We start from the raw sequence: 70,260 nt of genomic DNA on the forward strand, positions 1-70,260 counted from the left end.
CTGATCTTACAAGGGTCAACAGGTTCAAAGCGGTCGCCGCACTGTACGTTGATGAACTCCCGGCAGCGTGACGTCACTGTGTCGAACAGTTGCGGATATCGACATTCCTCCTCCAGCGCCGCCACGTGGCCGTCGAGATGCACAAGGGCCGCAACTGTGCAGTTGTAGTACCAGTTGCAGTTGGAAGGATACGCGACCAGTGTGCCGGGATTTGCACGACAAGGGTGACCTGGCAAAAAACAAAAATAATAATAATAATAAATAAAAGGGAGAGAACACTGGGCGTGACAAGTGGGATATTAAGAAAGGGAGCTAATCTGGCATCTCAAACTGACTGATGTAAACGCAACATACCTTCATCGTAGTCTTATACCATAATAATTCTTTCTGGGTTCGTCTTGCATAAATTTAAGAAATGTTTTATAATAAGCCCGATGAGATATCTCGGTTAAAATATGCTATGCACATTATTGTATTTATTATTATTATTATTATTATTATATTATTATATTTTTGGTGGTTGTGGTGGTGGAAGTGGTTGGACATTTTTCGTCGAGGCATAATGAAAGCTGGGCCTCGTCGCTCCTCGCTTGTGTGTCAACGGAACTGGCGCCATTAGCAGGTCCTCGATGACTTAGGTCACGTGCGACTGGCCAAACAGTCTGTACACATGCCAGAAGTAAGGACCGGTCATTTTCTGCCCGGATTTCGTGCTGTCAATAGCTGTTGTTGTCTTGATCCAAACAAGTTTCTTTTTTTGGTAGTGATTGAGCAAGTGAGTGAGAAAGCAAGAGAGAAAGAGAGAACAGCATCATCGGGTTGGTTCGTTGCTTGCTTGTTTGATGGAGGAAGTCAAGTGCTTCAGCTCGGCAGCGCTGTTGACAATGGGGAGGGCTGCTGTTGGTTGAAGTCCATAGGTAGGGATTTGGGGATTACTGATGTTGGTACTCTTTTTTAGTCTGTCTTCTTAGCTCATGAGTCTATCTAAATATCACAAACTATTATTTCGACAAGTTCTCCTCTCGCCACATTTGGGGAATAACGGATGTTCCCCTAAGTTAACCCTTCATGGATCAAACACCCTTTTCATATCGTCTTTCTCGCCATTTTTCGAACATAGACCGATGGCGAGATAGGGAGGGGTGGCTACACATAAATTGTTACTTATTTAGTTCTTTATCTTATACTGTCCGACACTTATTTTTATTTTTACATTTTGTACATTTCAAAAGAAAAAAGTCATTAATTATACATTATACTTACACATCAGTGTTTAAGTAAAGCGTGTTTGTAGATGTTTAAAATTATCCCTTATAATAATAACAAAAGAAACATCAGGGTTCTATGAGGTTTCCTGTTAGATATTTTGCCTATTCTTCCCTTCTTCTCCCTCAACCCAAAAAGGCAAGAGGACGAGACACACCAGCAGCTCACGTGCTCGACTATTTTTGTCGTTGCGCTGGTGTCCCACGTTTTCTCTCCTGATGCCGAAAGGAGACACCATCAAACGAATTGCAGTCGTGCATGGTTGAGACTGCCAGCCCCTCCCAGCTTCCCCAACCATCCAAATTGAAATCCTGAACTATTTCGAGGCTCGGCGACAAGAGTTTGAGTCTAACCTGTACGCACGGTACCTGGCGGACGTGGAAACAATAGTGCACTTGACAATGGATGGCTTTGAGGGATGAAAATCCTTCTCCCTCAAAAGTATTTTTCTCTCCCTTAGCCAAGAAACTTCAAAGCAGTTTTCAGGCAGAGGGTGCTAAATCCGTCTGAAATAATTTGAAACATGTAGACGCTTGTGGACAAGCAAATTGCAGCCCCTCTCCTATCCCTCCACCCAAACATAGTCACGTGGTTCAAACGGGATTCTAGGAAGATCTGGGATCGGTTTCGATTGTTGTCTACGCAAAGCGACGATGCGTGCTTTGCTCACGTGTTGCAGGTAAATATGCAGGTAACTGTACACACCGCTGTCCTAAGCTCGTGGAGGTGCAGTGCAGTGCAGGTATATGTCCGGCGCACCTGGAGTGTGGTGCACTGCAATGCATGCGAACGGTAACCTGCCACGACCAAATATTTGGTGGGATCACAAAGAAATAAAAAGGACACAAAAAAAAAGAAAAAAAAAAGAGAAAAAGATGAAAGATCGATAAGGTCAAGACGATGGTAGTGTCACCTCGACCAACCTTGCCCGAAACCAAAAACCTAAATTAAAAAAATATATATGGACTACAGAAGCAACAAAGTCTATTGTAGCAGGGTTGTCTTTGGTTCTGGACATTTTGTACGTAGTTGTCCTATAAACTTATTGTTAATAATGTGTATGCTATGATATTTGATTTCAAAGTATTAACCACAATGTCAATAGTAGTGCTTTGAAAATTAATCAAATGACGGGTCATGTTAAAATTGAAAGCAGTGATTAAGCGTGGAGCATTTTATTTCTAGTTTGTTTTCACCTGTAGATGAGGGTAGACTTGGAACCTAAGGCACATTATAACTGGTTTCCCACTTCTCCTATATGTGTAGGTGTTATGTACATGTATGTGTGTGTGTGAAAGAAAAAAAAAAAAATTTAAGAAGACCGCCGAGAAACTAAAAAGGAATAAAGTTAGAAAAACGAACTCGCAACATGAAGAGGGAGCACATGATGGTAACAAGAATAATTGCATGCGTTGAAAGTATTTTTCACACCTGCATCGCCAGTAAAGAGGGACGACACACCTGGAATGTAGAGGTCACAGTATCTTCAGCACGACGACTCGCCCACACTCCGAGGGTCGAGATCGGTACACACCATCACTGTCTCCGCGGTTTCTGCTCCCCACCTCGTGTTGATCTTCAGTCTCATCAGACCTTGGGACCTTCTGAGGCTTAGGTGAGAAGTTTGGAAACGGATTTGAAAAGGTCCAGAAAAAGAAACACGCAGGTGCTAGGAGCCAGGGGAAGGTATGGGACTGTGGGTAACTCGGAGCCCTTGGCAATGAGAGGACGGGCTGAAGCTGAAAAACGCATGTGGTCCTGGGGTCGGAACTATTCCTGTAGCGACAACCATGCCTCCTCTTGGAGAAACTTCGGTCTTGTTGCGGGTATTCTTAGAAACAGGCGACAAAGTTTTTTCCCAAAGAAAATCTAGTTCAATGCCAATGCGAAAGATCGGTATTTAACGACAAGGGTGGAGCAACTGCATCGGACTCCGTCTCGGAAACAAAAAACCCAGAAAAGATTGATAAGGCACAAAAATGTTCAAGGAAATAAAGAAATCACATACGCCTTCCAGCAAAATTACAGAGCAACCATCTTTCCTAAACATTTAGAGGTGCAGAAGAAATTGTCAAAGTCTCAAATCTTTTCTTTTCTTTCAAAATTGGTCTTTATATTTTCTAACGCATCAATGTCAAGTCTCTTCAAGCCGCTGGTAGTCCTACGTTACATTTAAGTTGAAAGATAAATTAATGTATATTCGTTGTGTATATATATATCAAACAATAATTATAAGCTGTAGATATATATATATATATGTGCGCGCGCTCGCGTGCACCATAATACGTACAGAGGCTGACAGCAATGGACCTATACCCTCACCTATTGTAATGGTATTCACCACACCTGTATCAAGTAAACAGAGCGGCAATGTCTACATCCTTTATGAGGGAAACAGTGAAATGATGGCGAGAAACGTGTGGGACATGTTTGCTGTGCACTTACAAAACAAACCTGAATGTACCCAGGCCGGTGCAGCGCAGCTGTTTGAACATACTCATTACCTCCATCGCCATGTCTACTCACAACTGATCCACATACCTTCATTTCCCTCTCCTGCCCGATATATAGCTAGCTAGATGGCCAGATAAAGATACAGCAACCAATTAAATGTCTGACATATAGGATTTAAATATAAATAAAATACATCAAGAATTTGAGAGGCAGTTGTTTGTTTGCAAGTTTACAAAAATGTAAATAAGTATGAGCAGGTATTGTAAAACGTTTTCAGCGGATCGTCACAACAAACTTGGAAGGACCAAAGTTTGTTAAAGGCAACTCCAAGAAATAAGACGAAAACTTAGGCCAACTAGACCCTTTTGAGGAAGATTTTTACGAGACACAAGCAAATGCCCTCCCTACTCATACTTAGACAACTACCTACACCAAGGATTCACACATACATCCGGGAACTAAGCTAACTCATTAAAATTGGGACGGTGGCAAGATTCTCTACTTTTCTCTTGTTTAATTCTCTCCGCCACAAAATAAAACTCATTCCCTAATTTTTTTTCTTGCAATCCCTTTATTGCTATGCTCAACCCTTTCAAATGTTGCACCCTTAATCCTTGTTTTTGTTTCTCTTTTTTTCAGCACCCTTTCTTTTCTACTGTTTCCAGTACCCCTTCCTTCAAGTCCTCCTTTTCTGTCCCCTCTGTCTAGTCTCTCCCATCGTCTTCACACTCTCTTATTCTACCGTCAGTCGATCTACCACCGCTCCCCATCCCACACCTTTTTTTCTTTCTCTCTCCGAGGAGGAGGCGCGCGCACACGTTCCCATGGTCTTTTGATGTAGCGGCATCAGATTTGAACGTCTGGACGAACTGCTGGCTGTTTGCAGCGAGCACACACGCAAACAACCTGAGAAAAGCCCGCGCGGGGTGTCACGTGGGGTGCTGCATGGCTGCGATGCCGCCATGGTGATGAAGCAGTGGAGGATGCTGCCGAGGGCGATATCGGTGTTTGCACGTGGGCAATATTCAAGTTCCGTTTGTGTTTTGCGACAACGTCCTCAGCTCCGGCTCGCGGTGCAGTCCCCCTTTCCATGTCGACCTCTGCAAGTTCATTGCCATGAAGGCAACGAAAGGTGCTTGGGAGGGGGAGAGAGTGGAAAGGTGAGGAGGGGATGGAAAGACAACCTGCGTGTCTGAAGATGAGATGTTTGACGGGACTTGACAGTTTATCGAGGCATCCAAGGAATGAGAGCTTTAGGGAGATTATGAGTTAGCTTCGGACATCAATATGGATGCCACGTGCAATAAAGGGCAACAGTTTCTCACGTAAAGTCATCGCCAGAAGGTGTAGGAAATGTGGTTTGAGCTACGGTGCGCCCAAGGTGTGTGTGTGTGAGAGAGAGGAAGGGGTGTAGAAAAAAATCGGTCTTATTTCAAATGTGAAAAAGATCTTTCAGTCGTAAACTTAAAAAAGAACTTTTTCGTCGTTCAAACTTAAAAGATAAATGGTGTACATCCAAAACACAGATAGTTGTCCTGACAGGACAGATTTTTACCACTGAGCTCGCATATACACACACGACACGCCCTCATACATATTCACAATAAGTAAAGTGATTTTCTGACTGTTCGTGTAAATTTGATACAGGTGCTGTTATATACCCCACCAGCACCAAATAAAAACCGACAAAAAACAAAAAAAGAATATCCTCGAACCTGCAGTTATAAACAAAAAAGTGTACGCGGTGTTGTGATCTGCTTCTTGCTCTTACCGTCTCACACTCTCAAGCGATGAGAGAGAAAATAAAATTTATTTTGACGTTTTTTAGTGTCTTCAGTAATCTACATACTTACAGAATGAATATTGTTATCGTCCTCTCCCTTACATAAAAATAAAAATTTGAATTTAGAAGCGATTAACGATAAAAGTAAAAATCAAACAAAAATAGTACAGTTTATATTTTTGGTGGGTGAGATAATTGGTACTGAAGATGTTTGGCTTAGTATACCTGTGTGCCTTATATTTTTAAGTACTTTTACAAAGGTGGCATTGCTTATATCATAATTGTTGACTATGATAAGGGAACAACAGATTTTAGAACGCAAAGTAACCTTGGGTTGGAACTGAACCACTCACAACAAAATCAACAACTTGTTTAACTAGTTCAAGCGTCCGAGTTCGGACTGAACTTACGAAAAATAAAGAAAGTCCTTTGGAAGTAATTATGAATCAGAGATAAAACTACTTGAGGATTATCTTTGTGCCTGTGTGGATCTTGTCTTGGATAACACGCCCAGATGTACTCTCCACAACTATGGCTACAAACAGCAACAGCGTACTAGTACTGTGGATATGAAGTAGATTTAAAACAAAACCAGCTCATAACTATGGACCCAGAAGAAAGGAAGAAAATAGGGATTTAACCGATAGATCATCTACATCTAAACCACGGCAAAGCAGCCGGGTGAGAAAACAATGGATTAGGTCCGAAGATGAACAGTATATGTCAAGCAGGACAGCTTGCTTTCTCCCGACTTAGGTATCCAGGACCTTTGTGGAAGCGCAAGACTTTTAATGTCGCACTCTATAATATCCAACAAGTTTTAAAAAATATCTCCATGCCATTGTCTTCGAATACATATTTCAGGTCATTCACAAGGTGTAACTTGCTTAAAGCAAATATAAAGTGTCTAGAAAATGTTAACTTACCTTCTGGAAGGGCTGTGGTAGTACCGTCAAGGGGCGCTAGTGACCAGCTAGGGGAGGTCAGCCGTCTTCTTTCTGAAGGACTTGTTGCTGTTGTTGGTGGAGAAGCAGTTGTCAAGTCCAGAGTTGCAGCCGTCGTCATCGCCGTCACGGTTTCTGCAGACGACACGAGTCTGGTGGACGTCGACGTTGTGGTTGACACAGCTGGCGTCGTCTGCAGTGACGTAGCGGTGACTGTCGTCGACTGGACGGGACCCGGGGTGGCCGGCTGCGTGACACTGCTCGTGGCGGGTGACGAAGTCTGTGTGTAGAAGGTGTACATCTGATAGCTTCTGGGTGACCACGGCTGGAAGGGGCTGGCCACTGATGGGGATGCAGTCTCCTTCACTACCTCCTGCTTGTCTGTCCTCGGGTACGGTTTGATTTTACCGGTTTTCCCGATTTCACCGTAAACAGTTTTGATCTTCTTGCTATCTTTCTCGTAAACAGAATAATTCTTTGAAGGCCGGGGAGAAGGAATATCGAGGGACCTCGTGATAACCGGGGTGGAAGAAGAAGAGGAATGAGGGTAGGAAGGAGTCGTCGAGGTCAGAGGTTCAAACGACACGATAATAGAGTCTGGAGAGGACACCGTCAGTGCGTAGAAGTTCGGTTTTGTTTTCTTCGAGCTCTCAAAATCGTTCATCTTAGGGACCTTGGTGATATCTTTGGGTACCTCCCCTGTCTCGTTGCAATCGTTCCAGCGCGAGTCTTCAGGCACGCAGTTCCTGGCCTTGATGCCCCACACTTGCCCGTAGGGACAGGCAGGCATGGCAAGGGGCTGGCCAAAATGGCAGATGTAGTACTGAGCACAGTTTGCCGGGTCTCTCACCCACTGAATGGCAGCGCGGTCAGTACACGGCAATTCCACTTTCCGGAAGCTGACATCAGCTGCGTTCGCCAGATTCTCAAAGTTGGAAACCACCAAGAGGAGGGACATCATAGTCAATGAAGCAGGCCTGCACATTTTCTCGACCACAAAACTCGCTTAGTAAGAACAGCAAAAAAAGTCTCCGTCCTCCGAAATTGTCCTTAAGCGCTAATGAAAAGTCAGCAAAGAAAATATTGCAACCTATCTAGAACGCAAGTTGAAGAACACTGTCCAATATCCTCGACGATTCTTTCTCGTCAGTAGATGAAGTCTGCGATGTGAGACAAGACTACCTCTCGAAGGAGTGAAGGAAATGTTTCTTATGAAGACCACTGTGGAAGGGAGCAGAATGCAGGGTGCAGGCGAGTTGTCGCAGCCGAGTTAGCATCCGTCCAAAGTTCGTCCGCTTGTCCCCCCTTTTAAGGGCGTCGCGCTGGGGCGAGCGCACAATCGCGTTACTCGGGACGCCCTCTGGCGAGCGGGGATTGGTCACTTGCTCCTGGCTCCTACACCATTCAGTGCGCGGGGGAAAGAAAAAGTTCCCACATGATTTACAGCCAAGACGACTTGGTGTGTGTCCTCCCTGTATGTTTATCTGTACGTCTGTCTGTGTTTACTCTTCTGTAAACTTTTCCAGGAAATACAACAGTAATTCACTGTATGCCACCACAGGCCACACACACACATATTCCAGTTACTACATATTTATATATGTTAAGCTATCTGGTAAAATTCTCATATTGTACACCTGCACATCTTGAATTTAAATGTACAACGGAAAATAAAGAGAATCTTGACATAATACAATTTTCATGTAACATTATTTCTTGTATCTCAATTGCCATTTATATTTATGCTTTTGGGGTCAAGGCGATCTGTCAGAAACTCTCCCTCTGCTGGAACATCTCAAGGCAGGTGAAACACCTCGGTTCAAGGTAGATGTTGAAATGTTTTATTGTAAAACGATTCGTGGTCCGATTCTGCCCTTGAGGTTCGTGGCTTTCTTTCATTTCAGCTGCAGTAAGCCAAAAGTACACACAGAAATGTTTATCACTGCCTAAGTCATCATTGTGCTCCCCCTTGGACCTAACTGCAGTGTGATCATCCTCGAGCAAGGTCTTCGATGTTAGAGCGGATCGCGAATTTTCATCGGAAGGTCAGCCACCGTCTTGTCAACACTACCACGGGTACACGCTTTACTTCAGTGTTGAAGTACTCAGTACTCAGGGAAACGTATCCACCTTTTATTGGGTTTTACTACCCACTTAAGTGTATGTTGATGTTGCTGTGCTCTGAGTCAACTAATAGGACTATATTAGAAAGGGCTTGTGAGAGAACCCACGGCTCAAGATCCTCATTCTTGTAGAAACAAGCGCTTTAAACTGAGTTCGGGCGGAAGCAGGCTAATATTTATGCATACTAATCTTAATTGTTCACGTGCATGTGTCATTGTGCAAGTGTTTCTAGGAACGGCAAGGAGTAATCGCTTCATGATTACAAACAACAAACCAAACAAACAACAACAAAACTCATTGATTTTTTTCCTTTCATTTTAGCTGTGGTCGTCTAGAAACCGAAACTGAAATGCTATTTAAACGATATATTACTCTGTGAGATTTTTACTCCAGATGTTTGGATTTAGGTTGTTTGTGAATGTCGTCTTTTTAAATACTCGACAAAACTTAACTATGAGAAGGTGATTTACCATTCGGAGTAAGAATCTGAAACTTTTCGTTGTTTACCTGAGCATACAGGCTGATGGTAGACTCTTTGTCAGTCCCCCGGTCTAGGCAGGGATTCTCAAGAGCTTCTTCCCCATACCCAAGGTAAACGAAGTGATACAGTGTGGGATCTTAAGAAAAGATACGAAAATAAACAGAAAGTTGTACAATCCAAAGTTTTATAAGAATTAAACATGTATTTAACATTTGTTTATTAATGTTTCTCATTAACATAAGTTCATTTCTGCAACACCTAAAGACCCCAGATTAAATATAGTAATTAAAGGGAGAAAGTCCTTTTTGATGATAACAGTAATGGAGAAGGAGGGCGATAACAAAGGTAAATTATGATTTGTCAACAAGTTAGCAAAACAACTTAAAGAATGTTCGTATCAAAAAAAAATTTTGTTGAATTTGATTCATGCGCTCTCGGGTCTATCAGACACCAATGTCATTCATTTATCCACCTTCTCTCCATCAGAACACGATGCCCATCACATCGTCAAGCAGAAGTCGATGAATTTATTGAATAAATGTTGCTCCATCAAAGAGGAGGAGGAGGAGGAGGAGGAGGAGACAACATTGCGCCATTTCCCTGACTCCATGAATGCGTGTCCTCATTTCCGTCTCGTCCATCAGGTGAGATTTGCCCCAAACAATTGAACACCTTGTCATCACCGCCTTGCACGGATAGATGACAAATCGTGTGCGCGCGCCTGACACATTCTTGCGCGTGACTGAGCAAATGGCCGGCTGATGTCTGGTTGCCTGGCAACGAAGCTGGCAAGGTCTTTGAACTCCGTTTCTCTGTGTAAACCTCTGTCATGACGTGTATAGATTATTTATCATGTGTACAGCGTTGTTGCTTTGTAAACAGCTCTTTTATTGTATAGACCGGGAAGTGATATTATGGGATCTGTAATCCTTTTGTAATAAATAACCTTTAAGCAACGGTATATTACTATTGCTACATTATTACTAGGATGAAAATACATGTGCACGCACACATAGACAAGGACAATAGAGAAAGAGGTAAAAAAAATATGCTCGCTGTTTCGTTTATTTATTTATTTTTTTTGTTTTGTTTGTTGATTTTCTCTTTTCTGTCTTTCTTTTCTTTCTTTCTTTTGGCAAAAGGTCATCGTTGGGATTGTTTCTAGAAATGTTACCTGTTTCTGGGGTGAATTCGAAACATTTTTGTGTTCACGTTGGCAGAGATCAGAAGGTTGCTGTTGACCCAACGGTGGCATGGACAGACGAAGGTCAGAAGTCATTCCAAGAGTGAGTCAGGCGGCGTTCGATCGGATGCCAGAGTAAAGCGCCGCAAACATCCTTCGGCAACGCAGCCCATCGCACAGAAACACCAAGCTTGATGTCTGGCTGGCTGGCTGGATTACTGGCAGGCTGCTTAGTTTCACATTTTCCTTCCAAAAAGTTCAAGCTGAGTATCGCCTCGTGTTTGATTGGATGTGGGATGGGAAAGGGGATGTGTTTCTTTGGAACTATTAACATACTCACATCGGTGGCTGTAGCGACATTTAAAATTCCAAAAATATACAGGTGTGAACATTTGAAGCTTAAATGAACAGCATAGACACCTGTTTCAGCATCTAAAGTAAATTTCATTAACGTCTTAACGACGCCATTGACCTAAATGGAAAACAATGAGGGGATAAAAAAAAACCAAAACTCAATATAGAAAGATGCTTTGATGGGGTACTAGTCACAACTCATTATTGAGGAATTCGTCAGGGTTTTTTTAATTGTTTTTGTTTTGTTCTGCTTCTTTATTTATGTTAAGGGTGGGCTTTTGTCCTGCTTTCTTTGCATTACTTGAATAAAAAGCCAATATTAGCTCCCATTACCATCTTGTCCGATTCTTCCCCAAAACTTCAAAGTAAGAATAATAAACTTAAAAAAAATAATTTGGTGTGAAAAGGCAAGAAAGACAGTTCCTTTAGGAGAAAATAAATTAACATGTTTCTGAAAAGCTTCCATCAAACGGCCTCGTTAGAAACCGGATCTGATGTGGTCAGACTGTGTGATTACTATGGCGGCGTGGGCGGAAAGACCGACTTGCTTCTGATTGCATAAGCAGCCATTGAAGAATGCCTCCCCCACAATGGGAGCCTTCTGTAATGCACTGAATCCCCTTTTGTGCTTAATGAGTGGGTTTGCAGAGGCCCTGTATTATTTTTAGCATGAAGCAGGGAGAGAAAAACCTCCTCCTCACCTCCCCCTATGTTCCCTCCTCCCATCACAACCACCGACCAGCCAAACTGAAAGATGGTGAACTGCCAAGAATATCGACAGGTCATTTTCTGTTGCTAAAAGTAGTCGAGCTAGGACTAAGACCGACAGCTTGCCTGTTTGTCATTAAATATCGAAAACAAGACATCATGGCGTGAATAGGGTTATTTGTATAGGCATTTGCTGATGTTTATATCCATTTCTTTGCTGAATTTCAATTAACTCCACTATATCACGATTGCTACAATCTATACGACAACCACCACATACCGACCACCACCATCACTATAACTACTGTTTCTAATTTCTACACTCGTCAACATTCACACCACAAAAGAATTATAAACACAGCAGAGATCTCAGTGAATTTTTTCTCTGTTCCTTGTTGACTTAAACCCAGATGTACCCTTGGTAGTTATGGTCATTAAAACACCATCTGAAGTTATCAGTTATCAGTGCTATTTGTTTGTAAAGATATAGTCGGATATACAAAACTTGATTTTGCCTGTTTTTAAGCTTGTATTTCTTTAGAAAAGAATTGATAATTTCGCAACCTTAATAGTGAGCTGTGAAATGAAGCTTCTGAACAAGTCTAAAATTTGGAAAAGGAATTCGATCTGATTTGGACTATACTTTTATATTATTTTTCAAGTTTATATATAATTTATTTACATATATCATTTCCCTCTCAATGGTGTTCTCCCTACTGTAATATTTCAACAAATGTTGACCTGGACCTAGTTTTTGATCCCCTTTCATTCATCATATGCGAACAGAGGCCAGCTCAACTTGCTAACCTCTCATTTGTTGTTTATCCTTCTCAATCCATCCCTGCCCTACCACATCCTCCCCCTACATCACATGGGCACCCCACACCTCTCCCCTGCACTGGCATCGACACCATTCAGATCATGGCAAGCCCTCCCTCTGACATCCATTAAGGCCAAGTGGGACAGGACACTGCCAGGGCAAACGGGAACAGCCAGCTGGGTTCTGTTCCGCGATCAACAACAAGCTAATTCTGCTTGTAACAACGAGGCTGGGCTAATTAATCGATGTGTTTGACGAGACCTTCTCCGGGGGACGATGGAGTGCAGGCAACGCCACCACCGTGTGTGCCTGGTGACGCAGTGGATTCCTGAGCTGACGAAGCACGCGGCTTCCTTGGGTAACGGTGGGAGAGGGGGAAGGCGGAACGGACGGAGAAGACGGAAGGATTGGGGGAAGTCGAGGAACGAGGGACAATGGACGAGGAACGGGAGGCCGTCAACGTGCTGTAATTATTCTGGGGGTAGAGGGAGGATAGGGACGCCAAGGGCAGCAACTGTCTCGAGAGGACCTGAGTAATTTTACATTGCTGTTCAAGCGCGCCGTGACTGCTGAGAATCCTCGACACCGAGCTTCAGGGTTACTTGATATGTTGTGATGGAAGTTTAACTATACACTCGAGCGCGTGGCAATGGAAAACAAAAGCGAAAAATAAATGGGTGAAGGTGAAAAGGGACGGAGAACAAAATGTACAGATACATGAATACCCGCGTGAGGGCCATCGCAAACACACTTATATATATATACACATACTACACATACAAAAACACACAAATATAAAGTACACACACAACACACCCACAAACACACAAACACATACAAAGAAACATACAGAAGTGCACAAATAAATACATTCACACACTCAAACACACCCCTTCCACCCTAATTATCTTCTGCTTCCTTGTTTCTTGTAGTCTTCTTTGTCGTCGTCGTCATCATCATCATCATCATCATCATCATCATCATCATCATCATCAACAACAACAACAGTGTTATCCTTCTCTTTCTTCTCATTATTCTCCTTGTTACAATCATCGTCTGCTTTTTCTTTTTTGTTATCATCCTTCTCGTTGTCTCCCTTTGCTCTCTGCATCTTTCTCATTCTTGCAGGCTTGATTCGCTGGCAGCGAGCATCTTCGTCTTCATCAGTGTCAATAAGCCATAAGCCTAAGATTACATTTCAAACTCGTTTCAACGCACTTATTCAAAATTTTCTTCAGAAAGCTTGTCAATCACAGATCTTGCTATAATGGTTTTCAACACAAACACATCCCACGTACATCCCATACAAGTGTTCTTATCACGTGTTTCAAGCAGAGAGATCTTGTTAGAATACACTCAAAGAAACACATCTTGTCAGAACGTACTTCAAACAATAAGCAGGAGCCAGGAGAGAAGGAGTAACCAACGTGAGAGCCCTCGACTAACCGAGACATTTTGTTTTCCTGACGGTTTGCAGACACGAGGCTCTCTCCACAGCTGCCAAGCGACAAAGAGCGAAAAACACATTTAATGGCGGTGCAGCAAGGCAACTAGTCGTTTTATTAACAGCTTGCTGTCAGAAAGTAGCGACCCACGACGGCCGACAGTGCAACTGTTCACCTGGACCTGAATTTTCACGTAGAGAAGGGAGACAACACTGGTTGGCAAGTGTGAATAGGTCATGACGTCAGTGTGGGGATCCCGACAAACGATCGACAACCTCGCGTCGTTATGACGACCAAGAAAAAATGGCCATGGGATTTTTTTTCTTTCTTTCTTTTTTTTTTTCGAGCTCATGTTGATCATTCTTTCTGAAGGACTATAAGAAAAATGAATCGACTGCTTTAGTAGCACAGGTAATATATATATGGGAATGCCACTGATGGAAGAGAAAGAAAAAATAACGAGAAGGGTTAAAGGAAGAAGGTACCTAAATAAGAAGAATGAAGGAAGGAAACAATAAGTAATAAAATAAAAGTGTGAACTGTGGTCATAAGCATGACCCCATGACATACACCATTTTGCTGCGAATACAAATGTAAAGAGAGATTTCGGCTAAGCTGAATTCGATAATATGCATTGGCTAATATATAAATATATTTTAATATATACGTTAAGCTCTTGACAGCATCAGCGCCGCCAACTCCTAGCTATTCTGCTCTCCAGTTCCTTTTGTCATTCATCTCTTCTCTCACCTTCTAATCATCACGTGCTGATGGTGGTAAATAATGGAAGCTGTCACACCAACATTAGGCGACATAAATAATACCTATATCGATGAGGTAGCGAAGAGACCATGACACTTCTTCTTTTCCAAAGGACTGGTGAAAGCCTTGGGTCAAGGGTATAAGCCAAAATGTTCAAACGGATGTTTGTTTGTCCTAGAATTTCGAGAACTTTCTAACGGCGGCTTATAGATATATTTAGCTACTCAGCAACCTTGGCACCTCTTCTTTGACAAAGGTGTGGATAAATATAAGCTTGGAAGCCTTTAGTCAAGGGTAGAAGCCAAGATGTTCAAACAGACTGGACTTGTTTCTTGTCCTAGAATGTCGAGAACTTTGTAAGTCTACAGCTGGTGTGGAACCTCGATACCTTTTATTTGACAAAGGATCGGCAATATCTAAACTTGGAACCTTTAGTCAAGTGCAGAAGGCGAAATACCATACAGGGTTCTAGATGTTTCTCGCCCTAGAATTTCAAGATCTTCCTAACAGTCTAGAGATGTATTCAGCTCGTCCTCATCCAGGCAGGCAGACCAGGTGTAAACTTTGGATGGAAGCTTGGCACATGATGTAGCAGCTTGCTAAGGGCAAATGTTTGTATACATTCTACCTCAGTCGTATACATACATTCTATGTCCCACCTATTGTCCATCTTTGTCGTCGCTTGGCAGATACACAAAAGAGCAGGGAGCTTGTTTGGAAGAATTTTCTTGTGGTTCAAGGCCATGTATACCAGTGAAACACACATCTTCAACAACAGACCAAATCACCTCTAAATAAAAAATAAATAAATAAAAACAGTATCTGGGATTCTAAAACCACTTTTGTATTCGTCGTTTTATTCATTTATTTTTAACTTCAGTATGGGCGCTTATTTCCTTTCTTAGTTTTGTGACTTTGTTCAAATCCCGAGGTTTAAGGGCCCCAAGGTTAAAATCTGAAAGGTTGGAGAGTGGAACATGCTGGAAAGTTTTGACAACATTTGATCAATAACAAAGGGATTTCCAGTTGTGCTATTTTGTTTTTCTTCTGCTTTCGCGCCTAGCTGGTATCTTCTGAAACCAGTGCAACAAAAAAAGAAACGGAGGTCGGAAGTGGCTTATCAGCCAGCCTGCTTATCGAGATGGTGAATGTTGACGAGATGAATGACGAGTCTGACATGTCCTGCCTGACTGCAAAGTGTTCTATCCTTGAAAGACAAAACAGAAGGTGAGGAGGAGCGCTCTCTCCAGCCATGCCGATTGCGCATGACAGGAAACACGATAATCTCCCTCCACAGCAATCGATGGACCTTGGCCTTCGAACGACACCCTCAGAGTTTCGTCGGCGACTGATCGTCATGCTGGAGAGCGGTTTTGGCAGGCCGAGAGCGTTTATGTCATCTTTGTAGAATTATTTTCTTTTCTTCTAAGCTATTGAATGTTTTCTTTTCTCTTTTTGGCAGGTAGATTAAGTACGGGGATGTAGCGCAGACATAACTGTTCAATGGGACATAAGTTCTTGGTGAGGGCATCGGGGAGGCCAACAGTAAGGGCACGATGACAAAAATTACTTTTAAAGCGCTAGTGGGTGCAAAATTATTTTCTAAAGTTTGGGAAAAAACAGTGAGAAATGTTGTTCCCTTTAATATACATGAATAGCCCCTTTGTTTTCGTTCTTGAGATATACGCCTACAAACATCATCATGAACAGAAAGAGGTCAAAACCGGGACATCATGTTTGTACACAGATATGTCTAATTAACATATACTCCCAGTTCTCCCATTGGCTGAGGCACTGAACGCATCCATACACAGTCCTGATGTCTGTTCTGTTCACGCTCTCTCTGTATAGTGATATTTGTAGGTGTGTATCCCGAGGACGGAAGGAGGGGATCTGGAGAAGCAGCATCTTAGAGCTTTACCTAATCATTTGAAAACAAATTGTACCCCACTAGGCCTTTAATAACAATATCAAACTTTATGTGTGCCCGAATGCTGGTCACCGCAATGAAACCGGATGCGAAATAAAAATTTACTTGAACAAGCAAGGTATATTTGTCTGAAACTGGCTTCTTCTGGTGTGAATAAATGTTTACCTAAACTTGCAATGGGTATTTTATCTTTCTCTCATCCTACTGTCAGGAAAGGGACAGACAGACAAACGGACGGACAGATGGGCATCGCGAAGGCAGGCAGACAGTCATGCTTATTTTAGTTAATATTTTAAATATGTTTATAAAATTACTTCAAAAATATTCTTAGAGCGCCACAACTCTTTTCATGCCGAGTGTCTTTCATCGCAAAGTAAGGTGAAATTCTTAGTATATTTTTATTTTGTTACTACGACTTCTTTTATTGACCGCAAGGGAGTGCAGATGAGGCTTAAAAAAATAAATTCTGCCAAAGAGGATATTTTGAAGCTGGCAGGAGTCACCAGACCTCAGCTGGCCAAGAAACACATCTGAGCGCCGGAAGTCGGCTTGTCGTGTGATTTAGAAAAGCAGGCTTTTAAATTGCACTCACGATCTGTTAGCCAGAGGCCAGACTGCGGGAGCTTCCGGCGTATTTAAGCACTAAGATGACTTCAGTTTTTTGCAACATAAAACAACACTCAATGTGCTGAGGGGCGCCATTCTTGTTGTCACGTGACCATCGTCCCAGTTTAACTTTTTACATTTTTGCGTTTGGTAAATGTGGGGCATGTGCTGATAGAAAATGTTCACGTGTGTAGCTGTTGGGGAGAAAGGTTTGCGTTAGGAAAAGTTTACACAGTTGTAGGAAAACAACAGCCAAAAAAAAAAAAAAAATTGCTCATCCTCGAAAAGCAAACTTCAAAAACTGAGAAAGTTTTGCTAATGGCGGTTTCATTTTTACACCAAAGGTGCACGTTGTCCTCATTCTATTATATCTTCCCCTCTCTTGCAGTATTTGTTCTTAAGTCTACCTGATTCTACAAGTAATCTTTCTGTAGATAAAACTCTATCAACACGACAAAGTATCCATCCTTTCTTGACAGACATTCACGACCTTCTCTCAAAGTTTAAGTATACATAGAAAAGCAAATTCTTTGTGCATGTTCCTGGATACACAAGTGTAATAGCTTACGAATTAGCAGACGAAGGTTTAAATAATCCTTTTTTTCTTTCAATTCCTACATCTCTTATTCTTTACTCATACATACAGTTATTCAAAGTATTTTATATAATATAAGTAGAATTAGAAGATAAAGTGCTCATCTAAACAGAAACTTTGTCTGATTTCTTAATCTTTCTTATCTCCGATCAAAGACAACCATCTGTCGAAAAGAGGAAACACTCTCGATTCCACTTGACGAGGGATATCCACACTTTTCTCACAGCTTTCTAAAAAAGAAAAGACTCAGTGCAATGCACTCCAGAGGCTGTAGCTATGATGCAAGAGTAAGTCGTTCCCCTGGGGCAACAATGGGAACTCGATGTAAACTCCGAAGTTGCAGAAGAGGTGTCTAGATACTGTGGACATGTTTCCTTTCCCAGGGAACCTTTGTCACCCTTTAAAACTTCAGCTTCAAGGGTAAAACAACATCATCGGGGTCTGCACACCGCTTTATAAGTTTGGAAACAAAACTCTTGTCCTTGAGTTCCTCAGCTTGCCCCAGGGCAACGATTTACCTTCCTTCATAACTACTGCCCCAGTTGACTTATTTGTTTTTTTGTTTGTTTGTTTGTTTGTTTGTTTGCTTGCTTATTTGTTCGTTCGTTTGTTTGTTTCTTTGTTTGTTTGATTGTTTTTGTCCTCTTCAAATTTACTTTCCTTGACCTGCTCTCACACACGAGCGCTCGTATACAAGCATACACGAATGCATGTTTGTGTGTGTGTGTGTGTGTGTGTTTAAACCTAAAATGATTCGAGTGAGAACAAACTTACAGGTTGTCAAGCAATTTCAGTACATGCTTCAAAATGAAAATAAAATATTTTAAACAAATCTTTCTCGCGAGCAAATGTCATCCAGAGGACAAGTTCGGTTTTGTAATCAGACTTGAACTAGCCACACAGAAATCAGACGACACCGGAGGTAAACAATATCGAGCATATGTCGAGGCTGAAGGTCAGAAAAGAAAGCACTTTGCCCTCAACCAGTTGAGGTTTGTATCGCAGTCAACAGCCGGCCTGGAACTGTGCCCCGGGCGCTGTGTCCACAGCAAAATGCGTCAGGATGAATTCCTGTGCAAGTCTGTCCGGCAAACCTTCAGTCAGCCTGTAGATACCATCTAATATTTGGCTTTACTGGCAATTCTGCATCGCATGGCCCTTTCTGTTGACGGGGGGAAGAGGATTGATGGACAAGGAGAAGGCTTTGACATTTTCCTCCTCTCCCTCCTCGTCATAATTGTGTTTGGGCCTCATCATTGGCTCCATCATTAGCACCAGCTGCTGCTTTCCAGCCACCCATTCCCCCTCTATTCTTCCCTTTTTTAATTAAATGTAGCTTCTTCCTTCTGCAGGCTAAGAAAATAATGTCACTGTCATCATTTGTCATTTAGTCACACTTTTAGTCACAATTCGTCTTGGTTAGTATGACTAGATTCTTGGATTTCCTGAGAGTGATAGAGTCATCATGTTCGTTAGCAGAAATGTAATGTTTAAAGGCATGACTATGAAAAAAAAGAAATATAAAAGCCCTTAATAATATTTTTTCGAAATTTTGATTTTTTTCGTATCATATTTGTTAACTATTGTTATTTTTGTCTCTCCTTAAATTTTTTTCTTCTTTAGTTTATAAGCGCTCTCTCTCCCATACATCTCAAAGACTGAGTAAAACTAGTGTGAAAGTTTTAATATACAGAAATAATCAAAAATACGGACATACAAATAAATATCATGATTTAAATTAATTTATTGAAAAAACGAATCTGTTAACCTCGCTGAACTCAAACGAATAGTTAATTAACTCGGAACTCTCTCCTTGTTTGACCCTCTGACAGATGCAATGGCGCAGGCATTCAGAAAATGTCGAACCGTCACGAGGCGTGAAATTTCTGAAAGCAGGATGATATTAAGCGAGAATGTTGTGTTCGCACACCACGTGATCTGCAGTTTGCCTGTTCTTGTACTTGGCTGCACTCTGCGCACGCGTTGACCCATAAACCAAACGATGGCATAATCGGAACGCGGACTGTGTCCACAGCCGTCTGCGAATTAGTTTGCGCATGCGCATTACCGGACTCCCGACATACTTCCGGCGCGGCCAGCGGCACATTAATGTCATTATTTCCAAGTTCAGGTTCAATGCAAAAATGTTTTGGTGTGGACAGAGAAGCGACGAGTATTCCTATGGTGACGTGACATCTTGACTGACAGAGTTACCTCCCACTGCACGCTATGCACGAAGATGGCGCTCTTTTCCTTAAAATATGGCCGAGTTTGCCATATGATGACGTCGATGTCACACAAACAACACTTTCATCGCCAATCTGATGACGTGGGCGATGCCACACAACACAAAGACGACAAAGTGCGCTGAGGACAAAGCCTCGAATGTGTTGCAGGTGCCGTCCCCTTGTCATTCGCTTATCTTGTCTACTCTTCCCGAAGCCAAGTATCTCAGGAATGTTTTTGTCAGAAAACTAAGAACTGTAATGAATGCTTAGTTAAATAGCAATCAAATCAAGCTCATTAAATATGAAAGGAAGGCAGTTAAGATTAGTTTTATCTATATTGGAATAAATCAATACATTAAATGTATTTAAGTCGGAAAAATTTAATAAGTTAACGGCTCGCATATAAATGCAAAATTAGTATTTAAACATTAAAGTAACTTAATATTATACGTATATTTGCAGAAAAATTTAGAAGGGTTTTTGTTTGTTTACAATGGCAATGACCAACTTTAATAACCCCAGCGGGTAATCATAATCGGGAAAATACACAAACCTTAAAGGAGCATGCTCTTAGCGACTAAGAACAAAACAGCATACGAAGGCGAAAGGACAGGAAAACAAACAAATAATATATGAACTATAAAATAATAAATAACAGTGCTAACGAAGAATAAGATCAAATACAGAAAACGCAAAGAGGAACCTTTCATTCCTACTTTTTATTTCATTTTTTTTCTTTCTCCATCCCTGGCCATGAACCTTGACCGAGGCCTTGTTGCAAACATCCCAATCCCAGCTTCCCGACGATTTTTAATGTAAGTTGGCGGCAGCAAAAAACTTTATATTATTTTCTACGACGATGCCTAGTTACAATCGCTTATTTGAATTCCTAAAGGGACATCACACAACTGCTTCATTATTCTCTCGCGACATTGAGCGGAATTCTGACCTCCAAGCAAACGGTTTCCTGCGAACAAGTGGACCGTGCAAACATTTCATTCAGAACCCAGCGAGAAAATCCAACAGAAGGAGAAGGTGTAGCTGTCACTGATATGTGCTCACAAACATGGTATTTCAATGCATGTTATCGTTCAACATGGCACGCCGTCGGTTTAATCATTGTCTTCGTTATCTCCGCACATTGACGTAGAGCGAGGGGAGATTACTTTTTAAATAATCATGGAATGGAATTGTGGTATGAAAAATACTTGCGCAGTATTCAAACAATGCGCTTTGAGAAAGTGTCCCCCATTGATGGGAGGTAGCCAGTGACGTAGACTAGCCTGCAGACTGGCACAAGGCAGATGGCCACCATCGAGTGAGAATTTATCCTTCCACCTGAACCCGCAAGTAATGACAGAGGTCTGGCGCCATTGAAAACTTCGCAATGATAGAGAGATTCCCACAGAAATGAAATCAGACCATTTTCTGGCAGCTCTTTGATCGTCCAGACGGAGGAAACTCTAGGATATCATGACCTCCACGGTGGACAGACCAAGAAGGCAGGTGGACCCTGTCCTCACGTGTCGCCCCGATCCACTACAGAGAAAGACCAAACGTGCTAATTGTCCAGCCTATGTCCGGGACCCAGTCGGGGACTCACGTGACAAGCACAACGCTAGCTCGTGCCGGAAGTGACGACAGGGTGCTAATGCGTGCGGGATTAAGGAAAAAAGTACGGCGCGAGGAAGCATTTTTGTTGTGTGTGGCGTGGTTGGGTCGAGGGAGAAATCAAATAGTTGCACTTTTCTGAGTAAAGACCCTTGTCAAACTTGGAAGACAGAAAAAAGAAGAGGGGAAGAAAATAGAGAACGGGAAGAATGAACTGGAAAAAGAATAAAGAATTTAAACAAGGATGGGAAGCAGGAAATTAAAATAAAAAAGACGTTACAGAGTTAGAATGAAATAATGCAATAAACAAACAAAAAAGAAAAGACACAAACAAGATTTGTCTTCCTGTTTTTCTTTCTTTTTATATTAACATTGTAATGTCTTCAGCAAGGTGAGCAGCTACAGAACAGCAGGTGCAGACAAACCCACGAACCTCGGGTCTCGTACACTCAGGAGGTGAGCGGATACCTACAGACGGGCCATGTGTACAGCGACGGTGAGACCACAGACACCTGGAAGCAAGTGCTTGATCTGCACCGACAGGTGTAGACAGGTGAACATTCAGCGCACTCTGTGTAGGCACGTTCCTCGCCAGTGTTTCCATGTATAGATAAGGGAACGCTTTCACACCTCAACCCTCGCACCGAGCGCTCAGACATGCAAACACTAGTGCCACGTGTTCCTGCGCGCCTTGCTTTGTTGGACGGAACCTTCGTGAACTTAAGGAGGACATGCGTACCATTGTTGGAAAGAAGGAAGTTAACAAGAAAAAACTCTTTTTTCTCGTGCAGATTTACACCGAGGACGTATAACTCATGAACAGGATTTTTTTTTTATCGAGCTTATTCCATCGTCCAATGCTTTAAATTGTAAAATTGTCCAATTGCAAAATATTCTATTGAAAAAAAAGTCTCAGTAACTGTTCCTCCCCACCTTCAAGATACACGTCTATAAATATTATCACCTTCTAGAATCTGGAAAGAGGACAATGTCCCATTAATTAGTATATGGTTCTAGCTTTCGTCCTTGCTGTAACCTTTCACCTCAAGGTATTCAGATACATTCCACGATGTCAAGGTTTTAAACCTCTTATGTGTAAACAGTTCTACTTTGATCGATGCTTAGAAGATGAACATACATATCTCTTCTGCTCCTTCCACCATATTTAATTCGATGCAACAAAAGACATTTACACATATTCTTGGCAGTGTGGAGAGTCTGAGGGCGAAAGGGTTAATCACCTGTTGGGACGAGGAACTGGAACGTGCCGACCTAAGGTTGGACTGGACAAAATAACTAGACTCGAGTGCACAGGAGCGAGTGGCTTAGGCAAGGAATGGCGGAAACCGACCCAGAGAACAAAAAGCAGGGTTTTTTTTTTTCTTTTTTTTTTCTTTTTCTTTTTTTTTTTTTTTTTGTTCGTGTGCAAAGGTTCTCGACATGGAGGGGACGTGTGGAGATATTGTTTTCTTTTAATGAACTCTCAGACATGACGATCGAGTGCATTATTTTCATTTCTTTCCTTCTTCTCCCTGCCACACACACACACACAGGAAAAAAGAATGCACTTAGCCAGCAAGTGAGGCTGGACATCAACACGTCTTTATTTTCATCTTTCTATTATTGCTACAACAGCAGTGCCATCACAACGAGACAGTCGACATATTTGAACAAGCACGCTGATGAGAAAATCAGACAAAGAAAATGTGTGTTGCTTCAAAAATATTGCTAAAACATGGAGTCATGTAATGTATATGGTAAACAACGACTTGTCTTTAGTGAAAAAAGACAAGAAATAATAAATTAGTATGACAGAGGGCAGAAACCGATAAAAAAAAAATAATGATAGCCAACTCACAGGAAGGAGACACGGTCTTTTCCACTAAAAGTGATATTGTGAAAGACATTTTAAAACACAATGGACGCCAGTACCTGTAGGTAACTTATTATTTATAGTAAAGAGATTAAAGAATATCGCAATTAATTGTATTAGTCTCTTTAATATTTAAAAAAATTATAAAACATGTCAACATCTTGTCAGTGAAGTGTGATACAAAAATAAATAACAAAACACACTCGAAAACTGTTATAAGAAGGAGACAAAATGGACTCCTAGCTTTGAAAGAGTGGAAACAAAGCACTTTTGTACTTTGTGTGTGCTATGTATCACAGTCCTTCATGATAAATGGTTTCTACATTTTAAAATGTATTGACAGACAGACAGACAGACAGACAGACAGACAGACAGACAGACAGACAGACAGACAGACAGACAGACAGACAGACAGACAGACGACGGACGGACAGACAGACAGACAGTTCATAATCTGGACGGATTTGAGGGAGCAAACCCTCCCGTGAAGCAGCTCTTGGAGTCAGCTTGTTTATCCATGTGAGACTTCGATGTGAATTGCAAGAGCAATACTGTGGAGCAAGTTTGTTGCAATCAGCAAGCAATTAGACTTTCCGCAATCAACAAATAACTATATAAGCAAAACTAATCACTCCAAAATACATTGATATAGCAATAAGACTTATTCAGCCGCTTGAACGAGGATCCATGTCTGGCTTTTTGGGCGAGGAACAGAGCAAGGGTGGTCTGACCGACTATTTCTGGCAGATGTAAATAAATAACATTTATCTGCAGAAAGGACTATATAGAATAAATAATTTACAAAATTACCATCTTCGCGATTATTTATATTTATGTCATTTTTCGCACATAGAGGCGTTTAGAGGAGAAAATAATAAAATTGTTGTCTTAATACAAAACAGTCGAAAATGAACAGTTGTTATAATAATATTTTATAGAATAATATACATATAGAATAATATGTTATGTTTTCCATATTGATTCCACAACGATTGGAATTAATTCAGCTAAACACGCCGCAAACCAAAACAGTCTTCTAGTTGATGAAGATGTTTACAAAGTAAGTCTTATCTTAGTTGGTTATGATGTAGATATAACTGAAGTAGTTGACTTTGTGAGTCGTTGCCCTCGAAACTGCTTCAGACTTTTGAACACTTTTATTTTATTTCTTTATATCTTCTATATGACAATTCAAATTATTATTTAGACATAATGATCTGATTGTGAAAAATATATATATAGCCTTTCTTGCGAATGGTTATTGTACTTAAAATGTTGTTCAGCAGTCGATCTTGTGTGCTAAACTGCTTCCATCAAGATGAGTCTAGTCATGCAGAGAAAGCAATGGAAATGTTTATACCTTACATTTAGATGAAAAGGTTTTGTGAAATTATTGTTTTTCAACAGCTTTCAGTATTGATTTTATCAAGCCTGTGATTACGACTAAATTTGATAGAAAAGGCCTTTCAAAACACTCAATCCATGCTGGAACCAGTTAGAACCATTTCTGAAAGGCATTATGAAATTTGAAAGAGCAAAGTAGAGCGGCTAGAATAACAGTTATATTTTCAAGTTACACATGTTTTTGTTTCCCCAAGCTAAAGATGTCTTCAGGGACATTAAAAATGCAATTAGATATTCTAGTCCATCAATAATATCTTAGCACAGTGTCTAATGCCTTCAGAATGCTTTACACATTGTCTAGCAGTCAGACCGCTTTACAAAGTGTCTAACGGATAAACAATGTCTTACCCAGCAACCAGAGACTCGTTTGATTAAATGTACCAAGAGCTTGGACTGTCTATTCTTCCCCAGAAAGAATTTTATAAATACAAAAGGATCCGGTGGTGTGCCAGCAAACCTCTCTAACACAATGAACAGAATAATTTAGGTTATTGTCCAGTCACTGCCACAGACAAACAAAGCCCCAGTCAATAAGTTACCATCTGCATCACGCATTTTGTCTCGTGAAAACACGGGTAGGTGTGCAAGGTATTGAAACCACCGGGGTATAGAGATAAGCAAAAGATAAAGTTCAGGCTCTCTTGATGGGTTGGCGAGTGGTAAACAGTTCCCGCATGTCCCGCACCGTGTCCTTCTGGTGCAAAGTCAGCTTCTGTATCCGGAGGCCTGGACTCGAGAACCTTTGGCCGGCGGTGGCTGGCCGTGTCCCCCAGGTGGTCTGACTCTTGGAGTTCCTCAGCCCGTTGTTCGTGTTGAAGTAACGGCCAGTCGTTGCTGGTCTTGACCTCGCTGTGGTCAAGGGCTCCTTTCCAAATGTCCGACCTCTGTACAAAAAATATATATAATTAAGTATCAGGCGTGAGTCATCTAATTATTACTTGTCCAAACTATATCTTAATGACCCCCACTTTCACCTCCTACAGACCCTTTTCTTTAAAGAATATTTGCAGCCTAGTAGAGAAAGTATGTTTGAAACTAGTAGATCTTTGAAAAATAAATTGCACTCTAGTAGGTCTTTAAAGAAATACCATTAAACTCACTCTTTAATATCCTCCAACGTGTCGTCGTTGAATGGCAGAGTCAGAATGAACCTGTTGTCGGACTCGTAGGCGGAGGATGGAGATGAAGTGGAGGTGGCTCGGTCTGGGGTGCGGCAAGGTCTTGTGGGTGACAGCCGTGCACGTACCCGTGCTGTCCTAGCAACGCTGTTTCTATGTAGTTCCTCCGCCCAGGCCGGGTGCCTGCAGGTCGAGTTGGGGAACCGCGCGGAGTCCCAGTAGGTGGGACTTAAAGCCCCGGCACTACGGTAACTCCTGAAGGATCCGCCGATCGGGTAACAAAAGTCAGTGGCTGGGAATGTCCGGGAATTGCTTTTGCCTACAAACCACACTGTGGAATCTTCGTCTGAAATTGAAAGAAGGACATGGTGTTTATTGTCTCGCCACTGGAACATGGCGAAAGAAAAACGTTGCACCAAAGTATCCTGTCAGCTAATGCAAAACAACAACAACAACAACAACAACAACAACAACAACAAAAAAAGCACAAAAGAAATAAAGTCTGATTAGAATTCTGGAAGTAATGTCACATAGATATCTGCTCCATCTGTGAGGAATGTTTCACAAATTTGAGAGAAGACAGACAATGTTATGAGGATGGCTAGGTATTTGTATATGAAGTAAGGAAGGTGAAATAGCCAGTCAAGTGTGACGATGCCAGACACGCACGGCTGATAATGACTCTCTCTCTGGTAAGAGAGAAAGAAAACTGAACTACTTATTGACTAGGCTATCGATCCATTTCAAGGAAGAGCATAAAATTGTCAAGAGTATGTGCAATAAATATCAACGTAAAGGCCATACACATTTGACACATTTCTGTGAAGAGAGAAAGGGGAAGGGAAGAGAAATAGTCACCATTAGCTTTGTTGATTATCTGTCCATTAAAATCCTGAACTGCTGGCTGCAGGGTTGTTCTTGACCGCGAGCGTGAAAAGCGAGCGGGTTTCGTCATGGTGACCTATGACCCTCAGCTGCTGTCTACGCCATTACTTATTCTGCAACATGAAATGAAGATAAACAGCCTGTAATCAAATGCTGAAACACGAAGGAAGAAGTAATTAAAGAACTAATAATCAAAATAAAACAACTGAGAGATCATTGTGGGTTGTTCATGGCGAACAATGCTAAGTTGTTTAAACAGACACCTTCATAAGTATAAACTAAGAATTAATCGATGTTCAATATTATAATTTTCTAGGACATGTTGAGTCGATAGGTGTTACCCCATCCTCATTCAGCCGACTCCAAGTTAATGGAAAGAAATCGATTAAAGAGCAATTAATGAAAGAGTAATTTAACCAGTTCTGGGGACCTGTTCTTGTAGGACTTGCATGAGTGAACTCTGTCCGTTTATTTTATCGTCAGTATAGGTTTGGCAGGAGACTTGTGAGGTAGGGGATGGCGCCTCCGTCGCTAACCAGGTGTAAAAAGAGGACTGGTAATGGCGGCTCCAGCTATGACTTTGTTACTATCCTCCCAGTTTTTACCGTCGCGATAACGCTCATAAACTAAGCCTTTGCTGCCCTGACCCGATCAGGTCAAACAGTTAAAGGCCAACTGGAGTCAAACATTAAAGACAGCGAATAACTGATGAAACTTGAAAAAAAAACCGTAGAGTTGACATGAGTCAGTTACAAACACGTAAAAAGAACGTAGGACTATCATTAATTTGTCCAAACAAGTGTTATGATCAATTTTTGGTCAAAGAGTAGGGTTCGCATGTATTGGCTTGATTTTTTGCTTTTTTTTTTTTTGGCTTCAGTGATGGACAGAGCTATCAATTTAGATTATGGTAGTTAACCCCTGATGAGCTACATTAATTTATTTGAGGACATGATGTTATCTTCAAACGGCTCACCGTTTAAGCTAGGGGGGAAAAGCCAATTGATTTTCAAAAAATAGTCATCAGAAAGAAGCTTACAGAAACGTATAGATGCTATTGCAGATTGGAAGAGAATGAAAAGATGATAATGATGACGAAGTACGTTGTTTGTTGCTGTGGATAACGGGGAAGACGATGTGGCTAAGGACAGCGACTCTAACAACAATGCACAAGTCTGTGAAACATTCGAGTAATTTAGAGAAGGCTGATTCCTGTGGCAAAAACTATGTTAGTGTCTCCAGAAAACATCCCTGACATCTGCAGCCCTCTCTCCTTCCTTCCTTCTGAGGGTAAACACATTGTCCACGCACTTCTAGCAAAGAGGTCTTTGGTCTAGCTGTCTCACTAATTTCATCCTCATTTCAGCCTTTATCAAAGAATATCAAGAATATCAGCTCGTCATTCCAAAGTGAATTATTTCTATCATCAGTCTTCTTTTGCTCTGTAAAGATGATTATATACAAATCCCGTGCCTAGCAGTCATTTTATCTCACGCATGCGCATTCCATAAAGAATGGAGGAAACTGTTTCTGGAACTCTCGGTACAGAGTGAACGATTACCCGTGTTCATCCCCCGAGGGAAGAGACAACGCCAGTTAGATAGATCTGTACTAAACACACAGACCCACGACAGTTCTCTCCCTCCGTTTGGATGCTGCACGTGCGTTAAGTTTTAAGCTCAAGGCAAATATGTTCAGCCAGCAACCGCTAACGAGGGCTGTGTACTCTAACAACACTTGTGACGTCAAAGCTGTACCATTGCACCGAGCAAGGGGCGAAGGAGGAAGAGAGAGCAGGAGGGACTGGGGAAGCCACGTCCGCTTCCCCTGGAATCTTTTGTTTGGCCTTCCGACCGACCTGAGAGCGGCTGTAGCGAGCCACATGTGGGTCATGTCCTCTCATCAACCGGCTGAGGATCTGACAACAAGAACACGAGGAACAGACTTTGCAGATGTCGGGTTCGAAAGCTGAAGACTTGGACTGTCGAAACATTGCAATTTTTTTTTAAATAGCGTCCTCTTTGTCCTTCTTGTTTCATATCCTTAGAATTTTTTCTATTATTGTTCTGGTTCATGTTCTTGTTGATATTCTTATTTTTGTTGTTTGTGTTGTTGCCTTTTTGCTTTGTTTGTTGTTGTTGTTGAGTTTTCAAGTTTTTGTTTTTTTTTTTGTTTATTGTGTTTTGTTGTTGCTTTGCTGTTCTTTTGTTTTATTGCTTTTCTTTTGTTTTATTGCTGTTCTTACTCTTGTTTTAGTTCTTTCTGTTATTTTTATTTTATACTGCTTTTACTGTTTTGGGGGTTTTATGCTTTTGATGTTCTTGTTTTTGCTGTTCTTGTTTTTGTTATAATTGCTGTTATTATTTACTTTTGTGTTCAGCTTTTTTTGTATTTGTTTGTGTACGTTTTTGTTTATCATGTTCTTGTCTTCTTGCTTTCATTTCCTAGTTCTCCCCTTCTCCTCCTCTGACTTCCTGCCTTTTCCTCCTGCATTCCTCTACCTCCAGTGGCGGTTAAAAGCTGACGACCATCAGACAGCTGCTTTTTCTTTTGTTATATATTAAAGGAGAACAAATCTTGCATTTTCATTTTGTACGTGTGAGACTCTTGGCTCACTATGCACTCTACGTGTAACAATGATGATTACTGTTTCGAAAGAATGATAACCACCCGATGAGAATTGCCTTTTATTTCCATCGTCAGCACTTTCTTGAGGAACATAATAGAATCGAGACACAAAACTAAAATAGTTCTATAGCAAGGAAGCATGTGTGCACGCTGACAACCAGGTAGTTGCCCCCAGACAGGATGGAAAGATCGCTCTCTTTAATGTGTTATCTAGCGATAACACCAGCTACACCCCCCTTTTTACTTTCTTTTTTCTTTTTTTTTTTTTTTTTTTTTTGATGGCCACCTCTATGTCGATCTATCTTTAATCGGTCAAGTCCCTGCTTGAACAGCGAGTTTTCCTGCTGCCATGCTAAGGTCGAAGTGTTTTTGTGTGTTCCTCGACTTGCTTGAATAGGTAAGTATACTCTTATTCTTCGTCGAGAACACACGCGTGCTGCTCAGGTCTGCCAAACTAACTTGAAACAGTTTGGAGCACGGGATAAATGTCATTCCGCAAAGAAAATTTGCCTGCTCCTGCAGCTTTTTGAAAGTTTGATGAAAGTAGTTACAACAGGGAAGTCATGATTCTTTCCTCACTCTCTCTTTCACACACACACATTCCCTCTCTCTCTCATGCACTCACTCACCTGCAGTAGAGAATACATTTTGTAACATTCTTCATCTTCATACTGTGTGGCTTGTTTGTTTCAGCCGTCTGATTTAAAAGCTCAATATATTCTCAAATGGAAAGTTAAGCAGCTAATCAAACATAAGATAAGATTTTTTAAATTGTTACGCAATGTTGCTGTTAACTTTCAACTACACTAAGCTGTGAATGACGTTTCCTGAGTCGTAAGGAAAATGAAACACACTGACGAGGAGATGATGATGACGCTGATACTTGATGATGATGATGGTGGTGGTGGTGGTGGTGGTGGTGGTGGTAGTGCTGGTGTTGGTATTAGTAGTGTAGCTGTCTTTATAGTGCTGGTAGTGGTTCAGTTAATCCTTTGAGATGTTAATGGCCGTTTTTAAATCCTCAACATCCACGTTGTCCATTTGAGTACCCGGCAGACTAATTTTTTTCCAGGTGCGAAACTGCACCAACGATGAGCATCATAAGGGCTGCCCTCGTATCTCGCCTGACTATGCACAGTGTGTTTGTAAACGACTTTACTCACCACTTGGCGCTTACAGACATCGACAATGTACTGGTATGCCCTACTATCTGTCTATCCTATGCATACACCCAGAAATCTCTGCTCATACTTAGCAACGCTTATTTCCCCTTCCTACCCCTCTCTGAGGTCGTTGTGACACGGAGTTCAGGGTGCCTTGCTGCGCATTCATCGAGTGCCCAAATACGAATGAATATCCCCTCTGCCATCCCCGCATTCCCCTTCTGTTCTCAAGCATCAACATGCCAAGAAAGAGGTCAAAGCCATGAGGTCACACTTATAAAGGTTGATTAATAATGTGGAAGGTTCAGCGTTCTCATTAGTTGTAGACTCGACAACAAAAGTGCATCCATGTACTGTTGCAATTTTTATAATTTTTAACATACATACACGCGTATAAACCTTTAATCTGTAGTCCGTGGCATTCTATATCAACAGCTCCGACGATTTGTAATAATAATCCCTGGATACTTCGCTAAATACTTAAAGACAAGAGTAGAGGTGAGATATTCACACTTGTAACATTTGCTGTGATTTTTATTCTAGTTGTTGTTCTATTGAAAATAATGTCTCGAAGTTTTCTCACCCTCTACACAGACGCAAAATGCATTAAAATTTTACCAACGGTCGGGTACCTTGACGAGACTATAGATCTCAGAGTGGTCCTCGGCCCACTGGAGGTTTTTCGAGCGCTAATGGCTGGGCTTTATCAAAAATTTATGGCCGCTGAGTAAGGCGTTTGGATCCCCTCCTAGGAAACAACGAAAGAACTCGCACACTGGCAAACAACCTGATCTTTCCCCACAAACAAATTATAACTACGTAACAACGAAAACAATCGAGTAAAAACAGTGGAATAAATAAATATTGGTGGAAAAATAGATATACAGATATGTAGATGATGAATGAATAGAATTATGAAACCATGCCTACAACCACACAACGTAGACAGACAGACGGACGGACGGACGGACAGACAGACAAGGGCGTGCACACAGGCAGAATAATGCTATAAAAATACATCGTCTCGAAACGAAGGGTGTTGAAGCAAGCCTCTCCCAAGTGTGTCTCAAAAGACACCACCCATCTGTTACAAAGGGAGCTGTCCCAACATATGACCTCACTTTATTCTGTTTTCTCTCTTTTCACCTAGTTTTCAGCCACTCCCGTCCTGTTACTCCTTGCTGTGATGTATTTTTCTTTCGCTCTGTCGGCTTTAGGGACTTCTGGTGAATTTCGGTTCAGCTTAAACCCTGGTTACGGTGGTTGTGCCATAATCATCGTGTCCCTCCCTTGCCTTTAATATTTTGCCAAAACAGGCCCGGCTTCCTTCCTCTGCTGCGGAATCTTGGCAGTTTGACAGAGTCTGGCTTGCTTTTTGTTTGCAGCAGACTGGCTAATTCTTTGCGCGCGGACTCGCGTTCGCGAAGGTCGCAGTGTCCATTGGCAGTCCGACAACGACAGCTGCGAGAGAAACTTTCGAAGAGGAATATGACAGCTGTCGACTGAACAGTTGTTGACGATTGACGACAACTGTCAACAACAACGCGTTCTTTTGTGTGTGTGTTTGTGTGCGTGCGTGCGTGCGTGCGTGCCTGTCTGTCTGTCTGTCTGTGTCCGCGCGCTAGAGAGAGGCACATTATACCTAGTTACAGTGTGTACCGGTGTATATTCATGCATGTTTAAGCCAGCTGCAGCAGTGATAAGAATCATCATCATCATCATCAGCAGCAGCAGCAGCAGCAACTTTCGGATTAAAATGAACGCATTATTCTGTCCTCATCAACCTCGTTGAGGTCACGAAATGGGAAACCATCAAAAGATTTTAAATTTATTAACGCGTATTAGAAAGTACACAGAAAAATATGAGTACACAAGAAATAATATAAGGGTGGTTGTGGGGATGGGTGGTGAGGAACAAATAACATCCAGAGAAAGATAGTTTCCCCTTCATGCGTATTCATCCACCCGTTCATACCTAAATAAAATACATGAGTACAAATGTATATAAAACATCTATTTTTACATGCATAAAACATACTATCTACATAAAGTGTTCATAAATAAAGTCTGAACCATTTACACATAAAGTGCTCAAGCAAACACACCACCCCATATATATATATATGAGTGTGCGTGCATGTGTGCGTGCGAGTGTATGAGAAAAAGCTCGAGAGAGAGAGAGTTTCAATAATTTACTAAAGGCCGGTATAACTTATCCCTCAAAGCAAACTGGAAAGATCATCTCGACCTCATGATTAGAAACATTTTTCTTGTATGCGTCAGGGTAGAAGGTTTAAAAATAAACATAAAAGTGAGATTTTTCTTAGCAAGTGTGCACAAGACTGAGGGTAGGATCCCTTAATCTTCATGCTCATTGCAAAGCGTGACAGACACAACTCCTGAGCTCAAACATGGCGGACTTCTGAACGAAGACAGATAATCTTGAAGACAAAACGCCTACTTGCAAAGTGACAAGCCCTACCGTCGGGAGTGGAAGGTAAAAACATCAAGGCTGCTGGCACGGGCTCAGGTATGTGTATTTTCTCATTCACAGAAAATAGTGGCAGATAGAGAAGGAAGAAGGTTGTGAAAACAGGGACAATGTGACACACACATATATATATATACCTTAGTTTCCCGAAAATAATAAACTTTTAATAATCTTTGTTCCAAAAGAGGTATTAGGGCCTATTTTAAGAGATGTCTTATTTTTTCATGTATAAAAATATACTTTTATTCTAAAACAGTCATGTTATCTTCTTCTAGAAAATCGTCGTAACTCAAAACGTTAATTACTTATACAATATCATTACTTTATGATTCAATATATCTGTCGTGTGTTTCAAAGGACAAACAAAATCCGTCCGTCTGGCTGATGCCCTCAACTAGGGCTTATCTAAAAGACGGATGAAGGATATTTTCTGACTGACAGCCAATAAATGTTTTCCACATAACCAACAAACCCGTAACTAAATGTTTGATTCTGCTTCGTAACATTATAGGTTAATAATAGGCCATTTCAAATTTTATAAACATTTTTCCTTTTACGTATATGTGTATATAAATATGTGCAGATACATCCCAAGTCGTCGTCGTCGTAGTCATCGTCATCATCATCCATTATTATTTAACAGTCAATTCTAATGAGCTTTTGGGCACAAAGAGTGCTTTAAGCCTATCTAACAGACGCCAATAATCTTCTTTATTCATTCATCTTTGCATTCCTCCGATTCTACAGTCTAGACAGCGAAAACATCCGGGAAACTTTGTCCCTAATCAAAGCAGACAGACACGAAGAGCGTTCTCTTAACTCCATGTACAGTTACCTTCATTCCACAGCTCTAGAGGGCGATATGAGCAGTCTCAGACCACTGGGCTTCGACTGCGGCAGTTCATCCTTTCAAACATGTCTAATTCTTTGAGCACACAAAGGTTCGTTAAGTTGAGTCCCTGCAAAACATTCTCACGGGACAAGTCGTCTAACAGGATCATCCGCAAGGCCTGGACTGACTTCCTCCCATCATTCCTTGCACTGAGCGTAGGGACGTTCAAAGAGCTTTGAAACTTTTGTTGTAATGTTTGATCCACTTTCCTCGTCGCCATATTGAAAGAGGTATGCACTTTAGGTGCATCTCTTAGAAAAATTCCATCGTTTGCTTTTGTTGTTCATTTGTTGGTCCATTCATTCTTGGTTGTGTCTCTGTCTCCAAAATTGTGTATCGTTTTTGGCAAGTCTCTCTCCTTGTGTCTGCGTCTGTGTGATTGTGTGTGTGTGAGAGAGAGGGGGGAGAGAAGGAGAGATAATACGCATCATTTTTTTATATAACAAACACCAAGGAAAAGAAACAAAGTACATTCAGTGTCATAATGTGTACTTACCTTCAAACAATTTCAGCTTCCTCATCGTGAACTTTTTGTACAACTCATGCGCAACAGCAAGATCCTGTAATGTTTCGTCCTCTAAATCGACGATGTCAGACACTGATGGAGATGACGATGACACTCTTAGTTCGTGCCTCAGCTTTGATTCTCACTTACAAGTGAGAAAATCTTCTCTGTCGAGGACCCTGCAGGTAACTTTAGAACTACTCAGACGTAATCCTCAAGCAAACTTTTTTCCCCAGACCTCGTGTATCGATTAGTCTTGGCCCTTCTTGTACTCCCAACTAGGAGAATATCCCGGCATGCTGTAGTCCTCTCATTAGTTTCAAGTCCGAACACAGAGCACTCAAACCTCTCGATCGACAACAAACCAGGGTAGCCTGTCACGATACTGATTGTACAGCCATTCCACGGAGTAAATGTATGTACCAGGCCTGTGCTGTGTGGGCAGAAGACACAAACAATGCTTCGCCATGCCGGAAAACAAAAATGAATGAGCGCCGTTCACTACTCAGGTGTTCTGCAAAGAACAAAATATGTTTTCTCCCATCCAGCTGCGTTCCAGTGCAATATGCAGGATACAGGACGCGGGTAGTATTTGTTCACGCTGATTCCATTGGCAGCAGTGGATTGCAAACTGGTTTCTAGGCTTGGCTGAACTCCACCAAAGACGGCCACGCTTATCGAGCGGCCATACACTCATCGCTGCTTGTACTTCAACGATCTTGCCCGGCCGCAGTGGAGTGTCTAGCCATCAATCAATTATCGCAAACAGGATTTTTTTCCCTAACAGCTTACATGGATTTCGTTCTGCTTAAAAAGGAACATACTGATCACATAGATTTTGTTCAGAGGTCAACACACGCTCAGTGCACACCCTATTTTAATGCCACGTATGCACTGGCAGAAACAAATGCAACAGAGAGAGATATATATTCAAATGTAACATTTAATTATTCCAAACTCACTGACTGACCTAGCACACACGCAAAAGATTCGTCACCAGAACGATAATGAACAAAATTATAAACAAAAATCTTGTAGTTATCGACAATGGCTGTTTTCATCAAGACTTTTGCCAAAGCTGTATACTGAATTTCATACAAGACCTGACACTTATCAGTCCCAAGCTAAGCTATTCACAGTTACTTTTTCTACTTAACACAAATTCCACTGTTTCTTTTACAATAATGGGTGCGTACAAGGACTCGAATGTATTCAAACTTTAATAATATGACTACCAAGATAAGAACTGTAATCGTGTTCTTTCATCGTTCCGGTAGACAAGCGATTACCTCCCTTACAACTTTTTCATCCACTCATGCTCGCGAACATAAAGAAAAAGATTTTATTCAAGGCATGTATTGTGTTATTTTATGTGTACATATGTGCATGGGAGCAGAATGTACTGGTAATATTGATATTAGCGTTGAGGTATGTAATCAAAGCTCATATATCCACTTTGACCCAACTGCTAACTGCAAACATTGGTCTCGAGCTAGAAACCACTGAACAGAATACAGACGTTCTACCACGAACTAATATCCTATATACGTCCGTGGTTCTACTTCTTGCAAAGTTAATTGCTAATTTTCTCTTACTCAACAATAAATTATTTACTTCTTTCTCGGCGAATCGATGCTTTTCAATTGCTGTGTCCTACCTCGTACGACCCACAGTTGGAGCAACTGGGACTCGAGGGAAGAAATGTCTTTGGCTAAGTCACATCGATGAAATGTATAGCAAATAATAGGTATACTATAAACATGAGCGCTTCTCGCAGCTACATCACGGAGTTACATTCATATAACCCCGGGGCTACATTTCCTCATGTTTTGTCGTGAAGCCCGAGTTCGGTGTACGGCGAGACATTAGATTGTTTACAAGATGGCGGCGGGCAGGCGTTGACAAGTTGTCAAGAGACGCGAAACATTCAACGACTAAAGGTAAGGTCTACTAAATACAAACTGTAGACTTGAAAGTGATAATTCTATTGCCCCCTAACAGATGCAGGTGCTGGATTTTTTTAAGACCCTTGTATTACTTCTAATATGATACTTCAGTATTAATAATTTTGAAAAGGAACTGTTGTTACAAAAAGTACACTGTGTGTATGTATATAACTTAATCTTTATTAAGATTTTACGGCTAACAAGCATGTGAAATTAAATCATTTTTTAAAGTATATATATATGGAAGCTCTATCAATTAAAAAAATAATAATTAACTGTAATTGTTCTGTGGAAAAGTATTGCACAGAAAAATACATCATGATCTCTAACTTCAATTGTTCCACAGTTGAATACACAAGAACAGATATTTTTCAAAAGAAACAGATGTACATTTCCTCAGTGTGCCAGTGTTTGATATAATTTATGTTTCAAGTTGATCAGATTTTAATTTTTGAACCAGCAGTATATAAATAATACCTATCACTCAAAACTGAACACATTACTTAATTAATTGCCATTCTCATGATAAAAAATAAAAAATAACTTTTTAATATTCAGTTAACTCTGTGCAGTTTGAAATAGACAAAGTTTTAATTAGCCATACAGACTAAGTAGGACAGGTACATGAAAGAGAAATTATTTTGTACATGTGGTTTTAGCAGATACTACTATTAGTGATTTCCTTTGCTCATACACTTGCACAGAAATATTATTTTAATATCCTGGTTGAAACAAATCATAAGTGCTAATCCGACTAAATGGGATGTTGATTCTCTGCAGTTCATTTGAATTTTATAGTCAAAAGACCATGTCTATTTGGTGAATGAGAAGAGTAACAGAGCTGTAATTGTAGACTACTGAGGTTAATAGCACACAGTGTGGGGATTAGTTTGTCACAGAAAAATAAGACTTTCATGCAGGAGTAGGTTTTATACAAACAATAGTCTTCCTGCTTTAGTACCCTGTTCATAATCTCCCCTTCCCTCACTGATTATTGTTGTTCTTAACATCTTGATTTAACATTAACATACTGCAGCTTGGAAAGTATGGGGGTGGAAAAGATGAGTAAGCTGTAGACGAGAACCAAGTTCTGTGTGTATTTTAGGCACAGCACTCTGCAAGCTCTGACATTTAGCATGGGTAAGAAGCTTCTTCCGTTGTTCTGAGCAACTGCTGGCACTGGTTTCATCCTCAGTCAGTGCATGTTTCTTTTGTGGTAAGAATCTGGATGTCATAGCTGGCACAAGGTACCCATTTTTTTCCCTTTTACTTTTTTTTTTTTTAAATTGCATTTTACCTGCTTCATTTTGGTAAAGTTCAGATACTCTGCATAATATTTATGATTTTTTCTAGATTTTTAAATAGGCATTGGGTAATAAGTCTGAGCGCATTTTAGTGCATCATTAGTGACTAGAACTTCCATATATATGTAAACTTTTGCACTGACAGCCATGACTTCGTCTCATACTGTTTACAGTACCTATATCCCTTTATACCTTCATCCATTGCTTTACATTCTTCTCTTGTACCTCATCTTTATGTTGCTCAGTGTCTATACATACACACCATCCACTGGCTGTTATCTTTCATTTATCATAATTGGTCTGTGCAGAGAGTGCGATCTATGTTGGTCATAATGTTGCATGGTATAAGTTCACATTATTAATACAACTGGTATGCATTCACCTGTGAATGGCATATCACTTGCTGTATAATTATAACATTCTTACTGTCTTCATAAGACATTCTTGAAGATTTACAAAAAAAAAAAAAAAAAAAAAACATACTTTTTGATTTTTTCTGTCACTGATATAGAAGTATATTTGCTTCAAATATTACGTATTCTTAAACATGTATTGATACACATGCAAGAAACATATGGACACAATATATACAGATAATATACTACAATGTAATAACACATACATTCACACAGAAAAGAAAAAGGATGAAGCATAGTGTGATGCACACGTTGGCTATAGTCTACAAGTTTCTGCTGCAGTGTCTACCAAGTAAATCTAGCAGACAAACTGAATTTCCTATCAGATCAATCCATGGTACATATATTTTTTAATGGTAAAGTCCAGCATCCCAGCTTTTTAATTCTCTGCCCTTTTTTGTTACCAGCAAACAAAGTTGTGGCATTTCCATCCCACTGGGATAGAGAATGCTTGGTGTCTTGCCTAAATAAAATCAGTTGTGTAGGCTTTGACCTGCTAGCAAGCTCTGTATTCTCTTGTTTTTTATTTTCACCTCCTACAGTGTATTTGCTTGCTTTTTTGGCACTGGCAAACAACAACATGATTTTGTATTTTTACCGTGTTATGAAATATTACAACAAAAATATAACAAACTGAGAGCAGGGATTAGGTATGTGAACAAACTAAAGTGACCATCCTACACAAATCTCAGAACAGTGAAGAGGATAAAGTGGTTTACAGGATTTTGACTTGCATAATGTCTTTGCAGTTTATTTGCACGAAAGTAAAGAAGTATTTCGTTGAGTAACACATGCTCAACTGCCTCATTACTACATTATGCAAGTACAGCAGTCTGTGTTAATGACATAAATTTGCTTTAGGCATGAGAAACTGACAGAGTTCTAAATAAGTAAAATCCAATCATGCTTCCACATGCTCTATTTAAGCAAAGGAATGCTTCAATATAAAGAAATGTTTAGACTGAGGCTGCACTAGCAAATTTATGGCATGTCCTAACCTCCACTAGAAACATTGGCCGTGGGGACCGGCAGCTCGAGAGATTGTGTTGCAGCAGACAGGTAGAGTAGTTTTATGTCAGAGCACGGGTGGGTCTTTCACGCATCTTACCCACAGCTAGGTAGGGTTCTGCATTGTTTATGTTCCTTTCTCATCTCACCGGGTGAACGAGCACGTTGTCTGCTGTTTGTCGATACCGGACTTTACCTCTGAGAGCCTTGGGGTGTGCCACGTGCTGTGAGGATGAGTAGGAAGGGAGAGAGAGAGGTGTGTTTGCATTTACAGACCAGACTGGGAACTATACTACCCTCCTGCCGGTCTCGCATGAAGATGACAGCAGTTGCGGTCGACCTTAGCTGATAAGGTTCCTATCGGCTTTTCACCAAGCAATGCTGAAGCAGCATGAGTTAACTTTCATAACGCAGACTTGAATTTTAAAAAGAAACCATCACCACATGATCCAGAAATTCATTGTCCCGAAGCGCTCCAGGAATTTCGCGTGACAAAGCAGTCCATAGACGAGAAGGGGCTCTGATCTTTGAGCGGACATCCAGACCTGCTGAAGGTTGACTGTCTTGGGTTCAGCTCTCGTCGCGGGCACGATATTCTTTCTCTGCATGTGGTGTCTGTTAACAAGGCTGGCTGCTGACTCGGCGTAAAACACCAATTCCCTCCCACAACCACCCCGGGCTTGCTGCAGCACAGTGCAAGATGCCCCGGCAGTGAAAGGACTACCGCGATTACCGCGCGCTGCTTCAGCTCTAGAAGGAGGGGGAGGAGTGGTGGTTATGGGGAGAAGGCGGGGGTAAATCAGCAGTTCCCCTGCAAATGCAAGGCGGATGAAAGGTGGGAGGGCGTTTTGCACGTGCACCTCAGTGAGGTAGTATAGCGGCAGCAAACGACTGTGCTGTAGTGCGCTTCCGACATCCAGGTGTGCGCGGCACATTTTTAGGCACCTCACGAGTTCACCTGTCGCCCGATTTTGCCAGGTGTTCTGATTGCTTATGCGCAACATGCAGGGTCTTGCACAACCTGGCGTTTGGGTTGAGCATTCGTAAAGCAGACTATAAGATTTTGAAAATCTGGAGAGAACTGACAGTAAAATATGTAACGGGTTGAGTATGTAAGTAAATAGATAAAAACAAACAAAACTGTTTCAGATGTTAAAAAATAGTAAAATCATCACAAAAATGAAATAAAAAGTTAAAATGTACAGATTTGTACATTGAACGTCTTCTAAAAAACCAAAATCAAACCTAGCTAAAAATGTTAAAAAATACAAATAAAAAAAATTTAAAAGACCATTAGAAAAACTGCCATTTAGTCAGAGAGTATTAGAGCACAAGAAAGCCTGTTCAAGGCTTGCTAGAAATTATAGTAACTTGGGAACTCCCTCAGACCACCCACCAGCAATGGGTGACTGGTTCTTTAGGGAATGTAAAAGGCAGCAGAACCGATTGGGCTAAATCTACTGCTTGCTGTGCATTAGATATAGTGGGACTCATACAATCCAGTGCCTTCCACATCCAAATTATCAAAGTCCATCTTCACCAGAAGTAAGGTGTGTAGATGTACAAATATAAGAGAAATATCCTAGAGTTTGAAAAAGAATTATAAATAGAAATATCCAAGAGATGCTAGAGTATCCAAGCTAAACTAAGCCTGGAGTTAAGAGAAAGAGTGTGATTCTGTTGCAGGCCTTTCCCTAAATGACTAGAAAGACAGAACAATGTTGACAGTGGATAGGTGACCTTTGCATTCTAATTTTATGACTGGATGCCATGGAGATGAGTAAAGATGAAGATCCTCAAGATGACATTTTGCCTGAGTCAAACAAAATAACCCAGGTAGGCCTCTACTTCTACCTGTCAGTGTAATATCATATAACAGTAAATATCCTTGGCATTGATGCTTGTGTCAGCATGCATGTCCATTGACATACATGCACAGAGTTTCATGCAGTTATTTGTTTTTAATCAAGATTTATCTAAGTTCACAGTTTCTTTCAAGTTTATCCTGTATTCCTTTATGTTTTCCCCATCTCCATTACTGATACTGCCTGTTCATCAAGTCTGATCATACTGAATGTTTTTGGCAGCTTTTAACAGAGACTCAAAAATCTCAGACAATGGCTACTCCAAGAACTGCAACTGTTGAAAGCAGGAGTTATAGCTTTGAGAAGGTAATTTAAGAAATAATGTATGTTTCAATCTTGTTTTTGCAGTGTAGGCAAACATTAGGGAATGTGCTTGATGTTTTTATTGGCTTCTCTGTAACATATGCATCATTTTTTATACATTGGTGATTACCAAACACTCTTAAAGCTCCATATAAACGTTTTTAACCTATCCAATATACCATTGTTACTATGGTAGCACTCTAGTAGTGTACAATAAGGTCGTGACGAAACCATGGGAAAAGGGCATGGATAATTCTGGAATGTTCGACGGAAGATAGAATAAGTAGTGTAGCTCTACAGTTGAAAAGAGGCTGTTTGGTTTGGAAGTGAGAGGGGAACTCTGAATAAAATCTACAGTTGTGCGGCAATTTCATTCTTCGTTGTGTTCTTGTACGACTAGCCCACCCTTATGTAGCCATCAGGGACTGACATGTTGGTTACACTATATTCATACCATGTTTACTGTTCTTGTGTGTTTGTATCATTGCTAATTGTGATGCTCTTATCAATCATATGGCATCACTGCCTCCTGCACTTTAAATCTTATAAAGGTGCACAGAGTTTTCCTCTGTGTGGGAAAATGCCCTGTATAAATCCTATGATTATTATTATTATTGGTTTTAATTTGACAAACTGTATGGGAAAATATTATCACTACATCTTAAATTGTCCTTTACTTCCTGTGTGCTAGCCACACATTTTCATAATACAATATAATTTTATGTAATATTATATTAATATAATCCATAAGAGCGTGGTTGTTCAATACCAGGAACTGCTGGAGAGTCAAATGCACAAAATGCAGCTGGAGAACTCAACTCTCAAGACTGAGAATAAACTTCTGAAGGACAAATACAATCGTGCTACAGGTACAGCTGTTAGTTGTCACGTTAAGCTTGGGTTTCGTACTTCACTTCTTTACTATGTCACCTATATTTCCATTTTGGAATATTAGGATTTCATACTCTTTAAGTGCATTAACAGTTAGCACTTTGGAACCATGATTACAAATCAGCTGACAAAGTTTTGAATCATTGCCCATCACATCATGTCACCGCAATTTTAATGAGTACACTTTGATAGTTGATTGCCTTTTTAGTTGCAATGATTTGATCGTGCTTGTAGAGGCATGTCTTTGTAAGCATCTTAAGAGTAACTCAAGGAAATGTGTCAGTCTGTGCAAACAGTATGTTCAAGTTTCATTATTTGACCATGCAGCACGCATCAGTGAGCTGGAGAGTCATCTCTCATCTATGAGGGAGGAGCTGGGAGGATTGCAGGACAACCTGGACACAGAAGTCATCAGAGCAGGACGTCAAGCCCGTGCAGAGGCCGACAGAGAACTGCAGCATAGCCAATCAAAGATGGCCGCTTTGATGCATGAAAATGAGAAGCATCAGGCAGAGGTAGGTAGGCAGGAGAGGTTTTACCATCTGGGCAATGAATAGCAGATGCATGTCACTAGAAATCACCATGCTTGAGACATTATGCAGCATCTTATCCACCAAGACATTCCCTGCCCCTGACTTGAAATGTCTCTCTTGGTTGACACTTATAAAAGATAAAAGGCACTGAAAGACTGGTGAGTAATGAAAGTATGAGAATTTTGTTTTTAGCTTCACTAACTCCTTGTTGCTCCCACTATATCTAGATCAGAAATCTGCAGCAGAAGTTGGAATCAGCGGTCAAAGAAGCAGAGCTGCTGAAAAGAAGCATTGATAGTTCAAAGGCTATAGAAGCTCACAAGCAAGAGACTGGGATGATGAAGGTTTGTGTTTAAACACATTAAACTTGTAGGCATTAGCTGCAGCATTGCTTATGACATAATTTACACTTAGTCTGCTCCAGGAGTATATACTTCTATTTCCATGAAGTGTCTGTGAGTGTGGTAGGCAACCATAGTTACAGTAACATTTTTTGTTTGGCTTTATTTTGTGGAAATAGACAATTTTTATGTTCTGCTGCATTTTCATCTGCCAAAAATGCTAAAATGTATCTTGAGCAAGGTTGTTTCCCGGAAAGTCCAGCATATCATTTTCCCCCTTACCTGTTTGGTTGAAATGTCTGTTTCTTTTGGCTGTGTTCAGACAGAAATTGCAAAGCTACGGGAACTGTTAGCTGCCAGTGAGAAGCAGCTGGATGAAGAGTGCCATAAGAGGATGGAGCTGTCACAGCAAGTTTCCAAACTAACTGAGATGCGAGAACTATTTCAGTTGCAGATGGATACAGCAGGCTACATTGGAAGTGCTGCAGAGAAAAAGGTGCAGTGGCACTGCAGGTCTCACGAACTTTGACCTGAAACTACTGACACTATTACTGAAGTAGAACTTGCAGAGTTGCAGCTTGTGACATCTTTTTTATTATCCTTTTTGTAGATGCAACATTCATTTTTTAGCCAAAACATACATACAGCAGTACACATGTGTCAGAGTACAGCTATTATGCATTAAAGGTGAATGCTGTATGATTGTGCTTTAGAAAACTGTCATACCAAAAGGTACTTTTCTGTCAGAGATGTAGCTCATCTGTTATGAGATGTAGTTTATAGTTGTGCTATATAAACTGAAAGTTTAATATGCTTTCTCAGATCACAGCCTTGGAGCAGCGGCTTCATGTAACAGAAGAAAGGTTAACACAGGAAAGAGCTGATAGAGCCAGCAATTTGTCACAAGTGGAGGAAAAGCTCCTTTCTGACAATGCCAAACTCCAGGTACAGAAATGTTTTCTCTGAGTATTTGGATGTGCTTACATGTTATGAATATCATTTGTATAAAGCTTAATTGTATGTTTAATGGGTCCTTGAATAGTGTAAAAAAGTGTTACAAAGAGTTGTCAAACATTTAAACAGAGATAAAAAAAAAAGATAAATGTAAACCTGTAAACACACACAAATGCAAGCATCCCTTTCTTCTCATGAAGGCCTTGGAGAAGGAGCTTAGACGACAGCTGCAGAGAGAAAAAGACAAGAACCGCAACCTTGAACATCGAGCACATGAATATCGAGAAGAAAACTTGAAGCTGAGACTTGCAGTGCCAGATGACGATGAGAACATTGCTTCTTACAAATCCTATGACATTCCCAACAATGCTCATTCATCATCAAGGCAGCAGACCAAACGGGTGAGTATTTATTGTTTAGATTAGCATGATCACAATGTTTCCCTATACCATCACTCTGCATGCATCAAGTTCTGGTACATTATGCATTCGTATAGAAAGCTTAACTACGTTTTGAGCACATTTGATTTGAGCATGTTAATTTGACACACCACCATGTTGTCGGTCACTGTAATATGTTCAGGTATTATTTTTAAAAAGTGAATTGCTTAAAATAAATTATGCTAAACTTGAAGGTGACTTAATAATAAATCTGTAGTGTAGTAGGGCATGAAAATTCATCTCACTTGCTATTCACTATTCAGAGGCTCATCACTCACACTGCCTATCTTTGTACCTGTAAACCTGGATGCAATTTGCATGCAAATGACCTTGTCCAGGTAGAAGATATCAAATATATCTTGAAAGAGTTGGAGAAAGAAGGAGTTGAAGGTGGCGAGGCAGCAGCTTTAGTAGCTCTGTGGAACAGGACCCAGCAACAGCGGCAGGAGATAAAAGAATGGCGTGTCTACTTGACAGACTTAACCTTACCCCAGGATAATACAAGTGAAGGGCTGAAGGTCTGGCTGCTAGATCATTGCTTGAATCACCTTAGTTTTCTTGCTTTTACATGCATTCACATTTGTCACTAAACTGGCGCTAACTTAGCTGTACATTCACAAATGTCTTCTATGAGTGTGTGCATGCCTACTCACCACATGCAAGATTTAAAAAAATTTTTTTTAATTTATAATGTATGGAACATTACTGATTCAAAAAGATATTGATTTCACAGGAAAGGCAGATTTGAAATAGAAAAAAAGAAGTGAGAAAGAAGAACGTGGAAATATTTATTTGAAAGGGTTTATGATTATAAGTGGTCCATAAGTTAGCGAATTCTTAGAGGAGATTAATAAAAAGGCATCATTCATATAAGGCGATATTCATGTAGTAGTAAGGAACATGGCACGCAAGCACACACACACACAGAGGGAAAGGTAACAGGTACAGGCTTGGCGGTAGGGGGTATTACTGTGACCGAAGGAGAGCTAGTGACAGGATGGAGGTGTGGGGATATTTTGGAGAGAAGTCAGGTGTAAAGGGAGACCATGCAATTTTTAAAAGGCAAAAAGTAAAATAAAGGGAAAAAAATAGGAAATAAAGTTTAAAATGAAAAAGGATGATTTTCTTTAAATGATTTTATAAATTTCAGATGTTGCGAGAAAAATTGATTGAGTATGAGAAACAGTTCAGAGAAATAGAGGAGAAATTGGGCGATATCCAGGCAGAGAAAATGACTATTGACAGCACATATAAACAGTATGTATATTTCTTCACTATGAGAACTAATGCTTGCCTCATTCTTTATGCTTGGAATTCATTTCACAACCCTAGACCAGCTAACTGATTATAAAAGTAGCACCCCCATGATGGATGCATTTTGATTCTTAGTCTTTTGGTCTTTAGACAGTTGTTGTCCCTGGTTAAAGAGCGGCACGAGGCGTCAGCACGTCTGAGAACACTAGAGGATCTAATGGATGCCCTCAGAAGGGAGAATGAGGTACTGCGGCAGGGACTAGCATCCTCAGCTCCAACCCAGGGGGATCCCAAGATGATAGTTAGCAGTGGAGGTAGGACAAGATTGAACCATTTTTGTGTTTCAATATTTTTTTGTGTAATGTTATTACGTCTTTTAACAAGTTAACTGTTTTAATAACAGATTTTTGTTTTGTTTTTGTAAGCATAAGAATGAAGAAAAATTACATCACCAATACTTTTGCTCCTAATAATAGCTGATCTCTAGCTAACCTTATTTACTTTTAGTTTCTCCGCTATTCTTCTGTTTTCTTTCTCTGCCCACAGCTCTCTCTCTCTTCCTCTTTTTTCTGAGTTGAGAGTTTTTTGTGCATAGCTCAGCTTGAAGCTGTGGTGGCAGAAAACCAGGCATTGGAACTAAGAGTCTCCCAGCTCATACGAAACAGCAGATCGCTGGAAGCTGAGGTGGACACCTTACGGGCACAGGTATCAGCACGAGACATAGCCCTGGAAGAATTGTCCACTGAGCTGAAGACTGCTCATGCCCAGAAATCACAGACAGAAGACTCAGCAATTTTGAAACAGAAGATTGAGGACCTGAATGTGGAGGCAAGTACTGAATTTAGAAGTACTGAACTGTTTTTGTTTGTGTATGGATCTTATTGTGTCAACGTGTACACTTGCTCATGTCTGTGTATGGATTTTATTGTGTCAGCATGTACACTTGCTCATGTCTGTGTATGGATTTTATTGTGTCAGCATGTACACTTGTTCATATCTATGCATGGATCTTATTGTGAGTACATATACACTTGTTCATGTCTGTGTATGGATCTTCTTGTCTGTATTTACACTTGTTCATGCAAGTGCAGTGTTATTGTAAGGCAAGTAAAAGAGAGTGTTCATGTTGCGATTGACAATGGACAGAGGTTATAGGAGAAGGGTTAGACTTTGGGTTACCCTATATATAGTACATCCCTTCAGAGACATTTCAGACCAGGTTTACTGCATTTTCAGATGGAACAAATGCAGAGAGAAATGAGAACAGTGGCACAGCAGGCAGAGATCGCACAAAAAGAGAAGACACATTTGCAAGAAGAGCTAGAGGAGATGGACAAACAGTATCAGGTGGCCAAGGCTCGGTTGACTAAACACAGAGCACAAAGAGAAGAGGATAAAGATCCAAAGGCAAGCAGCAAAACAAAAGAACGAAAACAAAGTTTAGCAAAGGCAAATTAAATATGCTTTTATAAATAGATGAAAAGGAAAACATCGGGTACTTTCCTCCAACTCCCAAGGTTTATTGCCTTATAGCTTCAAGTTTTTAAAGAGGACTTAGCGTCCTTGTGTTTGAATTATTGATTTAACTAGCTTTTGCTTTCTCATGCATTGTTATATTTGAATTTCACTGTAATTTGCATTTTCAGATTGGCGATTTTGTGAAATAGTCAATTTATTAGAAATTGATATATAAATGAATTCGAATTTAGAGATTAGGTTTGGATTTTCATACATGTAAATCTGCAGTCTGTAGCAGGTACATATCATATCAAAGACAGGTAGAATTGCAGTTGAACAGGTGGATTTTGTAAAAAAACAGGTGGCAGTGCTGGAATCAGAGCTCGAAGAAAAGGATACACAGCTCTTGACCCTGACCTCACAGTTGAGGCAGATGGAAGACAAGCTAGAGACAACTCAACAGCAGCTGACACTACAGAAAGATGCTAATTCATTACTTCATATGCAGGTTGAGCGTTGGTATTTGTGTGTTTGTCTGTGTATGTTTTCCTTCACTTTCTTGAGCATGAAGATGCACTCAGTACATATTTTATTTGTAAGACATTGAATACCACAAGATTTATCAAATAAAAAAAATTAAAACTTCAATGAAATCACCCTCTGTACAGAGAGAAATGAATCCCACTGAAAAATATATTAATAATTATAGCTCAGATATTTATACATATACAAATGTTTTTATGCTTCACAAACCTCAATACCTTTTAACAGGTGAAAGAGCTTGAAGCAGTGCTGCAGCAACGCGGAGAGATGCTGGAAACTTTAGCAGAGAAGAGATCAGACCTGTTTGAACAGCTAACCCTGGTCAAGTCCCACCTTAATGCAACTACCCTTGCCTTACATCAGAAGCAGTCACAGGTGTAGTGATGGAAAAGAAATGACAAAGTGTTTTACATAAACATCCGTGCATGCTAGCACGTGTTTATATTTGTTGAATATTTGTGCATGGTGTTATGGTACCATAGTGATGAGAAATGAATAAATTTTATAGCAGTCGATGACATTGTTAATTTTCATTGCCTATAGATTCAAGTGCTGCAGAAAGAACTAGCTCAAGAAAAAGATCGGGCAACCTCTTTGAGTGATCAGATTGCTCAAATGCAGAAGACGGACCTAGGAAAAGCAGATCTTGGCCTTCCAGAGTCTGTTCTGGAAGTGAAACTTCAAGAACGGGAAAATGAGATAGCTATACTTAAAGGAAAATTACAGGTTTGAGTCTGAGTCAACAAATATGTAAAGATTTAAAGGCTAACGGGTGTTTAAGAGATAATATTATTTAAGTCTTTTCTGTCAAATTATTTTGTGAAACATAGTTTTTTACTTATACTAATGCTATGTATGGTAATGCTGTATAAATAGATAACAATTTTTTTCAAACATGGATATCTCTCCTGGAAGTTTCAGGATGTGTGGCATTAGGGCATGGCTTGTAATTTTTCCAGACTAAGAAACTTTCACTGCTTTTGCACTTATCATTTGTGTGAGACCATTCCCAGAAGAAACTAAAGTATAAAGCTGACTATTTCAGAACATTGTACAAGAACTTGCCAGCAAACAGGATGAGTGTGATGTAGCCTACCAGGAAACAATGAAACTTAACGAGGAGATAGTTGCAGCTAAAGCTTTAACCTGCCGCTTTAATTCTGAAGAAGCTTTTCTGAGACAAGAATTAGAGGTAAGTACCTTACACTTATTGGATGACTATTTATTATTCCTTTATGTTTAATTCACCCACTAATTCCCCTAGCTGTTAGTTTATTCTTTTATAATTTCTTTTAAATAAGCTAATGTATGCATAGCTAGATACAGAAATAAACTTTTCAATCTGAATCAATTATGACAGAGCAATTCCTTGTGAATTCAAGTAAGTTACAACCAGTGGCCTTCTCAAAAATGTTTAGTAGACAGGGTTACGCAAAGTACATGAGTATCAGACCATCTGGTTGGCAAATTAAGAAAAGGCTTCAAGATTTTTACAATAAAATCACTTTCAAAATCACCATCTGCGTATTACTATTCATCTGGATATTTAAAAGCCCAGCATCAAAGTTGTCAGGATTTTTGATTAATTTCTATCTCACTTTCTCCATCATTGTCTTCATCTAGTGCTTTAACTATCATCCTTTTCCTTTGGGACAAGATGCAGTTCCATTTGGAAACGATTCAACTGAGTTGAGTGGTGTTACCTCCCTTTACATATGGCTCATGCTTGAAACAAAAATTGCGCCCATGCCACATACACATAATATTTATGAATGGCTGAATGAAATGTTGCCAATGTGTTAAAACAATATTATCATAGAATATTGAAGGTATTCTCTCAGAGTGCTAAGTAACAAGGAATAGGAATATAAATGTTGGGAGTCATGTTCCCTAAAACATCAAAGATAGAAACATTGAATGCTTGATTTATTTTATATTCCGTAAAATATTAGTGTGGAAGCACTTTTTCCCTTTCAAAACAACAATAACAGCCTCGCATATTTGACCTGTCTTGCAGACCGGACTTCAGAACTACGAGTGTCAGACTCAGGAGCTCAGAAAGTGTGAAGAGGATCTCATTAAGATGGAGTTTCGCCTGCAGGAGGTGTTGTGCAGGTTTGAGGCTGAGGCTTGCAGTCAACAGGCTCTCATAATCCCACAACAGACTGAACTCACTTCAGATGATATTCCTAAGGTGTGCAATTTACACTTATGGTATCAGAAATTTGTTGGCCTATATTTTAAGTGCATATTTTCCTGTACAGGCACAAAGTATGATAGACCCCCCAACACACACACACACACCTTTCCTTTGTCATTTTGTCCAGCACACATGTTAAGGCATATTCTCTGGAAATTGCATGTATGCTTTATACACAATAATATTTCATTTATGTATAGTTGCATATTCTTATGTGTATGAATTTAGGAAATCATGCACATACACATCTACAAAACTATATAAACATTTTTAAAAGAGAGATTTCTTTTTAAAAAACATACCTTTGTTATTTAATGCAATTATTCTAAGGTTTACCAGCTCCCTTTGATGTGATGTCAGGTACCTTTTGTATATAAATAATCATTTGCACATGCATTTGTTTGATGGTTAAGATATACTCAGAGCTCCACAATCTACGATTACTTACTGAGGAGAAATCTAAAGAGATCAACATGCTTCAAGACAAAATCAGGTATGTCTATGTCAGTGTGGTTTCTGGTTTCCTAAACATTTTTCTTTTTAGTTGTCCATTGACATTGCCATTATGAAAACTAATTAAATGTCTTCTTGCTGAATGTGCAGTCGACAGCAGTTGCAATTATGTAACCAGGAGAAACATCTTCAAACTCTTCAAAGCATTCAGACTCACACTAAGGAAGATGTGAGACATCTCAGCGAGGCTCTTTCTCTGAAAGTAATTGACTTTGTTTTTAAGATATGTTGTCACACACAAGGTACACTGGAGTCTCATTTTTACACCACAATTGATATTATACAGATGTATTCATGTGTCATGTGAGGAGACTATCTTTATTTTAATAAAGTAACATTTTAATAGGTTTGAAGTACAGTTAAAGGGATGAGAATGAAGATGATTATTATTTACATTTAGTTTTTTCTTTCTGGTTTTCATGGCTTTTTCCTGCAAAATTAGTTACAGGATATATATTGAAGCTTGGTGATGGATGCTACAGCTGAGATAAATGTCTTGGTGAAAATATACAAATCAGTGTTAAATATTTCATTTTATAGCTGTTAATTTTACTGTCTGGCATTATTTGACAGTGGAAAAATTTTAGTGTCACTGTTCATAAAGGTATTAAATGATGAAGATTAGCCATTCCTGCAAATTAGCTTAATCCCATAACTTGTTAACAGATAAAGGAGTATGCAGTGACTGCAAATATTAATTGTACCCTGGCTAAAGAGCACTCAAGCCTGCAAAAGGAAAACCAGCGGCTGCTGAAAGAAATTGATGAAGAAACAGCTTATAAAGAAAAACACAGAGCAGAAATATCAGAGATAATCAAGAAGGCAAGATAACAATTGTTAAATCAGAGATAAACCTTATAAAATGAATAATAAAAGGCTATGTTAAAACATCACATTTTATGAATATCTATTTAAAACCATGATGCAAAGTAGTGTCAGTGTCAGTAAAGACTGTGACTTAGGATTAATTAAAGCCTTTGCCCTGAAGTCTTGCTGATGTGGAGACAAATGATAGTTTATGGTGTTGCTTATATCAACAATAATTGTTTTTTTGCCACAGGTTGAGAAACATGAGACGAAGCATCTTGAGGCTACTCAGGTCGTGCAGCAAAAAGACTCCCTCATAGCAGAGCTGGAGGCTGAAATCAGACAGGCATGTACATTTTTCAATACTCATCATTTAATGTTCATTAGCCACCTGTTGACTTGTCATTCTTCTGGTTTAATTATCTTCAGCTCTTTTGCAAAGTAACATATTTTAAACAGAAGCAAATGAACCAAAAACCTGTGTTTTATTAGAATGTCAACACAAGCAATAAGACTTCAGGAGATTTTTCTTCACTTGTTTTGTCTCTCATCAGGTAAAAAGAAGCCTGACCCAAGTGGAAGTGGAAAATGAACAGTTAAAGACAAAAGTGGATCTCTTGAATGAAGACATTCGTAACCTTGGTAATGTCAACACCACTTTGGAAAAACGTCTGGAGATAGAGAGAACATCAGTAAGCAGCTATTTTTTGAGGAACATCACAAAAAATAATATGTTCTTGTGTAGATTTCCTCACAGTGTTTGAGGAAGTGGAAAGCAAGACAGATTTTAGGCTCTGTTGTGTGTGTGTGTGCCCCCATGCAAATGCACTTATTAACTTGTTCACGTATTCATGAGGTTATTTGTGTTTGATCGTCAGCTTTCAGAGGAACGTGCCAATGCAAGTAAGCGTCGAGAAGACATGGCTGCTGCTAATCAAAGGCTTGAAGACCTCAAGCTTGAACAGAATACTTTACAAGGCAGCCTTGGAGCTGAACGCAGAAATGCCCAGAAGCTGAAGGTATCTGGAGGAAAGTTGTCCAAAAAATGTTCAGTCATCTCTGTTTTGCTATTCTTTAGCATACCTAACAATCTGTATTTTAATTTAAAGTTTTAATATCCTGTTGGTAATTGATTTTGTGAACAGAAGAGTTATCTGTCTTTGAGCAGGTCCTAATGATGATTTAGATGTTAAGAGACATGTGTTCAGTGTCTATCATAACCTTGAATCCCTCCCAGAGCAGCAGTGTAATAGTGCACACTGAGTACAGTGACTGTGATGCAGACTCGACTGTGACTCATACTCTTGTAAATGACAGGATGAGATAGAAAATCATAAGGAAGAAGAGAAAAAACTTCAGAAACAGATCAATACCTGACTTCAGAAATTGAAACACAGCATGGACAGTTGTTGGCAGTTCGACAGCAGTTGGAACAGGCTAGACAGGATAAAGAGGCTGTCTACAGAGGTGAGTTGAAATTATTGATTCTGCCTACTTTACTAGAGCTGGAGAGTTTTTAAGTTCCATTTGTAATGATACATTTGTCATGCTTGCTGGCTGCCCTGAAAACCTTCTTCACAAACTCCAGAAAGTACAGAACTTTGCTGTATGTCTGGTGCTAGAGGTAGGAAAAGGACCATGCCATTCCTCTTCTTCGTTTCACTGGCTTTTCCATTTGTTCTCACATCCAGTACAAACTGTCTGTGCTGTTTTTAATTTCTTTGCTGGCACCTGCCCTGATTATTTCTCGTCTAATGATCATCTTCCTACTCTTTCTTTTACCAACACATGGCCACAGGATTTTTAGTTATTGTGCAGCGAAACAATGGACCTCCCCCTTTCCATATCCGCCACCTACCACTATTGAATTCTTTAAATGTGCACTGAAACGCACCTCTTCCGTAAACATTAATTCTAACAACCTTTTCCATAATGCTAATCCTTCTTCACACCCTTTCTGCAATACCATGTTACTCTCAGCTCTTGTTCTTGTTATTTGGTTCCTCTTTGTGTTTTCTGTATTTGATTTTATTCTTCGTTTAGTACGGTTGTTTATTCTTTATAGCTCATATTTTATTTGTTTGTTTTGCTGTCCCTCGTATGCTGTCCATGTGTCATTTTTGTTCTAAGATCATACTCCATAGGAGTGTGAGTATGCATTTTGCAAATTTTGCATTTACAATTATTATTATAATACAGATTCATCCACTTATTCTTCTTCTTATCTTCATTGGTTTATTGATAGGGTCATCCTTAGCTTTGAACTTTTTATATTGTTTCTGTTATATTTAGTTAATAATCAATGTACAACTCATATATCACATAAGATACGGACAGTATACAAAGGATGGAAGGAGAAGACATATCTTAACTGTAAAATACAGTTGGGAATACTTATAACTGAAACAGATTACCAAGAAGTGTGCAGACAACTGGGTGAGAAGGATCACTTGCTGACCGAATGTCAGCGGAAGGCTGACCGTGATGTCGAAGCAGCTCATATGGAGGTGGCCAGACTAATGGCTTCTCATGAACAGGAAAAAGAACGAATGGAGCTGGACCTCATGAAAGTTAGGTGTGGCTTTATGTGCTGTTTTTAAAGCTTCAAACTATTTTCAAGAACAGAACTCAGTTCTTTTTCTTTGTTGCTGCCATTGTCATTGGGCAATAATGCAAAGCCCTTAATTCTACAAAAGTAATTTTATGAATTCTTGGAATTTCGGTGTTAAGTTATATTTTTTTAAGTGAACAGTGATAGTCTTGAGCGTCTGAACAAAGGAAGATGTAGGAAACAAAGGAAAATTAATTATAAATTGTGAATTTTCAGTGACCATTGGACAATAAAAGGAAATAGCTCTTGCTGAGACTGAAGCGATTTTGCATGTTAATGTTACAGAGAAGAATTGAATGACGTCAGGGACCAGCTGAAGCAGAAAGACTTGCAGCTCGTCAGTTTTGGTCGTACCTTGCAGGACTTAGAGGATGCAACAAGGTAGGAATCATTGTACAGTTTGTAACAATAAAACAAATGTGTGGCTCATACTCTAGAGATTAATTTGTGCATGTAAAGTACAAATGTGTGAATGGATGTGTATTCCATCCATACAAACAAACATTAACTCTAACCTTTCCTCTAGCCACACACACAAAAGCTTGTATGTTCAGGCAATATGGTTACTGCGTGAGGATGGGACAACTCAATTCATTGTTGTTAGACTGATGGCAGTTATGCTTGTTTTGACTGGCCTTTGTTTGTGTGTCATTTATTTTCTCCTGACCTCTCACAACTTCTGTCCTCAGTAGTTGAAACATGACAGAATGGCTAATGATGCTTCTGCAATCTCTCTTTCAGAGAGAAGAGGGATTTTGAGATGAAGGCTGAGCGGTTAGCAATAACACTTGATGAGTCACGTCTCCATCTGGAGTCCGTGAATCGGGAGATGACCTCACTCAGAGATATCAATACACAGCTGCAGGTAGGTAGACACACTCACCTGATGAAAGTTTGTGCTATAAATATGTGACAAGATATGCTATTGAAATGTGTGAAAGTGTGTGTTTTTAAAATGTGTCAAAGTGAGGAATATTTATGCGTGAAAGTGTTTGCTATTTGGAGGTGTGAAAGTACACTTTATTGAAATGTACAATAGTATGTGTTAATCACATTTATGAAAGTATGTTATTTAAATGTGTGAAAGTGTGCATTATCTGCCCTTCTTCTTGCCTTTTACAAGACCTGGTGGTTTTATTTAAGGTTCTAAAATTTTGCTTTAAATCTCCCTTTCCTGTCATTTATATTTCTGAGATTTGTCCAACTGGATTTTTTTCTTGCCAATGACTGATCAGCATGTCCTGATTTGGGCTATTTTCCCACTTTTTCTGCATGTTTCCATTTTAATTTATTAAAATCCTCTTCATAAAGATTGCTTACAAATTCTTAAACCATTACCTAGGACAACCTCAGCAGGAGCCAGGCAAATGAGATAAATCTCCAGGAACAAATACGGCTCATTCAGGGCTCAGCAGACAGCCAAGCTACAGAACTAAGGCATATGATGGAGGGCATGAAAGCACACCATGAGTTTGAGAAGAAGAGCTTGAAAGATGCATTATCACACGTAAGAATGATTCCAAGGTAGAATTTTGTCGTGTGCACCTTCATTTTAATACTATTTAAACAATCTTTGTTTTAGGACCATTATCTTTGAGTTTTTTCCTGATCAGATGGAGGCCCAGTTGAAAATAACAGAGGGAGATCTCAGAGCAGCTTTGGAGAATCAAGAACAATTGAAGGGGGAGAAACATTCCTTGGAACACACCTTAAACAGCACTAAGACACAAGTTACAGAGCAAAGCACTGCACTGCAGGTATCACAGGAGAAGCTGAGTGTACTGAAGGTGCAGATGAATGATGCAGAGAAAAGTAAAGTAAGCATTTTGGTTTTTTTACTTTCTTTCATTTCATATAAAGTTGACATAGTTATAGTTTAAAATTTTAAACAACAAATTATGGGTAATATGTCTATTCCTTCAGGCTGGTTAATCTATGAGAGTGTACATTTAAAAGCAAAGGTAAGAAAAAAAAGACCTGCTACTGATCTTAAGCATTCTTTAAACACAGAATTACTTTGTTGTTGTGAAGAAAGTATTGGGAAGTGTTTACAGTGGCAGGATGCTGTATAATTTCACGTAATTGAGATTTCATTTCTATATTGCAGTTTTCCTCTGAGAAGCAAGTTGTGGAACTCCAAGAATCTATCACAAGACTGCAGACAGAAATACTGTCTAAAGGGGAGCACATCAGGACCCTTACTTGCGACCTGCAGGAAGCTGAAGGTGCTGTCGAAGCAAAAAATTCTGAACTACAAGGCAAACAAGAACAAATTGATATCTTGAAAGTGAGTAGAAAGAATTTGCTGACTAAATGGTAATAGTGTTTGTAATCTTTGAAGCGTAACACAACTGTTGTTCTGCTGTCATGGCAACTGCACTTAGTATGACAATTACTGTCAGTCATCAGGTCACAGCTGCTTTACTTCTACTGTCAGTCTTATCATTCTTCCTGCTAGTGCAAGCAGTTCAACAGTTTTCTTCTAAGATCACTGCTACTGTCACTGCTGTAAACACTGTCTTTGGATGACTGTGCAGTAAATGCATTGTAAAAACTGGATTTTTTTTCCAGGAGGAAGGTCAGCAAACTTCAGCAGGCTCTGGAGAGCCAGCAGCATCAACTGGCATCAAGGATGCGAAAATCTACCACTGAGTTAAAGCACCAGTTGTGAGTCTGTGCATGGAATGTCGGGGAGTTTTTTAGCTTGTTTTTAGTTGTGATCATGAAAGGGGATCAAAGACTTCTGATGAAGATTGCTAATGGATTTTTTAATGGACTTTTTCTCTGACTAATAGTTTTGTATTTAATTTATTATTATTTATTTTATCTGTCTTTTTTTTTTTGGTTGGGGGGCTGCCTGGGAAACTTCTTAAAATGAACAAATTTTATTGTGCAAAGGCAAAAATAAAAACCAAATACTGATTTCTTTGCAGAAGATATTGGAATGTTAGATAATAATGCATTAAAGGGTTTTCTCTTTTTGTGATTTTGTAGTATAGGCTGTTAATTCATTTAGTGAACTACAGATGTTTAACTGGCAGGGAGACTTAGAAGCAGAGAGGATTAAACTTGCCCAGCAAGCACACCTCATGTCTGTTGACCTTGAGCAGGCTAGGGAACAGATTATGATTAAAAACAAGGAGAACCTCAAGGTTGGTGTGTAAAGATACTTCTTTTTGCTGAACTTCAGTTTTGTTCATTCAGTTTCACTCCTTCATTTGTTTATTCATTCAGCTTTGTATCGTGAATGTTCATGCATCCTGATGTTCTAACTGAGTTTTACCATGTTAAGATTCCTGAAGAACAATTCACAATCTTTTGCACGTATAGGTGTATAGATGCCATTGATATGTATGTTTCCATGTTGTTGGTCCTATCGTGATGCCGGTCCTGTCGTGATGCCGTATAGATGACTGTGTTATGCTTTGTCTCCAGCTGCAAGAAGATAAAGTATCTTTGGAGTGCCAGGTGCAAGAATATGTGACGAAACTGCACTCCACACAGGTCTCCTTGAGTCAGGAAGAAGAGCTGCAGACCAAGCTGAACAGCAGGTATGCCTGACATAAACTTCCTGAAATTAACTTCTGTTTTATTTTCTCTCTTCCCTCTGTTTTCTTCTTATTATTGTCATCCTTTTGTTCTTTTTGTTTTGTCCAATTTATTCCTTTAAAAAGGTTGCATATTTTCCTGCACAGTAGCATATCTGATTGTTCAGCAGAACATTTCTGAATCTGTGGCATCTTGTCTTAGGAAGGAGATGAGTTTGGTCATGCAGGACTTTAGCAAACAGCTGCTTAAACAAATGGAAGATGCCAGAACTCAAGGTCAAGAGCATGACACCAAACAAGTGCAGAAGCTGAAACAGGACCTTCGCTCTCTGGAGACACAGCTGAATGCCGAGAAAGCACTTCACAGCATCACCAAAAATGCACTGCAGAACTTGGAGGAGGATTGTGCAAGGCTACGGCAACAAATCCATGCCATGCGACGGAAAGGATACGCTCATGAAAAGTGAGTAATTTGTACTTCTGAAATCACTTATTTGTGCTTGATACACTGACCACTTTTTGTGCATCAATATTTGTATGCTGGTTATTTAAAAAATACACACATGTATATGTATGTAGCTCCATGACCACATATATGGTGTTTACACATAATTATGCTAAAATATATTCTCTGTAGGGCAGGGAAATATTTATTTTTACTTGTTAAAGTCTTTGGTGGTTCCATAATTTATCCTCAAAACTTGTTCATAATTGCATCTGATGATTGATTTCTTGTAGAACTTAAGCAACAGCTATGATCTAGCTATTATTTTTTATGTCAGGAAACACAAAAGTCGGATGGAAGAAATTAACGAGATAATTGCTCGCTCTCAGACTCGAGCACAAGTCATGATGGCAGCAGGTGTTTATACAGATGGAACTTTCCGGAATATGAACCCCTCACGAGATTTTAATGTGTCTGCAGCAGCCAATGCCAGTGGCGATATCTCTCCTGACACCTCCTTAGCACTAAGTGAATCATCATTTACTACTGGAGCATTTCTTAATAATTCTTTCCTCAACTTGTCAGGCACTGTCTTTCCTGGTGCATCATTAAGCAAGTGATTGCTTTAGTCTGTGAGTGGCAGGTGTCTCTCTAATCATTATGCTTTACCATAATGTTGAGAGTAAAATTGAAATTCAACTTAGGATAGTAACTTTTTTCAGGGCTCACTTTTTTTTTTTAAACTCTGAAATCACACTGGATGTACTCAAACTAATTACCCCCTAAATGTGCAATAAAATCTAGCATACCGAGAGACTGGTTGGAAAGTTATGAAATGATATGAATAAACGCGTCTCATGACACTGTCGATTATTTGTTCTTATCTCACAGACTTCAATGGTACTCAGCAAATGAAGTACTTGAAAAAAATTACTGGTTTTTTTAAGAAACTATGTGAATTTTCTGAAATTTAATCCACTTCGTTTTTGTGTTTTTAAAGTGGACAAAAAAAATTATTTTTACATTTTAAACTTGTGCTTAAGGGTTTGGAGTTGGTTCTTCAAACACAGCACTCAAACTTACTCAGCATTATAATGATCTGATATTGCATGGTTTTATTGATCATGTTTACACATTCTTTACACATTTGAGGTCACTGGTAATGAGTAGCTTGAGACTTTCTGTTTTCTAAACAGGCTTAACCTTTAATGCAAAAAGTCACTGCGTTCATGAAAGGATTTGTTAAGTATTAGAAAATTGCTGTCATCTTTTCTTTTTTTTTTGAAACATGAAGAGTACAGTTCAGTAACAGCATGCTCCATACAAAAAAAAATCATGGATTATTTAAATGGAATACAACATGCTCTACCTCAGGTATGCAAGAAATGCCTGTGGCTGTGACTGCAGTGAAATCGAGCAATGTCAATTTCTAAGTCTTGGGTATGGTGGAGTCATCTCCCTTCAGTTACTCATGTGAAAAAAAGGCAACCAGCATTATGAAGCAGCTGGAATAAATCCATTTTGTCTGTAATTAAAAAATAACTAGAGCTGAATCAAAAGCAGGCGTCTTCCACTTGTGGCTTATGGCTGCTTGGTACTCTAAGCGTTTTTCAAAAGTTATTTTTTATATTTTGCTCATTGAGTCCTACAGTTGAGAAATGTGCTATATAAATCCACTGTTAGTATTATTTCTAAAGCATCAAGAGAAGTTGCATGGACTGTTTCTTGTGTTTCATCTATAGTTTCACTGCTTGATGTGACATTTTGTGAATGTGAAATCACTGATTTCTCTACCTTCAGCAACATATATAAAGCTGACACTGCCAGTGATACTTTGATAATAAGCTACAGGGAGGTAGCCATAATCAAACATGAATGTGTTTTTATGATAAATGCTTGAATACTATAAAATGCCAACAGATGCCACTGGTAGCCGTATTGAATGGGTCAAATCCATATTTGATATTGATAACATTTTGCATTACATGTATTGTTATTAAGTGATTTTAGGCTCACATTTCGTTTTTACAAGTGCAGTTTGCACTTTGAGTCTTCTTGGTTTAGCGAATGAAAATGTTCGACTAGTGGTTGCATTCTGTGTTAATTGCTTCGTGTATGGAAAGATAGGTGTCATCTTCCCACTTGGCTTTAAACTTGGTGTCTATGCTCAGATTACCTGAGTAATCATGACTGCTCTCTGCAGTAAGAGTACAACACACACTAAGATTCCAGAATGCTGGAAGGTTGAAAAGACATGGGAATCAAAGGTTGAGGTTGATGAGGTTACATGAACAAAGAACAGAGGTAGAAACTTCCTTAGATTGAATTTTGCATATTAATGCTATATGCCAAAAGATATACAAAAGCTTATTTACTATTTTAAACATCATTGTCAGTATTCTTGTTTATGTTTGAGTTTAACTTAATGTTTTTCTTGATGTGATCTAGAAGCTGCCTAAATTTCAGCCTGTCTGTTCAAAAATGCACATTCTTAAATGTTAGATTGTTTAAGCTTTTCTTGCCCTTACCCTTTGGTAGTTGGTAAGGTAGGAGGAAGTTTTGAGCAACATTTGACAATTTCGTGTACGCTGTTCATATCTTTCAAAAGTAGTCAACATCAAAATGCATTGTTGTCAAGCGTGCACAGTCACATCACTTGCATCACCACTGCAATTATCTATTTTTAGTGTCAACGGATTTCTCATTTTAAGTATAAAAATAGTATAACCAAACTTTATTTTAATTCTTATTCTGTGATTGTCCATACTGCACATGAATTTTGTGATATTTTAAAAATGTTTTTTGTGATATTTTTCACCACATCATATGCTTACATGATTTACTTGTGTGATAATTCACTCTTTATGTGACTTACGGTTTTTGAAAATTTCTCACATTCCCTTACTATAGATTTTACCTTGTTCTTGGCAGTGTGTGTACTCAATGTGTGTGGCATAGATAAGAAATCTCAGATAATTTACTTTGTTGAGTTTCTCTTATCTAAAATAGCAGTGACTGTTAACACATATAAGAAGTGAACTAAAGTAGCTGTCTGTGATGAGAAAACGCTTCTGTTGAGCATTGGCTGACGATACTTAATTTAGTTGGTTTTTATTGCACAAATTTGTAATGTTTGGTTGCTATTTAGTCTTGCCGTGCTTTCCTTCCAGATTGTAAATACACTAGAGTATATGGCCATATTTGTTTTCAAACATTCCTTTTTAGTATTACTTGTACTTATCATTATATTTCCTTGTATGGATCCTTCTAATCAAAACATGATTGTTTGTATTCATAATAAGAATATACTGAAATACTTTTTTTAAAAACAAAATCAGATAATCAAAATGTTATTATTTAATAATTATTTAATAAACATTTTTACTGCATTTTACTGCATTTCTTATTCCAATGTTAGCCAACAACTCTGCATAAAGGTGTACCACATTGCTTACTGTTTTATTAAGCAAAGTGAATACTCTTCCCAATGTCTTATGCCAAAGGTTTATTGACCAGCATGGTGCATTGTAGCTGTCATATATTTATTACACAAAAGAAGACTAAGGATATGTGTTTTGCTGTCATCTGATGTTATCTTTTCTCTATAACATGAAATCTCCAAGTCTGTGTCACACTGCTGCTACCAAACCAGCTGTTGGCTGCAGTCTATTGTGAAAAACTTGTTCACCACCCAACAGTAGAGGTTACAAATGACCTGGACTCAATCTCATCTCTAGGCACCCATTCTTCTTTCTGGATGTGAATCCTGTTGAGAGGGCTTACCATCGAAAGCTTTCTACTCCCTCATCACCCTGTTGAGAAAATCACCACTGAATGGAAATACTCCAATAGACTATGCATTCAACAGCAGTTGCAACATTTATTTTTCAAAAAGGCTGCTTCTTGTTTGAGTTTTTTTTTTTTAAGGTGATATGTTGGTTTACAAGCCAAGGTAAACGGCTTATTACTCTTCCTTCCATGTCATGTGACAAGTCAGGAAAAGTTGCTGGTGTAGGACTGATTCTTTGACCAAACCCTTCCTGCTTTAAATATGACACATTTCTGCAACTTGAAACATGGGTGGTGTATGCTGATGATGCATAAGGAAGAGAAATATGGAATTTGGCATGAAGTTTGGAGTGTGCAGAAGTAGATAAAATCAAAAATTTTCAACTTTGACATCCATATCCATTATTTAATTTACACCTCAAACATTTCACTGGATGATTATCTTGCAGCTTAGATTTTGGAAATCTGTTTCTTAAGTAAACAATGCAGTTCGTAATGTAAACAAATATTGTAAAACATTATTCATTGTTATCTATTCTTAACCTTTTGATGTTACACATGCTTATTCACTGACCTATTTTACTGATGAAAATCATTTGATGTACCTGTGTATATACTCACAGAAACAGTGTGGAGCCACAGTTACCCTAATAAACTAATATGGCTATTATTGCTAATAAACTGTTACACCAGTGCAAGGGGTGCGTGTGTGTGTGTGTGCACATATTGGGTGTATATAGGTTCTATTCATGTTTGCGAGTTGAACAGGGAGCCTACCATGGAAACAACGTGTCATTATTATGCTTTCTGGACCTGTCAAGTATCTTTCAAAGTGTGGTAGCCTTAGCTGCTGGCACATTGTAAAACACAAACAATTCAAATTGTACATTTCGAAGTTTCTACAGATCGAAGGGCAAGTTGCCTGGGGTAATTTAAGAGCAAGATCAGATTTAAAGGGAAGTGAATATTGCAGGAGGTAGTTACATATTTAACATATTTCCATTTTTAGATCAAAATCAATGCAATAATGGTCACAGATGCGAGTTAGTAAATAACCTCAATTCTGAGAAGTATGTAATCACTGGTCCTAGTCAATGGTCTGTCCACATTTATGATTGTGCTTAGTAAATCGGCTGAGGTTAAAAAAACCAGTCACTTTGATAGGTTATACGAGGTGAGGTTAAAATGAAAATTAGAAAAGTACCACACAGATTATTACAGTAATTAAATATCTGGAGAATCTGCAAAATAAAATAATTTTTCATGCATTGGGAAGACTCATTAAAGGTGCTGTTTTGTGTGGACCGCTGCTTCGGATGTTTACTAGCCGGGATCAGCTTGCAAATTCCTTTATGTTTTCACTAACTTCTCCAGTTCTGTCTCAGAGGCATCTCCATGCAAATGACTTTCACCCCGCGCTATCTCGTCCATGCAATAGTGCTACCTAAGCTTGCATATCTGCAACACACAATCGATGTGTGTTGTACCGTAATTTTTTTTAATCAAAAATGACTTATCCTGAAAGGGAGTGGCAGCCGTTCTCTTACAGACAAACTCTTTTTCCCTCACCTCTCTCACATGGTCCACTGGGTGGTCTTCAAATAAGCTATTCTGCTAGAGATGAACCAACCTTTCATCTGAACAGCAAACAGCCACAACACCAGAAGGGTATATCAAATGGGAAATTTTAACTTTTTAATGGTGAAAAAATTGACATTCACAAGTTGTTAAGATTGATAACCGTTAAAACTGCAGTCAGAAAACCTGATACATCCTCAAAAAGTTCGCACGTTTTGCGTAACTCTTATCCAGCTGAAAGGGCAGACGTGAACTTCAGGGACTAAAAGAGCATCAAAATTTGGGGTAAGGCTCAGAGCAAGATACTTTCTTGGGGTGGATACACGCCTAAAAACATCTACCTTAGTAGAAATTAGTGTAAACCGTGGTCCGCGTGTAAAGCCTAGTTCACTCATGGTTCCAGCTATTTCATTGGCTGATGCAACGTGCAAGTAGCCATGTACAATCCTGACGTCCGTGCTGTTGACTTTCTGTGCATGGTCTTGCTTATGACTTGTACCTCAAAAACAGACGGGTGTGTATTCGCGCAGATATGAGGAAATAGTATCTTGAACTGATATTCACCCAATCATCACAAAAATTGGTCCTCAACGAGTTTTGCAAGGAGAAGTAAAAAAAAAAGAAAAAGGCCTGCTTACAGTTTGCAGTTTACAATGTCTCAACCTCTTGTACAGGCCTTGCTGGTAACAGCAGTGTGGATTTTAAGTAGCACATTTGGAGCAAAGTCTTTCTACACTCAAACTGGATTTGGAAATGCGTACTTTGATGAGGTTAGCGCCTTCAACTGTTGCGTCAACGATTCTGCTCGTTTGAAGGTCAGTAAAAGATGAACATGTTCTCGTTCATCAAAAGACGTTAGCAAAAGTGCCTTTCACGGGTTTCTTTCTTCTAAAACCACGCGGAGGAAACTACATAACTTGCTTGTTTAGAAAGAACAGTTGTACAATACCATCGTATTCAGATCCTCATTAAGAAAAATTATTTTGAATATTATTAGTGAAAACAGCTGTTGACACATTTGATAAAAATATTCTTTAATGTTCCGTGTGTGTGTGTGTGTGTGTTGAACTTCATTTGATCGTTATAATTCCTTGGAATTCACTGTCGTAATTGATGAACTTGATTTTACAGGAACTGGATCTTGAAAGATTGTCGCTCTATTTTCTCACGTGAAAGGCTGGTGTCGGAACAACTGCCAGAGCCAGAGGAAGAAGTCTGGGTGGACGCGCTGGGAAAAGACATCATAGAACTGTCGCTGAGGTCTGGCACAGGGTTGACGGAACAGATGGAACTCGAAGCGTTGCTGTGACTGCTGAAGCCCAAACTGCCAGCAGTGCCAGAGTCTGGTTTGTATCTTCTGCATCTTAAGGATGAAGCCATATTCTTCCCCATTTCCAGGACCTCCTTTGATCCAGATATTTGATGCTGGACAAGCTGAGGTGTACAGGCCAGAAAACACATTACTGATAAACCCAAAATATACCATCGTATATATTGTTTTTTACGTGAAAAGGCTTGAAAAGTGTTTTCCTTCGACACAACATTAAAGACTAAATTGTTGTGATTTTTTTTAAAGAGGCGAAGAATCGCAATGTTTCCTATTTTCTGAAAACAAGAGAATAAACACCACTTGCCACCAAGGTCTTGGAATTCCTACCTGTCTTACCTGCAGAAGCTGCTGACTGCCGCAGGCCAGTTGAGGCGCTGTGACTTCCCTGCGGGTTGTGACGGGCAGTGCGGTGTTGACATGACGTTGTCTGACGTCACCGCCACGGTGCGTCAGGTCCTCCAGCCTCCGCAGCACGTGCTCCACAGAGCGCAGGCGCGCCTGGATGCTCATGTCATCTCGCGGGTTGAGTTCCTTATGGCAGATGGCGTTGTCGTTGTACTGCGTTTTCAAAAGCTAGTTATGTGTTTGAACACGCGCATTAAATAAACGCACGCACATACGCACACACACACGCACGAACACATGTTTGGGGTAGGAGGGAGGAAAGGGGAGGGCGGTCGTAGCTTCCGGGAACACCGAATAAACAATATAAAGCTCCTCATATAATACTTTTGTTATAGACACACCTAAATGACTCTTGTAGGACAAAAATAGCTGGCTAGTGCATACTGACGACTGTTAAGGGGCCTGAGAAAAGTGAGGGGCCTCTAATATCTGATTCCCTAACAACCTTGCACCTTTGACATCATTAACCACACACATCCCAAAACAAAGATGGAGAGAAAAAGACGTCAAACAAGTCTTACGTGATCATTCCATTTATGTTGACGCCACATCCGGGGTGCTGACTGTAAACACGCGGTACATCAAGAAAAGAATGTTCTCCGATTCTTGGAATGGCCTCCGTACTTCTTGGATTCTGGCTGCAACTTAAGATGGATCCACCCAGACAGCCCTGGCGGCTTTTCTGGCAAAACTCTGTGCAGCTGACGCTAGCTTTCCTTCCTACTTGCCTGTAGGACTTGAGGAATCTGTCGCCAGCCTTACTTCCAGAAAAGTTTATGCTGAGAGGAGCTTTGATGCCAAGCTCTCTAGGTAAACGTTCTTCAGCCACAAAACTATTCAAATTGGATGTCGACTTGTGTAAGGAGAAGTTAGGGGTGCCGGTTGCGTCTGGGTTTGGGAGGAACCTACCATGATTCCTAACGGAATGGCCGTAGCCTGGGTAAGGGAGATCTTCGCCCACAGATTTACGTTCAGTCGGATCTACAGACGATCTGCACTGCCGAGGTCAGGGGAACGAGCGAAGGAGCAAAAGTCTGTATAGTTCTGCTCGCCTGCTTCTACTTTTTGGACATCTTCACCTTCTGATTTGTAGATTTGCCAAAACTTCGCGTCAGGGTTACGACCATTGGTGCCTGGTGTCACTTGTTGCCGCCGGTTCCTAGTGTTTCCTCTACAGTCATGGTCCTGTCTGAATCCAAAACCGGAGGTGTTGGAGTTGCTAATTTTGTAAGCTTGGTGTGCTTTTCTCACCTTTCTGAATCTGAACCACCACTGTGTCCAGCCTGCGAAGTGACCACGTCGGGAAAGGAACTTTCTGTGTACACGCCGGGACGTCGCTCAGCATTATCATCAGCTAAAGCTTTTTCCATGGGCGTGTCCTCAGACCTTGTGTTAGCACATCCACTTTTAAAATGCCCGTCACTGCCAGCAGGAACCTGAGTTCTGTAATTTTCAGAAAGATCACAGGAAACTTCATGGGTGACGCCATCTGGAGCATCCATTCTTGCGAACTCGGCACTAACAATAACGTTGTTGACTGCACATGTTGCGGGATAATTCGTCAGGCTTGGCTTGCTATATGTGCTGTTTAAGTTGCAGTCAGGCTGGAGAGAGACATAAAAGGAGCGAGAAACATTCTCATCTTCCTCGATTCCCTGAAGTGCAGCAGTGCTGAAGTGACCAGCATGCACGGCATCGTCAGCACCATTGTTCGGAAACTGTTCGGTAGCACGACCATGCGGTCCGTTTGACGCTCTTGTTCGAGGTTAGTATGCCCTGTGACCGCATTGGCTCCAAGATTCTCCGCCGTAAATGATGAGGAATTTGCAGCATTTTTTCTCTCGGTATCAACACAGCTAGACACGGCATCGACTTCTGTGACTATTCCGACAGCGCCTAGAGGTTGTGACCTAAAAAGGTATGGCGAATTTCCGAGCTCTGTTTTTGCACAACCTTTCAATGAATCCCTTCTGAAGCTCTCGGACAAGATGGTATGTGCAGAGGTGTCGAAAGCATGAAAAACTCCTGCCTGTCTGTCAGTCATCAACAACGGAATCAGGGAAAGTCCTTTCAGTGGCTGGTGTTGATTAGAACCGGGGGACAATGATCGGGTACGAAAAGTTTGCGCCTGCTTTGCATCACACTGAGAATTTAAATGATTGCTTATTGCCTCAGACTCAGAACTAGACACTCCGACAGGTTGACCAGAAAAGTAAAGTTGCTTGGCGACACTGTCCTGAGGGTCCATTACATCTGGATAGGTAGATGATGTTTTCGAGTCCAACTTCGTACCCGGATTACAATCATTTGCTTGTGAAGTCGCAAGCGTTTGAATGACAGCCATTGTTGCCAAGGCTTACTTCGCTTGCTGCATTAGAATTACATAAGTAAACATCCTTTTCATTATGGACAACCTTTTCTGGATTATCCCCCAGTCCTACGCACGAAAACGTATCGCCACTGGTACGCAGGTCATGAACACTTTCCCATGGCTCCCATCTACCGGACAAGTTTGAGGTGGTGTTGCAGTTGGAATGTGATTGTGGAACAGCAGAAATGGTCTGAGCCAGACAGTCAACGGGATTGCACTGTGAACAAACGCCTACTGGCGCCGACTGTCCGCAAACTGGTGATGACGTCACATATTGAGACAACTCTGACAGGCCGTCCGAAAGTCTAAACCCCTCGTTAATGAAAGGCTTCTGAGACCTGCTGTCGAAAGGAATGTCAGGAGCCCTTGCAAGATGTCTGAAATTGGAATGGCCTCCAGAAAGAAACAATTCCGGTGATATGTTCGGACAGAACTGTGCTCGGACCTGTGCATGTTTCAGAGAGTTTGCTTCCTGAAACTGTCTCAGAGTATAAGAACAGAGATCTAGTTGTGGGCTGAGGTCGTGAATTGTCCGATGACTACTCCTTTCCATTGCCGAAATACATGGTTGGAGGTGGTGCTTGCACCGAGGAGAATCATCCAGATGGTTCTGCACGGTACAAGCCACACTTGGCATGGTCCTCACGGATGATTGCATCTGTTTCAAGTGCTCTTCGATCGTCAACTGAAAACAGAGAAACATTGGCATGTCAATATTCAATGCTTAAAGTTGTAATTTACTACACACTCCCCCAAACAGAAGATTTGTCATTTAAAGGATAATTTTATTTGTTTGTAGCATTTCTTTTTAAACACTTGGCTCTGCTGAATGTTTCTACTGGAATCATATGCGGAAACGGATTTCTACGCTAAGGTTAGGAAATAGTGTAGTGTACGCAACCCAACCATTCATAGACTTTAAATAATACCTTCATCATCGCTAAGTTGGCCCAGCATGCTTCTGTTGGTTTGTCCTCAACGACTTTAGCAGCCTCCGGACCAAAAGAATACTGCAAATCCTGCCTCCACGGTGAACCAGAGGTATAGATGTGCTGCGTACATATAAACAGCAACAGCAGGATTCAAAGCACTTTACAGTATTAAGAGTTCACTTGTACAGCGTGCTTCCCTGTAAAAAAGATAAGCTCAGTGCAATTGCACATGAAGATCAAATAACAGTCAAAGAAACAAAACACGAAAAGGAAGAGGTGATGTGACACAATATGGAGGGAAAAGGTCTGTAGTAATAGAGCACCCTAGACGTTCGACACTGTTCCCAATGCCAGAGCTACGACACGAGGTACACAGTTGCTTCCTATCAGCAGAAAAAAAGTTGGAAACGGCATAAGTATAATAAGGAAACCGAGTGGAGTGGTATGCACCAAGAAAACGGGACAAGTTAGAAAACAGATTCCCTTGGAACACCGAAGGAAAGAACAGATGGATCAGATGAAACATCGTTGATAACAATTGGCAAGCCAGTTACCAAACCATCGTATAAGAGAGTGTCTGAGGAAATCAAGAAGTACGTTGTAAATGCTGCACTGAGATGAAGACAGACAGACAGATAGACAGACTTCTGCAATAAAGAGCCAGCAATAAGCCATTCGAAAACTGTTACCAGTTGACAGAAGGACACAAGGTTTATACCTGCTTTGGCAGATGACCACCACCTATATCCCCAATGAAATGTTCTGTCTCTCTTGACGTTGTGCACGCTATTGAGTCTCTTAACCCTCGTCTTTCTCGGTCTATCTCGTGCTGCGCGAGACTTGGTACTGTCGGCGCCTCCGTCGTGTGGTTCATCACCTGGGTGTGATGGAGGGGAGACGACTGCTGGAGGGGAGACGACTGCTGGTGGAGATGCGAGTCAGGGTAACGAGGCGTGAACGCTAGGGATCAGACACAAATATAAGCATACCTGGACAAACGTACCCAGTATAGTTAGTAGAAACAAGCATGCACGTAGTAATAGTCTTCAGTCGTCTGACCGACAGGTGATTCTGCACTTGTTTCTGAGTGGGTCAGTGTTTGTTGCTTTGTGCCTAACCCGGCTACACTACTACTATTACTAATTATAACAATGTTTATAGTACATTTTCCATTTCATGGAGACCAGCTCAAAGAGGAACATTGCAAATGTCAAGCAATAATGCACAACTCAAAACTTATTTGTCTATAAAATGACAAAAGCAAAAGTACAGCAGGCATGTCGTCTGCTAAAACTACTTCTGAAGACATAGCAATCCTCATTTAACATTCGAAGAAAAAAATAAGTAAGGAAAAAATCTCTTGGTGAAAAACGAAATAAAGAAAACAATCGTTATATTCTGATTTACTGACTGCATAAAGTGTAGTCACCAGGACGAAGTTTCCGTGTGTGTCGTGTGTAATAATTACACACTTATGTACCATGTCTCTTCTACTTACAGTGCAGTTGGCGCCATTTAGTCTGACCAGTGACGCTGATATTAATAGCTAATATTCCTGGTTTTGTAGGTTCGAGTATGAACCTATTTAAACATGGGTATCTTATCCATTCCTCTCACCCCACTCTCTCTCTCTCTCACACAACCACGACCACGACCACGACCACGACCACCATCACCCAGAAGCTCTGGTCACCATTTTCCTGTTGAGCTGAGTGTAGCTTCCTCATCTCCATATACTGAGCGTTCAGTTCTTGTAGCTGCTCGTCGATAGCCTCCTACATGGAAAGATGAGAAGTGCACGGGAGTAAAAAATTAATGTTAGGTATGAAATAAACGCAAGAAAAATATTTTATCAATGACTTTACAGAGAATGAGATTTCGATTGCTTTGTTGCAATTGTTTGTTAGGTCACGTTAGGAAAGAGTTGGTGGACAAAGTCCAGACCAGAAGAAAACAATGATAACTCAGTGTTGTATATCCCAGCGTAAACCTTAATATTTGCTAGAGTAACCGGAGATTAAAGGTAACAGGGAAGCTCCTGCAAAGGAATAACGTTGTAGAAATGCATCTCCATCTTGTTTTTTGTTCCAAATTTCACGTCAGCGAAACGAATGAATGGTAAAGTAGGGAAAAGCTTTCAGTGTGATGTGATTTTATTTGAGGCTGTGCTTAGGAACTGTGTTAACCCCTGCATTGGTTAGTCCGCATGAGAGCGTGCATGC

At 40.1% G+C, this 70,260-nt stretch overlaps 6 protein-coding genes across 12 annotated transcripts in view; 3 read left to right on the forward strand and 3 right to left on the reverse strand.

Annotated features, from left to right (window-relative positions):
- LOC112554698 overlaps window positions 1-7,980 on the reverse strand; it is an 11,593-nt gene extending 3,613 nt beyond the window's left edge. Inside the window, exons 1-2 of the mRNA XM_025222664.1 lie at window positions 6,430-7,980; window positions 11-229 (exon numbers count right to left, since the gene is read on the reverse strand). Coding sequence (XP_025078449.1) covers window positions 11-229; window positions 6,430-7,432 — 1,222 coding nt within the window. The 5' untranslated portion in view covers window positions 7,433-7,980. The remainder of the gene's footprint in view (window positions 1-10; window positions 230-6,429) is intronic.
- Window positions 7,981-22,874: 14,894 nt separating this feature from the next.
- Window positions 22,875-34,983, reverse strand: LOC112554070. 2 transcript variants are annotated; one of them, XM_025221659.1, is made up of 4 exons: window positions 34,245-34,983; window positions 26,548-26,687; window positions 25,672-26,035; window positions 22,875-25,455 (listed from the first exon to the last, which is right to left on the reverse strand). In XM_025221659.1, the coding sequence occupies exons 2-4, from the start codon at window positions 26,642-26,644 to the stop codon at window positions 25,203-25,205; spliced, it is 714 nt and encodes a 237-aa protein (XP_025077444.1). In that variant the 5' UTR covers window positions 26,645-26,687; window positions 34,245-34,983; the 3' UTR covers window positions 22,875-25,202. The 2 variants fall into 2 exon arrangements, with proteins under 2 accessions (XP_025077444.1, XP_025077443.1); XM_025221658.1 differs by lacking the exon at window positions 34,245-34,983 and adding an exon at window positions 29,832-29,958.
- Window positions 34,984-35,369: 386 nt separating this feature from the next.
- LOC112554067 (cingulin-like protein 1) lies at window positions 35,370-53,575 on the forward strand. Of its 5 annotated transcripts, none has more exons than XM_025221653.1 (28): window positions 35,564-36,193; window positions 37,305-37,446; window positions 40,614-40,763; window positions 41,015-41,098; window positions 41,868-41,964; window positions 42,314-42,501; window positions 42,747-42,863; window positions 43,183-43,356; window positions 43,683-43,805; window positions 44,015-44,215; window positions 44,593-44,772; window positions 45,405-45,511; window positions 45,659-45,822; window positions 46,104-46,336; window positions 46,745-46,915; window positions 47,328-47,474; window positions 47,738-47,884; window positions 48,053-48,235; window positions 48,555-48,701; window positions 49,527-49,703; window positions 50,123-50,202; window positions 50,313-50,424; window positions 50,889-51,044; window positions 51,283-51,375; window positions 51,584-51,721; window positions 51,908-52,048; window positions 52,347-52,496; window positions 53,439-53,575. In XM_025221653.1, exons 3-27 carry the CDS (start codon window positions 40,698-40,700, stop codon window positions 52,404-52,406), a joined length of 3,486 nt encoding a protein of 1,161 aa, XP_025077438.1. In that variant the 5' UTR covers window positions 35,564-36,193; window positions 37,305-37,446; window positions 40,614-40,697; the 3' UTR covers window positions 52,407-52,496; window positions 53,439-53,575. The 5 variants fall into 5 exon arrangements, with proteins under 5 accessions (XP_025077441.1, XP_025077438.1, XP_025077439.1 ...); XM_025221654.1 differs by having other exon boundaries at window positions 37,305-37,415; XM_025221652.1 differs by lacking the exon at window positions 37,305-37,446 and having other exon boundaries at window positions 35,565-36,193.
- LOC112554356 (tropomyosin, smooth muscle/fibroblast CTM1-like) lies at window positions 52,428-56,292 on the forward strand. Its single transcript, XM_025222101.1, has 9 exons — window positions 52,428-52,496; window positions 53,174-53,177; window positions 53,439-53,604; window positions 53,926-54,021; window positions 54,382-54,505; window positions 54,983-55,147; window positions 55,254-55,457; window positions 55,748-55,927; window positions 56,212-56,292. The coding sequence occupies exons 1-9, from the start codon at window positions 52,428-52,430 to the stop codon at window positions 56,290-56,292; spliced, it is 1,089 nt and encodes a 362-aa protein (XP_025077886.1).
- On the forward strand, window positions 56,212-58,497 carry LOC112554069. Its single transcript, XM_025221657.1, has 5 exons — window positions 56,212-56,307; window positions 56,682-56,792; window positions 57,076-57,191; window positions 57,391-57,651; window positions 57,971-58,497. Exons 2-5 carry the CDS (start codon window positions 56,730-56,732, stop codon window positions 58,251-58,253), a joined length of 723 nt encoding a protein of 240 aa, XP_025077442.1. The 5' UTR covers window positions 56,212-56,307; window positions 56,682-56,729; the 3' UTR covers window positions 58,254-58,497.
- A 5,512-nt stretch (window positions 58,498-64,009) lies between these two features.
- The window catches only part of LOC112554229, a 13,668-nt gene continuing 7,417 nt past the window's right edge, over window positions 64,010-70,260 (reverse strand). Inside the window, exons 4-9 of one of the 2 annotated variants that reach the window (XM_025221908.1) lie at window positions 69,732-69,813; window positions 68,757-68,998; window positions 68,036-68,158; window positions 65,257-67,791; window positions 64,667-64,888; window positions 64,010-64,434 (exon numbers count right to left, since the gene is read on the reverse strand). In XM_025221908.1, coding sequence (XP_025077693.1) covers window positions 67,039-67,791; window positions 68,036-68,158; window positions 68,757-68,998; window positions 69,732-69,813 — 1,200 coding nt within the window. In that variant the 3' untranslated portion in view covers window positions 64,010-64,434; window positions 64,667-64,888; window positions 65,257-67,038. Of the gene's footprint in view, window positions 64,435-64,657; window positions 64,889-65,256; window positions 67,792-68,035; window positions 68,159-68,756; window positions 68,999-69,731; window positions 69,814-70,260 lie in introns of both variants that reach the window. The other variant, XM_025221911.1, reaches the window with a different exon arrangement.

The sequence above is a fragment of the Pomacea canaliculata genome, linkage group LG13 (genome assembly GCF_003073045.1).
Source record: "Pomacea canaliculata isolate SZHN2017 linkage group LG13, ASM307304v1, whole genome shotgun sequence".
NCBI classification, from domain to species: Eukaryota; Metazoa; Mollusca; class Gastropoda; order Architaenioglossa; family Ampullariidae; genus Pomacea; species Pomacea canaliculata.

Coding starts and splice junctions, on each gene's coding strand:
- LOC112554070 (XM_025221659.1), bottom strand. CDS start 26,644: ATGACGAAACCCGCTCGCTTTTCACGCTCGCGGTCAAGAACAACCCTG. Junction 26,036..26,547: donor GATAATCAACAAAGCTAATG/GTGACTATTTCT, acceptor TTTCAATTTCAG/ACGAAGATTCCACAGTGTGG. Junction 25,456..25,671: donor ACGTTGGAGGATATTAAAGA/GTGAGTTTAATG, acceptor TTTTTTGTACAG/AGGTCGGACATTTGGAAAGG.
- LOC112554067 (XM_025221653.1), top strand. CDS start 40,698: ATGGAGATGAGTAAAGATGAAGATCCTCAAGATGACATTTTGCCTGAG. Junction 41,099..41,867: donor GGAGTTATAGCTTTGAGAAG/GTAATTTAAGAA, acceptor GTTCAATACCAG/GAACTGCTGGAGAGTCAAAT. Junction 44,773..45,404: donor ATACAAGTGAAGGGCTGAAG/GTCTGGCTGCTA, acceptor TATAAATTTCAG/ATGTTGCGAGAAAAATTGAT.
- LOC112554356 (XM_025222101.1), top strand. CDS start 52,428: ATGGACAGTTGTTGGCAGTTCGACAGCAGTTGGAACAGGCTAGACAGG. Junction 54,022..54,381: donor GACTTAGAGGATGCAACAAG/GTAGGAATCATT, acceptor TCTCTCTTTCAG/AGAGAAGAGGGATTTTGAGA. Junction 55,148..55,253: donor TGAAAGATGCATTATCACAC/GTAAGAATGATT, acceptor TTTCCTGATCAG/ATGGAGGCCCAGTTGAAAAT.
- LOC112554069 (XM_025221657.1), top strand. CDS start 56,730: ATGTCTGTTGACCTTGAGCAGGCTAGGGAACAGATTATGATTAAAAAC. Junction 56,793..57,075: donor AAAACAAGGAGAACCTCAAG/GTTGGTGTGTAA, acceptor CTTTGTCTCCAG/CTGCAAGAAGATAAAGTATC. Junction 57,652..57,970: donor AAAGGATACGCTCATGAAAA/GTGAGTAATTTG, acceptor TTTTTATGTCAG/GAAACACAAAAGTCGGATGG.